This window comes from Dipteris shenzhenensis, chromosome 21 (assembly GCF_047967505.1).
Source record: "Dipteris shenzhenensis isolate YYH24624 ecotype China chromosome 21, Dip_SZ_1.0, whole genome shotgun sequence".
NCBI lineage: Eukaryota > Viridiplantae > Streptophyta > Polypodiopsida > Gleicheniales > Dipteridaceae > Dipteris > Dipteris shenzhenensis.
The window spans coordinates 792446-864534 of NC_141616.1; the positions used below are offsets into that span (position 1 = coordinate 792446).

Here is a 72089-nt window from a genome sequence, read left to right on the forward strand (position 1 = left end):
TGCGAATGGTGGTCGATTGCCTCACAACCGTCAGATAGCCAGGTCATTTGCCATGCAGCTATACGCTGAGTTTGTGCTTGGTCATCGGGTAGACTACCTTAGTACCCGTCCAGGATCAGGAGCAGGACATGGTAGGATGGGGCGTCAGGAGCGTCAGACTGCAGGTGTTCGGCGTCGACGCGAGGCACCAGAGTTGCACACCATCCCTGCACCGGCATTGCGAGCTATTGGAGGACAGATTAGGGGGGATGTTCATTCAGTGGCATCATCCTTGCAGCACATGGTCTCTGCCCTATCGAGATCACTTTCGATTCCACCTCCCCCACCTCGATCATCGATGGAGCCTCCCACATCTACACCACCTCCCACATCTACACCGCCTCAGCACGAGTTGGAGGCTCGAGACGCACGGATTGCAGAGTTGGAGGCATTGTTGGCCGAGTCTAGGGACGAGGTTAGTTATTTTGATTACGTTAGTTTATTTTTTTGTAGCGTGTTTTGAACTGAAGTTTTTTGGTTAATTCTCACCATGTACGCGACATGTTTGCATTGCAGGCACATCTATTGCGTCAGGATATGGAGTCTCGTGTATGACTGTTGCTGCAGACAGATTTGGAGGAGCAGAGGATTCGGACACGCATAGCATACCATCGTGCGGAGCACTATATTTTGCAGTTGAGGCATATTAGTCGTGATCCATCTCGCCATAGGATCGACCCCAGCGTGGCCCTATACCCCGCTCCTCCTGTAGATGTGCCGACTAGGACACCCATAGACGCAGCAGTCATAGCCAGGCTTCCTACTGCCACTTGTGTCCTTTGCCACGAGGAGTTTGACACCGTAGGGTGGTTTGGACTAGGGTGCGGCCACATCGCACATCTCCATTGCATGACCCGCCACATGGTGGCACGATCAGTGTGCCCTGTATGCTTTGTGACATTGATGTGGCCACATACAGAGGACTAGACATGGATGATCTATATCCTGGTCATCGTCAGGCCATTGATCCATTCGCCTGCGTAGTCTTGACAGAGCACTACAGGGAGGAGGCATAGAGAGCATTGCTGATGCAGGAGGGTGCTGATACATCGGTGGTTGCAGCGTGCATTCCACGACGCTTTTCATATGGTGATTTCATGCCAGGTGACGAGGCACGAGCAGAGGAGGCATGCCGTATTGAGCGAGAGGCAGAGCTGCAGACATCATTGCAGCAGTGGGTGGAGCAGCAGCTTGGGCGAGGCTGAGACCAGCGTCTTCTACATGTAGAGACGATTACTCACGCTGGATTTGAGGCATGAGTATTCGCAGATGCACGGCTATGGGAGCTGAGACGCGCATACATAGAGGAGGCGAGGGAGGCAGAGATGGCAGCGGTGGCGCGTGCAGCATGCCCTCCTCTTCATCAGGATGAGGCTGGCCCATCTCATGCAGGTGATGAGGCTGGCCCATCTGATCCAGCTTTGCCTGAGGGCACACAGCGGACGGTTGGGCAGCGGGTCATACAGGAGCCACGTCAGCATTCCACTAGAGGATCATATGTGGAGTTATCAGATTCTGATTCAGGATGATTGTTTAGGCTTCACACATTTCTTGTTTAGGGATGCACTTCTGCACGATGATGATGATGATGTACAGATTCATTTTAGTACTTTCATGATATTGTTCTTACTTTTATGATGTATGAGCATTTTCGTACTTTCATGATGTTCTTCACACTTTGTTTATCTCAGTTTATAGTTTGTTCAAATCTAACATAAACATTTAAAATTAGGAGTATGATTTTGAATTTCGAATATCTCAATTCACACATCTAATACATAAGGTATTTAAAAAAGAATGCCATGTGAAGTAATTGTAAACATTAAGCATTGAAAAAGTGTTCAAGTTCCAACTTTATCATTTTGAATATCATATTGAATTTCGTATATATCAATGCTTGCAATTATTACACTAAACCTAAGAGCCGTGCGAAGTTTCATCCCCATGTGCGTATTTAAAATTAAGAGTATGATTTTGAATTTCAAATATCTCAATTCACACATCTAATACATAATGTATTTTAAAAATAATGCCGTGTGTCGTAATTGTAAACATTAAGCATTGAAAAGGTGCTTGTAAAAATGTATGCATTATACCTTCCACGTGGCGCAACCCAAATCATTTGGAGACCAAATCTTGCGTGGATGTACGTCTAGGGTAGCCTAAGAGCCATGTGAAGTTTCATCCCCAACAGGGTTTAGTATTTAGGGTTTAGTCGTGCTAGTAGGGATTATAAAAATGTACGCATTATACCTTCCACGTGGTGCATACCAAATCAGTTGGAGACCAAATCTTGCGTGGATGTACGTCTAGGGTAGCCTAAGAGCCGTGTGAAGTTTCATCCCCAACAGGGTTTAGGATTTAGGGTTCAGGGTTTAGGGTTTAGGGTTTAGTCGTGCTAGTAGGGATTGTAAAAATGTACGCATTATACCTTCCATGTGGCGCATACCAAATCAGTTGGAGACCAAATCTTGCGTGGATGTACGTCTAGGGTAGCCTAAGAGTTATGTGAAGTTTCATCCCCAACAGGGTTTAGGATTTAGGGTTCAAGGTTTAGGGTTTAGGGTTTAGTCGTGCTAGTAGGGATTGTAAAAATGTACGCATTATACCTTCTACGTGGCACAAACCAAATCAGTTGGAGACCAAATCTTGCGTGGATGTACGTCTAGGGTAGCCTAAGAGCCATGTGAAGTTTCATCCCCAACAGGGTTTAGGATTTAGGGTTCAGGGTTTAGGGTTTAGGGTTTAGTCGTGCTAGTAGGGATTATAAAAATGTATGCATTATACCTTCCACGTGGCGCATACCAAATCAGCTGGAGACCAAATCTTGCGTGGATGTACGTCTAGGGTAGCCTAAGAGCCGTGTGAAGTTTCATCCCCAACAGGGTTTAGGATTTAGGGTTCAGGGTTTAGGGTTTAGGGTTTAGTCGTGCTAGTAGGGATTGTAAAAATGTACGCATTATACCTTCCACGTGGCACATACCAAATCAGTTGGAGACCAAATATTGTGTGGATGTACGTCTAGGGTAGCCTAAGAGCCGTGTGAAGTTTCATCCCCAACAGGGTTTAGGATTTAGGGTTCAAGGTTTAGGGTTTAGGGTTTAGTCGTGCTAGTAGGGATTGTAAAAATGTATGCATTATACCTTCTACGTGGCGCAAACCAAATCAGTTGGAGACCAAATCTTGCATGGATGTACGTCTAGGGTAGCCTAAGAGCCGTGTGAAGTTTCATCCCCAACAGGGTTTAGGATTTAGGGTTCAGGGTTTAGGGTTTAGGGTTTAGTCGTGCTAGTAGGGATTGTAAAAATGTACGCATTATACCTTCCACGTGGCACATACCAAATCAGTTGGAGACCAAATCTTGCGTGGATGTACGTCTAGGGTAGCCTAAGAGCCGTGTGAAGTTTCATCCCCAACAGATAAGTCCACGTGCGTATTTCATTAGTACGTGTGCCATTTTTCATACGTAGTCGTGCTAGTAGGGATTGTAAAAATGTATGCATTTGTCCTTCCACGTGGCGCATACCAAATCAGTTGGGCACCAAATCTTGCGTGGATGTATGTCTACGGTAGCCTAAGAGCTGTGCAAAGTTTAATCTTCAACAGATAAGTCCACATGCATATTTCGTTAGTACGTGTGCCATTTTTCACACGTAGTCGTGCTAGTAGGGATTATAAAAATGTACGCATTATACCTTTCACGTGGCGCAAACCAAATCAGTTGGAGACCAAATCTTGCGTGGATGTACGTCTAGGGTAGCCTAAGAGCCATGTGAAGTTTCATCCCCAACAAATAAGTCCACGTGCATATTTCATTAGTACGTGCGCCATTTTTCATACGTAGTCGTGCTAGTAGGGATTGTAAAAATGTACGCATTTGTCCTTCCACGTGGCGCATACCAAATCAGTTGGGCACCAAATCTTGCGTGGATGTACGTCTACGGTAGCCTAAGAGCCGTGCAAATTTTAATCTCCAACAGATAAGTCCACATGCATATTTCGTTAGTACGTGCGCCATTTTTCACACATAGTCGTGCTAGTAGGGATTGTAAAAATGTACGCATTATACCTTCCACGTGGCGCATACCAAATCAGTTGGAGACCAAATCTTGCGTGGATGTATGTCTAGGGTGGCCTAAGAGTCGTGCGAAGATTCATTCCCAATAGATAAGTCCACGTGCGTATTTCATTAGTACGTGCGCATTTTTCATACGTAGTCGTGCTAGTAGGGATTGTAAAAATGTACGCATTTGTCCTTCCACGTGGCGCATACCAAATCAGTTGGGCACCAAATCTTGCGTGGATGTACGTCTACGGTAGCCTAAGAGCCGTGCAAAGTTTAATCTCCAACAGATAAGTCCACATGCATATTTCGTTAGTACGTGCGCCATTTTTCACACGTAGTCGTGCTAGTAGGGATTGTAAAAATGTACGCATTATACCTTCCACGTGGCGCATACCAAATCAGTTGGAGACCAAATCTTGCGTGGATGTATGTCTAGGATGGCCTAAGAGTTGTGCGAAGTTTCATTCCCAACAGATAAGTCCACACACGTATTTCGTTAGTACGTGCGCCATAGCTTTGCCGCAGTCGTGCTAGTAGGGATTGTAAAAATGTACGCATTGTACCTTCCACGTGGCGCATACCAAATCAGTTCAGACCAAATCTCGCGTGGATGTATGTCTAGGGTGGCCTAAGAGTCGTGCGATGTTTCATCCCCAACAAGTAAGTCCACACGCGTATTTCGTTAGTACGTGCACGAATTTTCTTAGTCACGTTTTTAAAATGTCCTAAAGCACAAAACAAATTACAACATTACTACTAATAAACAATTTTTTGTTTTACAAACACAACAAATCCCATTGAGAAGACATCGGACATCATGTATAAAATAGAATCTAATACAATGATGTGTATGAACGTGTATACAGCCATCATAGTGAAATACAAAATATGAGTCCATGAAAATTACAATGGTACGGTCACATAGTGAGCCTATACATATCGAATACAAAAAAGTGTAATCAACTAGTAATACCCAATAAAAATCAATCTGATCAACTGATGATCCCAAAAAATATGATATGTAATGTGCTACTCCTCAGGATCAGCTCTCATGCCAATAGTTGCAAGTATGCTCTCGTGATCCGCCACTGCAAGGCACCATCGTGGAGTGGACGTCGCCTTGCGAGTGCGAACACGACTCAAAGTAATCTTGATCCCAACAACAAGATGAGAATACATGTATGCCTCCTGATCCGCCATGTACTCCTGGAACTCAATATAGCGACCACGCCTCTGTATCTGCTGAAAATAGTGGCCACCTACGATCATGCTATGAGCATTGAAGTGCATCCCATGCCCATCCACTGTATCTTCATTCAGCACACTCTTCAGCATAGAGCATCGCAACAAGTAATAATCCACACCCTCCTCATTGCCCTCCGAAGCAATAACCGCGAAGATATCACCAATACGCAAAATATCTGTAAGCTGGTCATAATCTCTAGAGGAACTGAATCCCGCATCCTGATCATCATGTACCTCCTCCCAAGGCTGGAAGGGATAAAGCACTCGCCGTACCCATGGATCGGCCCATGGTATCATGGAGCACCCTCCCCAATCATCATCAATGCATGCAGAGCAAAAACATGCAAACCATCGAGAAAAGATCGCGGGGTGAGACTCACCTATGCTCCTGATGGAATGGAAATCAAGAGTGCCAGGCACAGAATGACAATCAAAAGGCCTAGACCGATCAAGACTCCCAATGTCCACGCACCAAAAATACCGGCTCACCACCCTATCGTCACGCGACTAAAACGAGGAGATAGCACTAGTGGATAAGTGCTGGCTATCCAAGCAAAATCCATGTCCTCCTGAGCATGTAAGAGGAGGGGGCGGACAGCCACTCTCACCATGTTGCATCAGTAGAAATATCTTTATGATTAAATTGGAAGTTATTTCTAGATATCCAGATGAACCACAATGCATGGACCATGGAGGAAGGTAAGTGTTCACGACACATTGATGAGGTGGCACATGTGGCAGCACGTGTGGCAATGTAAGGTGACATGGCAAGGAGTGATGTCACATCTCCTTGATGACATGGCACCACGTGGTCTAACAACGTGGCATGGTTTTGATGACTCAGCCTTCCGCATGGGCAGCATGCACACTCCAAAGGCTTGCCACTAGGGTCGGTGATGCTCCTAGCCTACCTCACCAAGCCTAATACCAAGCCTACCTTGTCTTGATATTAGGCTTGGGTGGCCCTTTTTCCCCCACAAAAGGGAGATTTCACTGTTGGAGGCCATATCGTACGTTTCCCTTACTCAAATTTAACCAAAATTTTTTCTTCTTATTCATCATGTAGAGGACTAAAAATATTGACATTTTTGAAATGTTTGGTCATGTTTGAGAATTACTAGATTTATTTTTAATATTCTTTGTTGATCCTCTAAGGAGTAAAAGTAAAAATTAAACTTCAATCTTCCTAAATCTAACCGTTGGATTTGGGATTTGATGATTCAACCACACACCCTTATGTGCCTACTAACCTTCCACCGAATTGGATTTGCTTAATTATTCAAAATACTAAAAAAATGTGGTGTGCTACTAAAATGCATGTATTTTATGACTTTATTTATTATAAATAATTATTTATAATTAGATAAATCATTCAAAAAATTACCAATAAATCAAGTTAAGCTCTACATAATGCAAAGAGACCACTTACAAAGTTTCAATAACATTTAATCTAAAATGAGTGAGAAATTTAGAATTTAATATGACACTCTCCGTTCGTGACAAACGTGTGACCACCCTGGAACCATGCCGTGTGACACAAAGAAATTTTTTGTGTGTGCATCGAATTTTCGATCAGACTATACAATTGTGTGCACAATAGCAAGTGTGATGTTGTGTCATAAGACTTCAAAGACTAGATCCATAGGGAAGTAGGTGAGATTTGCATTTTTGTGCGCTAAAAAGCTTGTTTTTCCACCTCCTAAGGATTGGGGAGTGAAAAAACTGGACACCCTTAGCTTGCTACTTCCCAAAAATATATAATGCAACCCAAAATATAAGATTGATTGTTACCAAAAAGATGCATGCCACATGCAGTTTGATAGAGAAGAAGATGTTGAAACTTTTCCATGTTTAAGAACATGTTAACAATATTTAAACAGATTTTGAAAATCTATTCCTTTTGCATATTATAGTGCAAATAGCTAGCATCCATAGGGATGATATAGAATAATAACACACTAAACAATTTTTAAACATTTACACGGGTCTTGCATGCTGTGCGTTTCAATTGGAAAAGCTTGTTCAAATGAACTCCTAGCACTTTTTTTCCAAGAATTTCCAAGCACATGTTCAAAGGGTACTTGCTGCTATTTTGACAAAGTGTCAACACATTGCTCAAATAGCATGTACGGACATGAATTGTTTCAATGGTTCTTGTTGTTTTTGCCATTTAAGTGACATTACCTTATGTATAGTTAGTAATGTTTTATGTTGTGAGCAGTTCTTTGGAAGTGTGAGACTGTTTGCACTCCGATGGCAATTTTCCAAACAATACACCTCTCAATGTAAGTTTCCACAATTGGATTGTGAAATTTGTTTGTTGTTTTTAAAATGGCAGTCACAATAATTATTACTCCTTAGTTATTTCTTAGTGGTGCTTTAGACAATTCTGTGCTCACTTCTTTGGTCCGCTCACTTTTCTACACTCACCATATTGAGTGCCTTGCCAAGTACAACCATGCTTGGGAAGGAAGTGGTAAAGATATGAAGGAGAGAAGATTCATTGATATTTAGGTTAAGCATTCTAGGGAATTGGGATTTGTGCTCGATTTGTGCTATAAATGTGATGAGAAATCATTGGAGACATTGAAGTTTCATGCTCAAGTCTCAATGATGGTGGAAGGAGAAGATGATGGCATTGAAAGACATAAATGGGCATATGAAAAGTAAAAATTTTATTAAACATGCATTTTAATAAAGGAACATAAAGAATCTCCTCTCTTCTAGGAAATTCTGTACGTAGACTTCCAAAAAAGTACTTGCATATATAGACTTGTAGGAAGGAGGGAGGGCTTTTCAATGGGGGATGGGTGAAAGGATCTAAAAAAATAGGGAGCATGGAAGAAAAAGGACCAATTTACTTGAAAATAGGGTATGATTTTGGAGGTCTAACTACATTTACATCAAGGTATTATTTTTTTGATCTGGTGTTGGTCATGACAAAATACCTTATTATAGCTTTGATATTATACCTTCAATTGACTTTTGTTGGTACACGTCTTGTCATCACCTATAGTTTGCCTCCTCAATAATGGATTCCTCTCTACACCCAATCATTCCAGTCACATTTATTTTTCTAGTGGTGGATAAGATCCTTGATGTACATGGGCCTTACCATTTCATGCTTGTTTTAGTTAACAACACAATATATAATGTCCACTTCTTCATAGCTAGATGATCCATGCTATGAACTCCTTTCATTTGCATAGAAACTCTCTCTTGGGTATCTCACATTCAAGGTTTTCAGAGAGCCAACACATAATTTATGCTTGGATGTAGTGTAAATCTATTTTTGATGTGAGCCTTGTATTATTTCAAATTACTTCAAATGACCTACTCTTTTTTCTTAGAATTCTCCACTTTTCATCGTTGTTGCTCTTCTTGTAATCATGCATCTAATGCCAATGCCTTTAAATCTTTAGCTTTAGGGCCTACTCTTCTGAATGTAAGAGAAAAAATTCTTGGAGCTTCCCCCCTTCCATTAGAATTGAAAATTTCCCTTTCATTTCCATTTTGAAATTGTTATATCCTCTAAAAGTGTTATATATGACTTTTATGTGACCTCTTTCTAGTACCTTGACTAGGTTCCTATCCCACACCTTTTGTATGGTAAGTTGCTTAGTAACTAGCTAGCCATCTTTTCTAAGTGTTAAAGGCATAATAAAAAGGCTCAATTTTAGACATTGAAAAACTCATGAGAATAGGCAACACACTGAGAATATGTGCCAAAACAAAGGTGTAAAATATTTAGTCATGGGTCATGAAATTCAAAACTCCTCCAAGAATCATTGAGTTTTGAATATATTAATGTAAACATTGGGTCAACTAATATGGAGTACATTTTCAACATCTCAAATAGATACATTGAATAATCAATACCTTAATTTCAATCCTTCTTATTGTGAGTTTGAACATGTCACCTCTAGGTCAAAGGTTACAATTGTTAATGAATCATTCATTTTAAAGTCTTTACAACATATCTATGGCTTTATATGTGTGGTAAGAATTTAGGTTTCTTGAAAGATTGCACGTAATGTAAGTCATACTCATGCATTAACTCATATGAGCTATACAACTCTATTTCCAAGTTGCACGCATTAATTTTTATGGGCTAATAATTGTACTACTAAGTTGTTTGCATTTCAATTTAGATAATGACATTTTGGTGCCACTTGTGCTCAAGCCGTGGGCATCCTCTCTAAAAGGAAAATGGCACAAAATGAGGAGTGTGAGTGATACTCATGTTCATTTATTATTTTTCCTACTCATATGTGTGTAGTCTTTATATCTCAAAGATATAGCTTGACAATCGAAACTCATTTTAAGGGTTCACAACGCTAATTCACCCCATGAGCATGTAAACCAAAGAAATTTCATTCTATGTTTATGTTTTATAGTGAACATAGTCCTTAGTATTGGTGAAAGCAAAATATCACAAAAGTTACAATCTAGACGTCAATATTTCATGCTTCATCACAATACACATGTTCTAGTTCAATAAAAACAAAGAATTGTGTGAGGAAGGAGAAAAAATCCATTGAATTATAAAGTTGCTTACAATTGAATGCCATAAATCTATAGCTCATTTACTCCTGGCACTGGCACGCAAATTTTTCTCATTCTACCTTCCTTTCATAATGGCTTTATCACTTATAAAGTCCATTCAATTATAAGCTCATCCAATCCTTGTACATGAAATTGTCTCATTCTATCCTCCTCTCATGAAGGCTATTTCACCATGATTAGCTATGCATTGACATAAAAGCATGTCTATATGACTAGCTATGTCTTAACGTAGAGGCATGTCTATCAGTGTAATATTGTGGGTCTTCATCTCCAATTGCCTTTATTTAACATTTTGTTGAAATGGGGAGATGTGATGATAGTGTACATGCATGGTGTGCTTACTATAAAATATATTTCATGCCTATAATTAATAAGAGTTCACATCCTTATTAAAAATGATGGATTTCACATCATGACGTTTATAAAACCTTCTTTTGCATAAATGAGTCATGTCAATTAATTAGGAAGGTTCCTTCTCATGTCTTGGATACACTTTATATTTGCCGCCCCCAATCTTATATTTTTTGTCTCCATCAAACTTGGCATCATCAAGATGGATGGGTTTCAAATCCATGAGACCATGTACAAAGAACTACAATGGAAATAATATAGATAGTAGCTACACACATTGTAAAAGATTCATGTGCATGGATCACATAGGTTGATTGCAATTAAAATTTCCAATAATGAGGAAATACATTGTGCTTAAAAGTGCCACTTTTAGTGGTGAGTTGAATAGCATTTTTTTACTTCTATATAGCTTTTAGCAAAGCAATACTATATGTGGCGGTATTGAGCTTAATAAATTTATTGGTGAAAGAAATATTTTAATTTAGGTTGTGTTTACTTTACACACATAGATTTTATAGCTTTTGTCAAATTGGAAATGTTAATTTTTGACGTGTAGTTTGCTAATGGATTCCCAATAAAATTGCAAAATTATGTGTGAGGGCTTGGGAGGCTTAGATAAGTCAAGGACACAACATTAGATACAATATTAAATGGTGATAAATTCTTGATGGTATAAAATAATTTACAAAACAATTGCATCATCATCATTATATTGCCACAAAGAAAGAAAAGGCTCTCTCGATGGTGAGTTGAGAGGAATAGAATGATTATAGTAGAAGTTGATGTAACATGGAATGCTGGGATATGGGATTTCTAAAACTTTAGAAAGCATGCATCATCACTTGTACGTGAGTCAAAGGACTTATACACATTTCATATCGATGAAAAATGCACTTTGATGGAGAAGTACATGTTGTGCATATGTAGCTATGCACATGCAATGAGCAGGTCGTCTATCGGCCTTCCAGCCGCCGCAGAGCAATCATGCGAGGGGCGGGGCGGCTAATCGGGGTCAAATCTACGAAGGGATGGAGAGGCAAAAGAGAGTGAAAAAAAAAGAAGGAAAAATCTGCGAGGGATCTAATCGAAGACGATCTAATAATAATAAGAAGAAGAATAATAATAAAATAATAATAATAATAGAGTTTTGAAAGCCGGCACCTTGTTCTCTGTCCTGCGCTGCGTTCACCATCTGCGTATGCTACCACAATCGCTCGCACACGCCCTCCTCTCATCAGATGGCTCTCCTCGCTGTCCCCGGATCTCCCCTTCCCACCCATCTTCTCTGAGCTCCATCCCCCGATGACGATCCACCCCTTTGCCAACCTCGCCGCCCACTTTTTTTGCTTCATCTCCTCTCTCCTCCTCACCTTCGCTCACTCCGCATGCTTTCCTCCCTCAGGATGCAGCGTCGCTCTCGCTTACTACACTTTCAACTCCTCCATTGATACGAATTTGAGTGTTGTCGCTGCCCGCTATAATGCATCAGAAAACGACATCCTCCAGTACAGCCGTTTGCACAGTTCCGCCTTGCAATCTGGGCAACCTCTTTTCATTCCTTTCCCATGCTCTTGCGGCGGGGACCTGTTGGGTCACAATTTTACATACGTTGTACAGCCAGATGATCAAGCCAACACAATAGCGTCGCAAAAGTTCGAATTCTTGACAACAGTTGAAGCCATGACTGCTGCCAACAACGGTGCAAGCTTGGACTCTATATACCCGAATAATCTACTTATGGTCCCGGTTAATTGTTCCTGCGGCGATCCAAGCGTGAGCCTACAATACGGTTTGTTTACAACCTACGTAGCCAGGGACCGGGACAACCTTCCAGGCTTGGCCCTTAAGTTCAATATTTCTAGCGACCTACTACAAAATTACAACAAGGATCTGAATTTGAACCTTCTGCAGACAAACGTGGACATTCTTTTCGTACCTGCACAAGGTTCGTGAAGTTTTGGTGCATTCCACTTAACAAACAGCTCACGTTGTCCCCTCTCTAGGCATTCTACGTTACACTCAATCGGTGACGTGTAGATGACTTAATACTGTTTCCTTGTACTTCCGAAACGTGTTAAATGTTGCACATAGAGAACGCATTCTCAATTTCTTAGTGGTTATCCCTGTCTCTCTTTCTGTTTGTGATCAGTCAAGTAGTTTAGATTTCCATGTGTTCAGGTCCTAAAAGAACATGTAAATCTGACTAAATGGAGGTGCCCTATAACTCCGCAAGATGTGGCATGTTTCTCTCTAACAAAGTTCACTATTTGTCTCACTGAGATTATCTCTTAAACTACACTAGCATGATCTAGACAATTTGATTAGGATGTATCATCAATAGGTAGAGATTAGAATGAATTGTCCCGTGTTCAAACCTACGGCTTAGGTGAGTTCCAAGTACGGTCCCTTTGATTCCAACACGCGGTTTTTCTGTGATTTCTCTAGCTTGGTTCTCTCTCTCCTACTAAAGTTGTATCTTGAAACACAAAACTACTACCAGGACAAAAAATAATCACCTAGGATGCATAATCAACAATTATAAGCTAGAATCAATTGGCGAATTATGTGTATTAGGTGTTTCCTTCTTGATGTTAGTGTAAAATACACGGGTATTTTAAGAGTGTGCTTGTTGGCATATGCGATATGGGTTTTTAAAGAACCATGCCCCCCTCCACCCAATCTTTCTCTCTCTCCGCTTGGAGGGGCTAGTGCTTAACTGGTGGTATGTTTATTGTATCCTTCCATCCAAGTCAATGTTCTTCTTGGAATTCCATAATTGTTGGTTGATGTCATGAGTCTTCTTCTTGCCTTTCACGATTGTTACTATATTGTTGGTTTTTTTCTTCCCCATAACTTTCTTGTTGAGATCCTCCTATGAAGTTACTTCGGTCAAGCACCACCCCTTTGCGAAGCAGTTCCTCACAAAATTGTCCCCATCTGTTCAAAAAAATATTGTACATCAACGAAAGTAGCCATACATAACAATCATGCGTAAGGAAAAGGACCCAAACAACTCTCATAAGATAAGATAAACATTTTCTATGTGTTTTGTAAAGTTTAAGGGAAGCAAGGCGCTAAGAAAAGGTTTCCAAGAACAACAAGGGGAGAGACTCATTCTCGCCAAGCAGTTCCTACCACCCAATTGACAAATGGATTGAAGTGGTGGGGGGAATCACGACAATATTTCTCAGGTCCCAATTAAACCCATTCATGTAGTCCAAATTCTTGATTTATGGAAAAAATGTAGAGCCTGAAGTCTCTCAACCTGGGACAAGTCTGTCTCAGATAGATCTGTACCCCAAAAGGAACTTCTGTACATCACAGCTGCATTAATAAGAGTCGACTTGGTATTGGCGTTCTGAAGATGGTATTGAAAACACGAATGCTCGAGTCTAGCAAGTGCGACATACACTTTGTGCGAATAGGCCTGCACGGTTGGTTTCATTGTGAAAATCAGGCTTGAGAAAAGGTCCCCAAGTACGTGTAGGATGCAACAATCTCCATGGGTGCCCCGTCAAAGGTGAACTGCTCTTGATGTGGGCCTGTTCGAGATGTATTGAAGATCATGACCTTGATTTAACCAAGTTTGAACGTCAAATCATGTCTCACTAAAATCTGGAGTGCATCTCGGTGTCACTAGAGACCCTAGCTGATGAGGAGAGAAGAGCTAGGTCATTTGCATTTAGTAAAATTGGGATCAAGGACTGACTGTTGAGGGTGAGCATGCTTTGCCTAGTGTCATGATGAAAGACTCGAGTATAGGCCAAACAATGAGGCGATGAAGGACAACCTTGATTGACCCCAATCATGCTCATGGTCTTTTGTGTCCCTTAGTCAATGTCTTGACTCTGCTGATAGTCGCTCATATAGTGTTCGGACTGCCCAGATGATGTCCTGACTTTCTGAATAGCCGGTACGGTGGTACTATTTCAAAGGCTTTGCAGAAATTCACAAAGCAACAATAGACTCTTTTCTTCTGAGCTTGGGCCTCCTCAATGACAGCTCCTAGTGTGAAAATGTGGTCCAATGTAGCCTGATCCGCTTGAAAATGTGCATGCCTGGCAGCCTTAAAATCCTCACACTCCACTAACGTGTGCTGATGCATAAATCATCTTGGACATGACATGTCCGTTCATAATCGTCCTAGTTTTCCGTGCTTATGTGATCCCTTGCATTATGGACTGTAACAATTGGATCTCCCTTGTTGGACAAGTGCCACTCTCACACCCGTCGTCCGTGTCCCTGGTCTGGCGAACATGGAGGATGATCCACAAGCCTCATCTATGCGTCAACACGCTAGTGATGAGTCTGTCATGTCTCTCGCTTTGGATCTCGGCCGTGTCGTCTCCATGGGGATGCTGGCTCGTGCTATTTGACTGAAGAAAATCAGTAATCACCCTCTGATGGGAGTCTAGATGGGCGTCACGATTCATCCTTGTGTCCTCGGCAGCTGATCTCTGTGTTGTACAGCCGCGTGAATGAAGATCTCTAATTGTCTCCCATCTAGGTGAACCAAGACAGTGGAGAGGTGTCCGAAATCATATCTGAAATGGTAGTGGTAGTGGCATTAGATCTGATAGTACAAGGGGAATCTGAAAGCTAAGTGTCCCTCTCTAGGTATGTCCTCAGCCTCAATACGTAGAGAGAGAGAGAGAGAGAGAGAGAGAGAGAGAGAGAGAGAGAGAGATTATTAAAGTCTTCGGAAGACTGATGGGTCTACCTGATACAACAAGGTGAAAGGGTGGAGCTACTAAAATGAGTATCATCACCCAAGCTAGATGCTAAATGCTACATAGTCTGAGAAAGTATCAGTATGCCATAATCACAACAGCAACATCATCTACATCATCATGTCACATCAAGTCCTGTGCCAAGTCTAGCCCGATACAACATATGTTGGAGCTCTAGAAAAGAGATCATGGTGGGCCCGGAGGCTGGTGAGGCTGTAGTGGTATAAGATTAGGGATAGAGAGGTGGCAGCTCTCTATTGTTGCGGTCCATCGTGGTCTCCTGGCTGCAGCTCTACGTCTGATGAGGGCCACAGTAACTCCTATAGGTCGTGTGGGTTGTTTCCTGGGTTTGAACTTGGAAGGGATGTCTCTGAGCATGATCTTTGTGTCCTCCATCTATCAGGTATGTCGTGTCGTTGGCTCTAGATCTCAGCCTTGTCTTCTACTTGAGGAACGAGGGTCTGTGTGATCTAGCTTAAAGAACTCTATGATCATGCTATGAGATGAGTCTGCCTGTGTGCTGTGCCCCTGCCTTTGCAATATGATCAAGTGCTCTCAATGCTTAACTGCCTCATGAATGAAAGTGGCTAAGCATCTTTGATCCAAATAGGAAAGGAAGCAGGAGAGCAATCTCTGAAGAGACAACAATAGTGGCGTCGGATCTCGTAATATATAGGGCATCTGAAGATAAAATGCTCCTCCGACTCGATTTCTTGTAAATCACATAAGTAACAAATACGTCTCTCTCTGGGTACTCCCTCAGCTCGTCCATTCTCAATACAAAGTCGATGTGATGAAACCCAAAACTGCCCAATAGAGATCTTCAATGAGTGGGGGAGATGAATCCGGGTAGTTTCCCTTATTTTTTTCCAAAACCCTAACTAGAGTTTTTTCGTCTGCCTCAAGCCTAATGCCCGCGCCGTTGCCTATTTGCGCCACCTATTGCGTTTACCCTCCACTCTCTTCCTCTCCTCTACCCTCTCTACTCTCCTTCTCCTCCTACTCCCTCCTTGAGTCCTCCTCTACCTTCTCACTCTCTCTACCCTCTCACTCTCCTCACTTTGTAGCATAATTTTTCACTTTAAGCACTATATTTATAATTGTATTATGTATAAAAAATTTATTTTTACACATAAATTGTACTATATTGCCATTTCGGCTGGGGCATGGAGTCCTAGCTTGTGGTTGGGTGCGTGTGTGATAGTGCCATAGCTGTGGACCCATTGCCCACCGGTCCAGGGTGGGGTGCCCCCTCGATAGGACCTCGGGTGCATGAATGTGGGGTGTGGGTGTGTTAAAAAAATAATAATTAAAAATTATTAAAAAAAAAAAAGTGTCTCTGGAGGCCCTCCGCAGAGGACAGCAGTACCACATCATCTGCGTAACTTTATTGTGTTAGAAAGAAAGAAAGAAAGAAAGAAAGGAAGAAGGAGGGATTTTTGGAGGAGGATTTTTCATCCTCTCTATAAATGGCCCTTGAAATATTCTGCCTTGTAGGACTCTATTGTGTTAGAAGGTTTTTTTGAGGAGGATTTTCCGTTGTCTGTATGATGACCCTTGACTAAATAGCAGCTCGTAGGATGCTTGAAAGATTCCCCTGTTGTTAAGCTTTCTCGATCCAGTCCTCCTTCAAACTGTGCTGATTTCTCTTTAAGCCTTTTGGGTGGCATTCTTTACTTTAGAGTGGGTGTTCAGAAATATGTGTTTTGAAACAAATGAGATGCATTGGATGTCAGTTGCATTTGTTACTTGAAAACAGCAGGTTTTTTCTTATTAAGACTCTTTTGGCCTGGCATTGTCTCTATGTTCAGATGGGAATGGTACATATCCACCTTTCAATGACACGTAAGCTTTCTTCCCAAATTTTAGACTGGCGAGGTTAATATATAGTTAAAGCATTGCTTTTTCCAGTATACTGCTTCCTTTCATGGTTTATGGATGTTGATTGATTTCTGTCTATGTCTACATGTTTCAGGGGGCTTGGTCAGCAGTTTCCAACCCAACCTGCTTCAGTATCATCTAAATTCTACAAACTGCACTGAAGTTTTTCATGTTTATCTGCATTTTTCTCTAGTGAGTGAAATCGTGGACTTTTATACAGGAAGCAATACCAGCAATTCAAGGACTGTTGTGGGAGCATCTGTTGGTGCAGCCATCGTACTGTTGGCTCTTGCAGGGGGGGTGCTGGTTTTCTTGTACATATATCTTCCAAGAAGGCGCAGAAAAGTCATGAGCAATGAGAAATATCAGCCTCCACAGATGCCTCAAAATTTGATTGATTCATCAGGTTAGCACAACTTTCTATTATTGTTGGCCTACGTAATATTTGAGATGATTCCATGGAACAGGGTGAAGGGGATCCACTGATAGCTATTAAACTAGAATTGCAACCAGGATTCATACTAGAGGGAATCATGTATACCGTGATGATAATCAGCTACAATAGTAAAGAATTCCTTCACAGCGTGGATGCTTTCTCTGTCAAATGGACCATGTCAGGTGTTACTTTTCACAAGAGTGAACCCTCGGCTTTATACCTCTCCTTGGGCCAGAGCTTACCACTAGTCTCGGCCTGGCCTTGGTCACATTTACGGATTTTAAGGGGCATATTAAAAGTTCATATGTACAAAATATTATTCGCTAAATATAATCATTCGAGGGTTTTAACTTATATCTAGGGGACTATGAACAAAAATTTAAAAAGTATATAGCTTTGAAGGTACCATGGATACATGGCCATCAAGGACAAGGGTTTGCTACTTTGTTTAGTTTGTATGTGCATATCCCATAATCTTACCCTATGAAATTCGGTTTGCTAGCTTGTGAAGTCTAAATAATATTCAGGTGTGTAGAAATTCTGCACCATTATTTTTCAGTATATGGTGGCTCAAGTTGTGGGGCCCTGAATTGGCAGGCGCTAAGTATAGACTGTAGATTCTGGCATCTGCAGTAGTTATCCTGATTTTCATCATTTGTGTTTCATTGAAAATTTGGACTAGTGGCCTCATTATTCATGATCTATCATATGTTCTGATTTTCGTGGAGCACTCTCGAGTCTCAAGTTCAGGTTGCAAATGGTCCATACCATATACATTAAAAATATGCATGCTGTTACCTTACCTACACAGCAGAAATAGTACCAAAATCACCATCACTCAGGATCATATGAATAGAAGATGTGTGTACAGAGGTATTGCAACCATAAACACTCACAGATTCAAAGAGATGTACTTAGCTTGTAGGCAGAAAAACAATCATGTATTTAAATCTCCACAAATGTGGACAGTAGCAAGTACAAATTGTCACAAAATACCCCTCATATGGTACCTCACATCTACAGCAAAGTGTGCTGCCAGATGTGTACCTCAGGGCCCAGATGGGCGATAATAATAATTGTCACAAAATACCCCTCAGATGGTACCTCGCATCTACAGCCAAGTGTGCTGCCAGATGTGTACCTCAGGGCCCAGATGGGTGATGATCTGCTCCAACTTGTGCTGGTTCTTCTCCGTCTGCTGCGTGCTCTAAGTTGTAGTAGTATCTGAACATGTACCTCTAGCTCAAGTCCTAGATTTTGGTACCAGGTTAGAACATGCAGTGGAAAATGAATTGTCCATGAGACCACACCTGAGAACTGTAGATCTGACTCGGGATGTGTACACATACATGTTAATGTAAACCAGGCTCAGATCTGGGATAGACAGCAAAAAACGACAACTGATACTTGAATAAGAATGTCCAAGAGAGGATCCACAGCCTATTACAAAATTGTGCACTCACAAACCACACTACGTGGACAGTGGGGTGCTGCCCCTCTAGTGCTGGATCTGAGGTCACAACAGTTTTGCCCTAATTTGGTGCACACCTTTGATGAGGACTTCAGTCACCAGTGGCTATGGGAGGATCCCAACACTCTTGCCTGACATGTCCCTTTTTGCATGTTGCGCTCACCGGATGAGCCCTACATGCATGCTTAGGTCTACAGCTGCTGCTGTTGCCTCTGTGACACCCTGCTGTAATAAGGGCTGCTGCCCTCACCCCATTTTGACACTGGTAAATAGGCTGTCCGACCAGCCCATTAGTAGGGCCAGCCAGTGGCTGACCTGCCAGGCCAATGCACACCCAACCTGCTGGTCAGGTCCATTTGACCTGCAGCCAACCTGTCTTTTCCTGGCTGACTGGCCCTGCTCGGGCCGATGAGCCTGGGGCTATAAATATGCTCCCAAGCCTCCTCCATAGGCTCCTTTTGCTGAGCACTGCCAGCCCCAAAGGTGGATCCTAGCCTTGCATCATATCTGCTGTCTTCCAGGGCCAGCTCTATGCATACAGACATCGTCATCTGCTGCAGCCCTTGTGGCTTCTAATACAGGCCATATGGTTGTCTTTGCTGTTCATGTGGCAGTCCACATGGTGCTGCATGAAAGTCCCTCAAGTACCCGTGTGGGACCCTCATGATGTACCACATGGTACCACTGACCCATGAATCTACGGAGATCTCGAGCCCCAAGGTTTTCCTTTATGAAAATGCTGTGACGACTGCAAACATCTGGGATCCTACTTTTAAACTTTGGGTTGATGCCATTCGAGCCGAAGTACTATACAATTGTCTATTTATCAACACCTTGAGTTTCATTGCATTAGGGCAATATCCTGTGACAGCTCGTTCTGCTAATATATCATAGTTATTGTGCGAAGGATGCTTTGTCATATAATCTTATTTGATAAATGTGGATGAACTGGCAAGCAAGGAAAATTTTAAAGCTGGCAGAGTCTTCAAGTAGGGGGTCTTGAGATCCTCCTAGAATCTGGCCGTTGACATGTTCCCTTGTCCCCTAGTTTTTCCTATTCTGAAGCTTTGTTCCTGTGATCATGCTAAGAGGTTGTCCTTTGAAAGCATTCTACAATTAACAAAAATTTTCGGCATAGCTCTTTAAGGTTGAGGAAGAAATATCTAACTGTAATCTCAGCATTGAAAGGATGATGTAGCGTCTTGTTTCCCTATCGAGGAAGTTATGTGGGCTAAATTTGTGCTCTTTCAAAATGCAGGGCTTGGCTTGTGGTGACAATGAATCATGCTTTTGTTTATCTCCAACAATATTCAACTGCAATTCATGTTCTTTCTGTCTGTCGGCTCTTTTATCTAAAAAAGTAGCACTATAAGCATCAGTATATGTTTTTATCTCCAACAATATTCAACTGCAATTCATGTTCTTTCTGTCTGTTGGCTCTGTTTTCTAGAAAAGCAGTACTATAAGCATCAGTATATGTTTTAACATTGTGGAAGGCATGACATGCACCTTTCTTTTGATACAGGTGCAAGGCATTATTCTGAGGAGAGTGCACATTCAAATTTTACAACTGGCACCATGTCACCAGCTCTTTCAAATTTTAGTGTAGACAGGTCTGTTGAATTTTCCTATGAGGAACTTGCTGCTGCCACGGATAACTTCAGCATAGCCAAGAAAATAGGGCAAGGAGGCTATGGCTCAGTTTTTTACGGGGAACTGCGTGGGCAGGTAGGTAAGTTGTGAATGGGTTTTTTCAGTGAAATAGTTTGTTCCGAATGATTGTGGTGGAACATCCATGATAACTTCTAGTAAATAATATCTTACTTGCAAGTTCCATGACATGGAGGCGAAGTTAGTTCAGCAAGCATAATTTATAAGCAAACAGAGATTATGGAGTGGCTTCTATTGTCAAGTCTTGAGCTCTGGTGATTTTATTTCCTGTGAAAACCGCACCCTTTTAGTCTCGATAGTATTAAACTCTCTTCTATTAAATGGGAAACTTGTTGCTTGAGTTTGTCTTCTAGCTTTGCACTGAAAAAAGGAAAATTCTTTATCGAAGACTTAGATTTTATTGGCATTATAGAGTACCAGCAAGAGGAAGCCGGTCCCTAATTTGTGCCATGTGCAGATAGCTGACCCACCAGATATTGCAGCCGTCTTCTTTTTCTCCTTATAAGTGAGGATATGAGTTGATTTGCCTTGTAGAGAGGTGAGGACAACGTGACTGTGTGCTCAAAGGTAGGAAAATGTTTCTCAAGCCTATCAGTGCTTATTAAAATTTAAAAACTTCCAATATACCTTTCCATCAGTCAGGTATCCATCAAGAATATGATTGCTGCCCTCCGACCTAGAACCACATCTGTGTTTAATAGTGTATGTCGTCAAACCGTCGATTTGATCAGCTCCTCATCTGAAATCAAGCGGTCCCCTTCATCTACCCGTTCTGTCAATGCAGCTAATAGTCGAATGTGTGATGAACCTTGATTGTTTTAGGAAGCTACAACAGTAGGAAGATCGTTTATCCTCTTTAGGTTCGGTACAGACCACAATGCTTTGAAGGTAATGTTTACTGTGTCAAGATGTGTGACATATTCCTCTCCTAAACCTTAGACTTGGATGGAGGGACACCTGTCAAGGGGTATGCCCTTTTGATGGGACACTTCCATGAGGAACAACCCCTCACAAGAGCCACAATTATTCTCAAGTGTACTGTTTTTATGAAGGAACGCTTCTATTTATTTGAAGAATTGTACCCTTCACAAGTGGTACACATCGTCGGATGCTTCAAGAAAATCGAGGTGACAGTGCGTCCAGGAAGACCAATGCAATGTGATAATCTCTGCCCTGGCCCCTGATGGACTTTCAGGAGTACAATAACTTCACCCAGAGTTCTTCCAAACTCTCTTACCGAGGGTGAGTAGACTGGATTGTGACTAAAGAAATTGTCAAGATGTTACGCTCTAGCCGAGGTAGCATGACCTTGGAAGAATCAGTCGACATTTCCCTTAAAGGATCTATCTTTGTAATATATGTGTTTGAGCTTCATGTAAATGATCGGGAGGGATTTACTGTCAAGATCCTAGGTGAGGGCTGATAGCACCAGACTAGATAGATCTAAGACCAAGGGCCTAGTGCTAAGATTGTGCCTAGGGGCAAGGAATTAAATGCATCCCAAGAGAGGGGTGAAATGTTGCATTAGGAAGGCCTTATATAGATGACATGTGGCATCTAGATCTATCTAGGGAATTGGGGTTTGCTGAGGCTAGAGAGAGAAGAGAAGATAATGATTCATGTGATTTTGTAACGTAGATCTCTGTCTGGCTCATGAGCCTTAGCAAAAGATGGCTGGGAGGAAATAAATGGTGCTACTCCCGTGATCTTTGAAGTGAGAAAACAAGAGAGTGTGTGATAATTGGTATCAGAGCCTAGGTTAGAGGACGAGAAGGGATCTGTGGGTTTGGACGAGAAGTCCAACGTGAGGGTGAATTGAAAGCCACGGACGGTCGTTGAAAGACCAGAGCGCAGACACGGGGTACGTGATAGTTCGTGGGTTTGACGAAAGGGTTGATTGGCGCTTACGTGGAGATTCCAGACTGTTGGTGAGGCGACGCGTTGATCGCAGCGTGCTGACGACGAACGAGTGGCACTTGCATATGCAAGTGTGTCGTAGAGCGTTGGAGCGGAAGGGTCCCGTAAGGCCTTGACATTGACAGTCCGTGATCGATCGTAGATCAACGGAAAGTTCAAGGGGAGGTGCTGGAACGAGCAGCAGCAGCTCGTGAGCGGCGAGCAGGAGCAGCATGGGATCGTAAGGTTATGACGAAACTCAGGTGGGATGGACGATAGGCGTGGAGCGCCAATTGACGAGCAGTGGGCTCGTAGTCCAGATTTGGCGCAGCGAGCACGTAGGCGGTGATCGGGAGCGGTTGACAAGTTGGTGAGATTGGTTGGAGCACGAAGGCATAGGGCCCACAGGCTTCGGGATATCTGGCTACCTCGACCCGTGTCAATGTTCGATTGATTCCCTCAGACAGATTTCGATTAGAGTTCACAGACCAGGGGGCTCTCTGTCACTTCTGTCAATTTTGTGTTTTCTTCTTTTGATTTAGTTTGTTGATGCTCCGCTTGCATAAGAGTTTACAGTCTACGATGCTATAGGGACAGATTATGCCTGTGCAGATGCCTTTATACTTCAGTCTGAGTTAACTTGCAGAAATTTCCCTAATATAGGGAGATTGGTATTTGGTTATATGCCTGTGCCAAAGGCCCAGTTAGTGTGCATGTCAGATTGCAGGTATTCCCTAGTATAGGGAATTGTGTCAGAGGGTCAGTACCCTGAATTGTGTGTGTAAATACAGTGTTCTAGCGGTGTTTAAAAAAAACAAAACAAAACAAAACGCCCATTGAGCTGAATGGAAGCAGAAGAAGGGGCTTCCAGAAGGGACCCTGGTGAGTCAGGAGTCCGGCCGACCCAGCAGGGATCGCGCCCAGTAGCTCACACTTTATCTGGCAGGATTGCATTGCTGGAGGATGCCTTGCAACAGTTGTTAGCGCAGCAATTACAAGCCAACGCAGGGCAATCTGAACTTAGGAGAGCGTTACAGAGTATGTCTGCCAGACCTTCTCGAGAAGAGAAGGGAAAGGCTCCAATGGAACTGGAGTCTAGTGTCCATACGGTCGAGCCTAGGAAGGCTAAAGTACCAAATATTGCTAATTACAGGCCGAAAAAGTATTCTGGTCGGATGAACGACCGTAGCTCCGATGTCATTGAGACCTGGTTACACAAATGGGACGAGGCGTTCGCCATTTGTGAGATCAAAAATGACATCAAAAAGATCCGCGAGGCCACTCATATGTTTAGTGAGGCAGCGGATTGGTGGTGGATCAAACAACAAAAAGATGGCATAGCATTCACTACCTGGGAGGGGTTTAAACGAGAGTTCAGGAAACACTTCTTACCTCCTGACGAAGCATCCCGAGCTTGGGATCAATATAGGAACCTTCGTCAGAGAAATTTATCAGTGGCAGAATACACTGATAAGTTTCGAGAGAGTGTAATGAAAGTTGATGAACCCCTGCCTCAATCAATCCAAGTGAAAGATTTCATATTTGGATTGAATGATCGAATAAAAATGGAAGTTCGGCTAAGTACGCGAACACGCTGGATGATGCAATAGCTATAGCCCTGAACTACGAGGATGCCAAGGGCAGCAAGCCAAGTGGGTTTGCACAGGTCGGAACCCAGTACGGGTATCCGAAGAAATCTGGGTTTAAGAAGAAGTGGGCTAGTAGAGGGAGTGGTTCGCAGCCGAGTGGTCAAGCCAAGCAGGTGAGACCGGCTGAAACTCCTAAACCAAGTACCACCATTGGAGTGAAGAGGAAAGTAACCCCAATGGCAGCCCGGGCTTGGTCTAAGTCTCCCTTGAACCCAGAACAAAGGGAAAAAGCGAGGAGAGAAGGCTTGTGTTTTGGTTGCCTTCAACCTCATCAGTGGAGGGATTGTCCACGTAATAAAGATCGTCGGATGGCTGAGATGGTGATCTCAGAGTGCGACGTGGAGATGCAGGGAAGTCCTAGAGCGGAAGAGATGCAGATTCAGCTAGCGGGATCTTCTCAGAGGTTAGTACCTTGTTTGTTATGTGTGTCTGTTGCTAAGTTAGTGACGAGTGCACCTGATAACATCCTATCTAAGCCGCAGCCCGCAGCAACGGGGTATACGGCCTTTAATGATACGGAGTTAATTAAAATGAAAGGGCAAGTGGCCAGTCATGATGTCATTGTGTTGTTTGACTCGGCGTCAACCCACAATGTGATTAACTCCAAGCTCGTGAAGAGGCTGAAACTAAAGACAAGTCCATCTGACTATGCGTATACAATCAGGATGGCCGATGGAAGTTCAACTGAAGTATGGGACCAAAGGGTTACCCAGTTGGAGCTTCGGATTCAGGACTATGCTGAGAAGCTTGATTTTGAAATGACCAAGCTTGCTCATGCGGATATAGCCCTGGGTATGGCGTGGCATTCTAGGAAGAATCCAGCCATTGATTGGAAAAAGCACGTATACCAATTCAAGATGAATGATGTGCTTTATGTCTTGCGAGGTGAAAAAGATATACCTCAGGGACCGTTGGTTTCCGTGATGGAAATCAGAAAGGCTCAAGTAGAGTTTTTATTCCTTTGCACAGCATCGGTAGAGCCGGTGGATGAGTCTTCGGCTAGCACTGATGTTACGCAAAGTGGTGAGATGGCCAAGCTGGCTAATCTTATAACAGAGTTGTTCTCTGAATGTTTTAGGGATGAACTACCTTATGGGTTACCTCCAGAGCGGAAAGTTCAACATAAGATTGAACTAATCCCGGGAGCAGAACCTGTGAATAGACCTCCCTATAGAATGAGTTTTACTAAAGAAGCGAGGTGCGTAGGCAACTGGAAGAATACCTCAAGTTGGGGCAGATTCAACCAAGTTTCTCACCTTTTGCTTCACCTGTGATATTAAAGAGGAAAAAGGATGATACGTTTCGCCTCTGTATAGATTATAGAGCATTGAATAATATCACTGTTAAGCACAGGTATCCGATGGCTCGGATTGATGATTTGCTAGATGCATTACATGGAGCCGTGATTTTCAGCAAGATAGATCTTAAGTGCGGCTACCATCAGATCCGGATTAGAGCCGAGGATGTGCATAAAATCGCTTTCAGGAGCAAGTTTGGTCATTATGAGTTTTTGGTAATGCCCTTCGGACTTACCAATGCTCCAGCGACTTTCGTCATGCTTATGAACGATTTACTATGTCCGTATATCGGAAAGTTCGTAGTACATTTTATTGACGATATCCTGATATTCAGTAAGAGTGTTACTGAACATCGGGAACACTTAAGGATAGTGTTCCGTACTTTGAGGAAAGCCAGTCTTTATGTGAATAAAAAGAAAACTATACTGTGTATGGTTAGGCTTGAGTATTTAGGGTTCATAATTACTCCACAGAGGGTAGAAATGGATCCGAAGAAAGTGGCTGCGATACTAACTTGGCCAATCCCTCAGAGTCTGACCGCGTTGCGATCATTCTTGGGATTTGTTCAGTTTTATAGAAGGCATATCAAAGGATATTCCGGAATAGTATCGCCATTGACTGATTTGACCTCAGATAAAGTACCTTTTGTTTGGGGACAGAATCAAGAGGAAAGTTTTAACACCATAAAACAAGCTGTGGTCTCAGGACCGGTGTTAAAAATAGTTGATCCCCAGAAACCGTTGTTCCTAGAAACCGATGCAAGTGGCATTGCGGTAGGAGCAGTCCTCCTTCAAGAGGGAAGGCCAGTAGCCTTTGAAAGCAAGAAGCTTTCTCCCTCTCAAAGGAATTGGCCAACTCATGAATTGGAGTTGTATGCAGTTATCCATGCTTTGAAAACATGGAGGCATTATTTGTATGGTTCAGAGTTTTATGTGGATGTGGATCATGATCCTCTGAAACATTTTTGTAAACAGCCTGACTTGAGAGGCCGCCAAGCTAGGTGGGCAGAGCTCATGCAGGAGTTTAATCTAACGATTCGGTACCGAAGAGGAAAAGACAATAAGGTTGCTGATGCGTTATCTCGCATTATACAAAACCTGAGTTTCACGGTATTAGAGAGTGCTCTAATGACCGAGATCAGAGAAACTCAAAAGGTGGACGAGTTTGTCCAGAGCTTATGGCCTAAGGCTCATGTGTTAAAACCCGGGGAAAATGAAAAGGATGACCTGGCATCCAGAAAAGGCCAAACTTATGCAAGATATACCATAAGAGATGGTATGCTAGTTAGAAATGGCAAGGTTGTAGTACCTGGTCAGAATGATCTCCGGCAGAGAGTCATTCGACAATGCCATGATAGCCCGTGTGCGGGACATCCAGGAGTCGAGAAGACATATGATCTCGTGAAGCGAGATTTTTTTTGGCCAAGGATGAAAAAGCATATTCATGAGTATGTGACACGGTGTTTCTCGTGTCAGGTAAATAAGGCCGAGCGGGTGAAGCCACCCGGACTTTTACAGCCCTTGGAAATACCACTAAGTAAGTGGGAGAGCATTTCCATGGATTTTATTGTAGGATTACTTGCAACACAAGGAGGATATAATTCTATCCTTGTGGTGGTTGATTGTCTAACCAAGATGGCTCACTTCATTCCGACTAGAGAGTCTGTTAGTGCCCCGCAAGTGGCGGATTTGTTCATTAGACATATATTTCGTCTGCATGGATTACCTAGATCCATAGTGTCAGACCGAGATGTTAGATTTACCGGTCATTTCTGGACAGCGGTATTCGAGACACTGAGGACTGAGTTAGGAATGAGTAGTGGGGATCATCCCGAGACGGATGGTCAGACGGAGAGAGTCAACCAAACTTTAGAAGATATGCTGAGGGCATATGTGTCATTGAGGCAACATACATGGGACAAGTGGTTGCCATTGTTGGAGTTTGCCTACAATGATAGGAAACATTCATCTACTGGGTTCAGTCCGTTTGAGCTGAACTATGGTTATAGGCCAGCCAATCCAACTATAGTTGGAGTACCTCAGAAAGTGCCTAGTGCCGCGAACTTTGTAGTTCAGATGCGGGAGATGCTAGCACTTGCGCGAGCCAATATCCGCCAGGCTATGGATAGAGCCAAGGTGTATGTGGATGAAAATCGGTCTATAAGAGTATTTGAAGAAGGAGAAAAAGTTTTTCTCAGAATTCCTTCGCACTCGAAGTCGTTGACTTCAGGAGAGTGTGCTAAATTATCACCTCGATACTGTGGGCCGTGGTTAATTCTAAAGAGAATAGGCAGTGTAGCCTATAAATTAGAATTGCCACAGGGGTGTAAGGTGCACCCGGTTTTTCATGTTTCGCGCTTAAAGAAATTTTTGCATACAGGTGACTCACTAATCGAAGGTGTGGTTTTGTTTCAGGAGATAGAGGATATTGCAAGGCGCAAACCAACAAGAATCCTGGACCGAGGAACAATGCAAATACGAAATCGAAAGATACCCACGGTGTTGGTTGCATGGCATGGTCAGCCTCTATCCGAAGCTACCTGGGAATCCGTATATCAGTTGCGGAGAGTGTTTCCAGACTTTATCATCGAGGACGCTGATGTCTGAAGAGGGAAGGAATGTTACGCTCTAGCCGAGGTAGCATGACCTCGGAAGAATCAGTCGACATTTCCCTTAAAGGATCTATCTTTGTAATATATGTGTTTGAGCTTCATGTAAATGATCGGGAGGGATTTAATGTCAAGATCCTAGGTGAGGGCTGATAGCACCAGACTAGATAGATCTAAGACCAAGGGCCTAGTGCTAAGATTGTGCCTAGGGGCAAGGAATTAAATGCATCCCAAGAGAGGGGTGAAATGTTGCATTAGGAAGGCCTTATATAGATGACATGTGGCATCTAGATCTATCTAGGGAATTGGGGTTTGCTGAGGCTAGAGAGAGAAGAGAAGATAATGATTCATGTGATTTTGTAACGTAGATCTCTGTCTGGCTCATGAGCCTTAGCAAAAGATGGCTGGGAGGAAATAAATGGTGCTACTCCCGTGATCTTTGAAGTGAGAAAACAAGAGAGTGTGTGATACAAGAGATTGGACATTGGGGGGGGATGTTGGAGAATCAAATGCTGACATCCAGCTAGATGTAATAGCTTAACATTAAGGCATTAATGTAAGGAGTTGATGAACTCAGCCAGTCCTGGATGGACCCAAGACTCGCACATAGGTCTGGTGCACGTGATACATGATGAGATTAGCCACCTATCATCCATACAGGTCAGCTAATGATATGGCAGCAAGATGTGCTGTTCAGGGCCAGCTCTTTTGATGTGGCATACATACAAGCTGCCATGGCATCCAGTAGGACACATGGCAGCCATGTAGACTGATGTGGCAGTTAGGACTCGGCAAAACATGTGCCAACCGTACAGAGTTTTTCAATTGGCGGATGACCTGACAGCAGTCTGGTGTTCAAATTTCTAGTTCCATCCAAGAATCTATAGATTTCATGACCTGCAACGGCATCCAGCATTATATCACAAAATTCTCACCTCATCTATTGGATAGATAAATCCTACCTTGAGAAGGTTATCCCGCTCCTCCTTGGCATGCTTAACATAATTGGGATTCATTCTATACCTTTGTTTTACTATTAGTACTACAATCTTTTTCCGATTGGTTGTATGTTGGCAAAACTTAGGATCTACCCCTTTCATATCTGTGTAATGCCATGCAAAGTTGTCTTTAGACTCCAATATCAATGTGTTTCGAATTCTCCTTACCTTGGCCTCAAAGATGTCTTTAGACTAATATGTTCCAAATTCTCCTTACATTGGCCTCAATATGTACACTAATTTTTACGATCTGAGGTGATCCCAAGTTCAGACCTTGAAGATCATCCTTCTTTACTCTGGAACTCTTGCTCATGTGTTCTTCAAAGGCCTTTTTTTGGCATTAAGTTCAGAATCTGATAGAAAGTGATGTGCAATTGAGCCTTGAGCAGTGCCTGTACTAGCTTATTGGAGAGACCTGCATATGATTCCTCCTTGTTCTTTGTTTCATATGAATCCTTCTGATTTTTGGGAATGGTTTGAAGTTCATGGATTGGCCATACTGCTCAGAGGAATATTTTGAACTTCCTTCTCCTTACTCTCTTGGATTTCCTCTACACCTGATTCTGTTCCACCCAATGAAATGGGTGTCTCCTTTATTCAGAGTTTTAGCTTTACCTTAGATCTGGTAATTACCATAAATCCTCCATAGTTGTCATATCTTTTATTTGGATGCATGCACAACAATCATATTCCATGGGTTGATAGATGGAGAACTTTGTAGAGTATCATTGATATTGAAAGTATTCATTGACTGTTGTAGCGTTGGATCATTACCTGGTGCTTGACTCAGAGTTGTTAGTTTTGTTCTTCTTTTTTGATTTTCGAAGAATAACTGCATTAACGGCAGAGGGAGTTACTGTTGTTACTGATTTGGAGGTGCCCTATTGTGATATTTGATAATGGGTATTCCTCTTTCTCCTCTATGCTTGCACCCTAACTCATAGTCCAATCCTGGCCTGTGTCCTACATGACCACGATAATCACAATTCTTTTTTCCCAAAAAATGATGTCCATTAAGTATGAACAAAACCCGCTCAAATCTAAAAAGCATAGCCCTCCTAGTAGAAGTTGTTCGAGAGGACTATGCATGCTCGCCCAGATGGCCATCAGTGCGTATATAGTGTCTGTTCATATACTGGCCAAAGAGTGAACCTGGGATCCATCCAAAGCCTCTATGCATCTGGCTCTCCAAATATGCCACGCTACAATACTCGCCAGTATCTCTCAAGATGAGTCCACAAAGGCATGCACAGCTCCAAAGGGTGAAGCAAGAACATCATCCAGAGAGCATGGCTCAACTAAGTGGCATCCAATCGATAAGGCCCAAAAGGAGTCATGTCTCTCTAGAAGACCCGAGGCCTAGAAAGAGAAAGCCAAGCAATTGAACCCCAAGTCATGAAAAAGGGGCGACGAATAAAATTACTGAAAATCCTGGCGATCCCCTTCCAAATAATCCTAGCCTCTCTGCAATCCCATAAGCAATGCTGAGTTGCATTCATATGCCATCTCTCTCCCACCTTGCATGTAGGTTAGGAACAGGAAACAAGTACTCTCAGGAGGGCGCTTTTCCCCCATTGGAGGACCAATCGGCATTCAAATTCTGCGTGCATTGCACATATTTGCATTCTTGAAAGGTTTGGAACTTCACACTTTGTATCAGAGCACCAAGATCCAGTGCAGGGACGATAAGAAGAGAAAGAGAAAGGAAGGTTGAGAGAGGGAAAAAGACGGCAGCGACCATGGCTGATTGGCAGGGCACCGGTTGGACAGCATACAGCCAATCAATCAGCATACAGACAGCCACGAAGATAGACCATGGCACTAGGGAAAGGACCTATGAGCAAGGCAGAGGCGGAACAGCAGCCACCGTATGGACGAGTTGACAGCAGGACACCCTAAAGTAGTCTGCGAACACGTAGTTGAAACCAGGGGAGTTTTGCATGCAATCATCATGTTTTGCAAGTTTTCCATGCAATCGTCATTCTTGTAACCGAATCTCCGAATCACAGAGAAGAAATCGAAACCTCTGGCCACAAACCTTGAGGTAAAGGGGTTAGTGAAATTTTTGGCTCTTTGGATGGAGAACAGGATGTCCTAACGGGGTGAACCCCATCCCGCCTCCCTTCCGCCCCCCCCACCCTGAATGCACTCTTAAACCCCTTAAACTGTGAAGAAAAGGGACCCCCATATTCTCCCTAACAGAAAGTTGGATTGGAAAGAGGTTTTAAGGGGACCCACAAAGTACCCCCAGCATCCACATGTCTAGGTCCTAGGGGCAATAGGAAAGAAAGGGTGCATTAGAGTGCATTGAATGGTAGATGCATGGGTGATAGGCTAGGGGTAGGTCTAAATGGGAAGATGGGACTTGAGTGATCTCATGGGACATTGACATTCATTGTGAATCTCAGGTAGCATTCTCTACCACCTTGCATTCATCTGCTATCTCTCTCCCACCTTGCATTTAGGTTAAAAACAAGAAACAAGTACACTCACGAGGAGCGCTCTTCCTTTATTGGAGGGTCAATCGGCATTCAAGTTCTGCATGCATTGCACACTTCTGCATTTTTTGAAAGGCTGATTCTTCACAACATGTGCTCCTAAAGCATGAGAATATCCCAGGGTTCTATTTACCTCCTGCTGTAAAGTTGGGTGTTGTGATTGGTGACATGTTTGACCATGAAAACCGTGCACAATCCAACTTACTAGTGTCCAACTCAAATAAGTTTTTTTTTCCCCCGTGCGGGGGGGGGGGACACACAAGGCCTTCTGATGATTGGAAGCCTACAAGCGAGTGGACTTTATCAGCTTCTTAGAGGGGGAGTAGCTAGCTCCGCTTGGTGTGGCACTAGAGGCATTACTGGCCTTGAGGCTGTTTTATCCTGTGCCAAAGGAATGTGACCTGTCCTGTGCACCATCTTTGGTGGCAGATCGAATAACTCCTCCCTCTCAGGAGAAGCTGGGCGCTAGCTTGAAGAAGAGAGGGAGGACAAAAGGGAGGGGATGAAAGAGGGTTGGAGGGTGGGGGGGTGCAGCCTATGGGCACCCCAAGAAAACCTCCCTGGCTGTCAAAAGGCAGCGTGAAGGGGCTGGATAGGCTGGGGCCTTGAGGAAAAGCCACAAGGGGTAAAGGAGCGGCAGGAAAGCCCTTGCAGGCTACAGAGGGGGTCACGGGAGGGTGAAAGGCCTGGAAGAGCCTATAGGGGTGGAAAATCCCTTGGACCTTGGAGTGGCGAAACAGGCTGGAAGATCCTGTGGGCGGGGTGAATAGGGCCTGGGTGGAGCTGCATAGTTGCAAGGCCTTGGCACTGGTCTGCTTACCAGCCTGGCCCAAAACGGCCTGCAGCCACAGACCCATGACGGGCTGGGGAAGGAGAGGACAGTGGCAGAAAGGGGAGCAGGCAAGAAGGGGCACGGGAAGGAAGGGAGGCATGAAGGAGGAGGGGAGAGCAGGCTAGGTAGATGTGAAGCAGGATCCAGTAAAATGCTTCATGCGTGTGCACAAATGCTAGAAATGATGTACACTATTTGTAGATCTACATGCGTTTTTAAATTTGTAACAATGTTAGTATTTGCTATAGATGATCATGCCTGTCTCTTTCTTGTTGCATGCAGAAGTTAGCAATCAAGATGATGAACATGCAGGCAACAAGAGAATTTTTAGCTGAACTGAAGGTTCTCACACGTGTTCACCATACAAATCTGGTAACATTATAACAATATGCTCTTTAAGTCCCTTTTTGTTTTCGCTACTTCTGGTTACCTCAGCATGGGAGCATCAGGGAGTGTAGAAAACTTAAACAGACAAGTGCAGGTTCGTCTTGTTGGTTACTGTACGGTCGAATCACTTTTCTTGGTTTATGAGTATGTGGATAATGGGACGCTCAGTCAACACTTGAAACTTTCTGGAAAAGAAGGTATGTGTTGCTATTTATTTTCGTAACAGGAGCTATACACAAATAGTGTCTCTGATAGGAGCTCTGTTTTTTAAAATATAGGGAGTGCACCTTTGCCGTGGTCTGTTAGAGTCCAGATAGCACTTGATGCTGCAAGGGGTCTGGAATATATCCATGAGCATACCACACCAACCTACATCCATCGTGACATCAAAACAAGCAACATTCTCCTTGACAACAATTTTCGTGCAAAGGTAATCAACATTTCTTGATCTGTTGGAATTTTTGCTTCACTAGCTGAATCTTTCCAACATGTGACATACAGGTAGCTGACTTTGGACTAACGAAGCTCACTGAGTCAGGGGGCATATCAAGTACAGTTCCATCAAGATTGGTTGGTACATTTGGATACATGGCTCCTGAGTAAGTCCATAGGTTCTGTGTGGCCACTACATTTTCCAAATGATTGTGTGTTTTTTGTAATGGTAGGCAAGCTTGCATTCTAATTGATATGACCTGTAATTTGTGCCATTTTAACAATCTTGTATGAACTGAAATTATGACAGAAGAAATGATGTGATCTTTAAATGTACTAATTACAAAACTGACATTTTTTTTGGTGTTAGGTATGCACGATATGGGGATGTGTCTCCTAGAGCTGATGTCTATTCTTTTGGCGTTGTTCTGTTTGAAATTATTTCTGCTAAAGACGCAATTGTGCATAGCATGGATGAAACATCTGCAACACAATCGCCAAGAGGAAACTCTCAGGGACTTGTTACACTGGTAAATGTCTGCTTTTATTCCCCAAAAATTGTGTATCGTGTCTGAGAGTTACAATGAACTGCACAGAAATGGATTTCAATTCATTTGTTATGGTAACTAGAATAATACTTACTGGAAGAGCTCCAGTTTTGATTTAGTTGGAAAGGTTCACCTCTGTTGTCCTTTTGTGGGTTGGCAAAGTCTGATAACTCTTGCATGTTTGTCTGAGCTGCAGTTTGAAAACGTTTTGAGTGACCCTGGCGGAAAAGATAAGTTGCAGACCCTAGTAGATTCAGCCCTTGGTACTGATTTCCCCTTGGATTCAGTATGGAAGGTCAGCACACACAGTACCTAGTTCAGTGTAACAAATCCTTTCTAAGGGATGATTGTAACTTGGAGTGGATTCCAAGGACTGTACTCCCCTTTTTAAAAAAGGGAAATGCTTTTTATGAGAATTAGATATTCCATAAGACTAATATCCTCAATTGTATTGTTGACTTGCTCCCTGTTATTTAAAGTGGAATATTCTCAATAGTATTGTTGACTTTGCAGATGGCGAATCTTGCCAGAGCCTGCACTAGAGAAGAGCAGCTTTTGAGACCACCCATGAGGGTGGTAGTGGTGGCTCTTATGACATTATCTTCTTCTACTCAGGACTGGGAGGCAGATCAGGGTATGGAAGCACTCGTATCCAGGCACTGAAATATGGTGTATTATGTAAACTGTATTGGATCCCCCCCCTCTCCTGCTGAGCTATTTTATGAATGAGGCACTAAGTACACTGTATAGGTGTTGTATGGATCCTCTTTTTTTCCTGGGGACGAGATCCATTGGAGGTGGGGGCGGAGCCTACATCATTGTATTTCGAAGGCTGCATGCCTCAAACCTACACTTTTGTTCGCTTGTTGGAGTCATACAGTTGTTGTGCAGTTTCTCCTTTTCTCACTTTCTCGGCTGCGTCATTATTTTATTCTTTTCACAGTTTTCCACACAGCAAATCTGTATGAAGAAATACCGTGCTGTGGCAGCCTTTGAAATGTAGATTCTTTAGTAAGAACATTGCAACTGTGTGTGAGGAAATTGTACCTGAAGTGCAAATCAGTCAAACATTGGTAAGAGTTAACATTTGATAGGACTCTAGAACCATGTTTGCCAACTATGGAATAGGATTTTGAGGTGAACGTGATATTTTCTCTCCTGCTAATTATATTCAAGATTCACACATAAATTGGCAGACCTCAACAAAGGCCTTTTTTATTGTTTTTTCAAAGTACAGGCTTGGCACACAAGCTGTCATGGGAAATTGACAAATATCTCCTCACGGGAGTTTGTGCATGGGTGCTCGGAGGCATTTACTTGTGCATGTGCATGGAGTTGTGTGCTTTGACAGCAGGCATGTGCGCATGGGTGCCTATTTGTGCGTGCATACACACTTACAGGTTTGCATGTGTATTTTTGTCTATCTGCATGCTTCTTTTGTTTGAGATTTACACATTAGTGTGGTTGGAGTAGTTTGAATATATTGGATAGGATTTGGATTAGGTGATGAGGACTTGGTTGCCTACTTATTGGGTGGTCACCACCTTTGTATGTGGATCATTCTAGCCTTCCATGTTGATATGGTAGCTAATCTTGTCTTTTTGATTGGCTCCTATTTTGGTTCTTCTCCATTGTTATCTCTCCCTTGTGATTATCTCCCTCTTGTTGAGCCCTCTCCTTTGGTTTGTAACATGGTATCAAAGCTACGGCTCTTCTCCCATTTCTTGAGCCTTGCATTTGTAGCTCCTTTCCTTCTCTGTTCTAAGCGATGTCTGGTTGTTGCTGTTGCTCCCTCTTGCACTTGTACAAGAAGCATATTGATAATAAGGTGGTCGTCACCAAGTTGGTTTCTCCCTAATTTTTCCAATGATTACCTGAAGGCCATTAGCTGTTTAAAGAGAAGGTGACGTTCGTAAACTGTTTAGTGGTTTCAACCTTATCCTTCCTTCGGCAACCTCAAAGAGAGTTGTTCTATGCCTTGAATTTTCTACACATTGGTATAATTTTTCTCTTTGGGCATCTATGGCTCAATATTTTTTAATGGTCAATCGGAGAAAGATGAACGAGCTCCCATTCAGGTTTTGCAACATCTTGATAAACAGACTCATTCCGTCATGTGGTGCTGTCTCAATAGCAAAATCTTTATGGGAATCCTTGGAGAGGTCACTTTCATAGTGAAGTATCTTTTCAACTCTATTTTGCGCTTATACGCTCTTTTTGTATTAGCATTTTGATGTGACATGCATATGCATTATTTCTCTTCATTTTGTACAGTAGATAGTACCATTGGTTCTACTTCCCTTACTACTTGCACAAAGAAACCATTTTTGCATGCGCGTGGAAGCTACTCTACTTATGTACTCTATTGTCAATCAATACCATGTCTTCGATTATATCCAACCTTGTAATAAGTCTCTAGTTGATAAAGGATTTTTTCTTAGTTATTATCACCTGATGTTAGTGTGATAATTCATATGTTTTGTATTGAGGGAGAGCGTTGGGATTTATATATCAGTATGATTAGAGTGGTTAAATCTAGATCCACGTGGTTGGTGGATGAGGATATTGGATAGGATTTGGATTAGGTAATGAGGACTTGATTGCCTACTTATTGGGTGGTCACCACTAAAATATTTTAAATTCTAAAGTTATACTAAACTAGTTAATTATATTTTAATATATTTAAATTATTAAATTATATTTAAAACATTCAACCTAATATTTTCATTTATATCAAAATAAATACATACATATATAAATACATTCATACTCCCGTTACACGGCCTGCCATTCATGCTTTCCCTCATACCACCTGCTCCACCCGTCCACCACCCCTTGGGATTGTACCTTGTAATAGTTGGTATGATAATGAGTGTAAGGCTTTACACCATCAGCTCACATTCAAAACCAAAAAAAGTCTTTCGAGCGTACTAGATACGCTACGCAAGTACCGTAGACTGGTACGGAGGAAGAAACTAGACTTCGCTCGTCGGAACGAGGAGCTACTAAACATTTTGTTTAGTAACAACTCTAAGGACTTCTAGCAGAGATTTCTAGAACGGTCTCTTCCACCACTCACTAACACTCAGATCTAGTTTGATTATTCACGCACACTTTATGACATCCTAAATCAGTTAGTTCTTAATCTCTCACACATGCCTCGTCCCACATCCTGCACTCTCTTCATCAGAGGAGGGGTAAAGGATGTCGTAATGAAACTTCATAATGGCTAAGCGAAGGATCATGAGGAGCTATGCATTGAGTTCATTGCATATGGGATTAACCTCCTAGCCCCGATCTTAGCAAAGATTTTTAATGAAGCTGTTTGTCTGGGGTTTCCATGAACCTAGACCATTAATACTATCTCACCCATTCAAAAGGCAAGGGATCCCATGAAGCCTAGAGAACTACAAGACCATTATGAGTGGATATGTCATGTCCAAGGTTTATGCATGAGTACTTGACTCCGAGGTTAGTAGATTTGCAAAGTGTTGAGGACTTAGAGCAGGAAGATAGGCCAAATTTCGGCGTGATCATGGAAACATAGACCACATTCTCATGCTCATATGTATCATCGAGGAGACGAGGGCACGGAAGCAGAGGGTTTATTGTTGATTGTGGATTTTCGCAAGGCATTTGACATGGTTTCAAGAGCTTGCCTCATACGACGCCTACAAGACTTGGGTTACGACCAGTAGATCATTTAGGCTATCATAGCACTTTACGAGAGAGTTTGAGGCAGAGTTCAGACAAGATCCGAGTGAACATACGAGATCATGAGCACTATCGGGGTCAAACAAGGGTGTCCTTTATCACCTACCTTGTTTGGCCTTTACATTGATGAGCTTGAGACAGTGATGCAGACACATGGGGTGTAGGTTGCTCTCTTATGGGCACATTGATACAGATACTGCTCTACGCAAATAACGTGGCTCTCTTGTCTTCCTCGACAGAGGGGCTCCAGAGACACCTAGACGCACTACAGTCCTTTTGTGAGTCTCATGATTTGAAGGTTAACCTGGCTAAAACCAAGGTCATGATCTTCAATACATCTCGAGCCATCATGCGTCGGGAGTAGTTCACATTTGAGGGGTCACTTGTTGAGATAGTTTCATCATACACTTATCTTGGGGTTATCTTTTTCGGACCCAACTTCACTATGAGACCTATGATGCAGGTACGCTGATGCAGGTACGCTTGAGCAAAGGGTATGCTTCATTGGCCAGACTAGAGAGGCAGTGCTCATGTTATCACAGATGATTGGTGGTAAGCCATCCGTTCCTCACCAGATCATTCAGGCTAAGTTTGGGTCACCTCCTTTACAGCTAGATGCTGCATTTCAAGTTATCACGTATCTATACCGAGTCAGGGAATATGGGGATTACATCTCGGGGCATAGCAGGCTACCATGGTAATCTCTATCCTCTTCTATGGCACTTGCAGCAGGAGGGGACCAGAGGTGCTAGTATGCACGTATAGAGAGATGGTTTTAGCAACTGGGGCTCCACATGGATAGACTACTTCCTTCTAGTACAGCATGGATGCTCCGTTTTCTCCCCTCCTATCACATGAGGTCAATCAGGTTATCGGTGAGGATCTACCACAACTACACACATTTCGAACCTGGTTGGGACCGAGTGAACTCCCAGTGAAGCTTAGCTTCTACAGAGATCACTTCTTACACATCACAGCGAGGGGTTTCATTGACCCACCAGGATACACGCAGGTTCACCTACCCCACTCGCTGAGGATCTCTCTTGGGCAGTTTCGGGTCTCTTCACACAAACTTTGCATCAGGAGCAGCAAAGTAGAGTGACGACCCAGGGAGAGGCGCCTATGCACACTGTGTGACATGCAGGAAGTTGAGACAGAGGAGCATTTCATCTTCAAGTGTCTTGTTTACTATGAGATCCGAGGGCGTTTTTAATGCCTCTTCAGAGATAGCTATGGGATTTTGTCCGTTTCCTCTCCTACCTAGACCAATGGTGTTTGGCACGTTTCATTCATCAGGTACTTAGACACCGCGAGAGGATACTCCGAGCATAGAGACAGGAGCAGAATTCTTCCTCGGTTGATCCCTCTCAGAGCTCTATCACAGGCCGACTTCATGCCTCCAGTGCCTCATCCATCCTGATATCCTACTGCTGATGATGATGATGATGTTGATAATGATGCTGGGATTGATATATAGTTGACCATCGACATGACTATGCTGTACTTAGGACTTAGTACTACCATTCTGCATTTTTGCATTTTGCATTGGCATGGATGCTCGTTTAGTAGCTCCACTACCACAACTCATTGTATCAGGATTTTCATAGTCTCATAGACCCATAAGTCTTTCAAAGACTTTAATAAACTCTCTCTCTCTCTCTCTCTCTCTCTCTCTCTCTTTGTCTCTCTCTCTCTCTACATGTGTGTGTGTGTGTGTATATCTAGATAAATATATTTATTTATATTTAAATAACTAAAATATCTAAAATACTAAACTGAATTTAATTATATTTTAGTATATTTAAATTATTAAATTATATTTTAAAAAATTAAACCTAATATATACATGTGTGTGTGTGGCCCACCCCCAATTGAGAGGTTAAGACCACATGGTGGGGAGTAAGCCCATCATGTGGAACTTACTCCCCACCTACTGGTGATAATAAGTGAATAGAAGTGGATCTGTATGATAAGTGTCAAAATGAAAAAATGATGCCAATAGTAAATGCGTAAACCACTTCTGCAAAATAGATATAAAAGTTAGTAAAAAATAAGGTGGACCACAAAATGACTAGGGATTATCCATGCTAAAGAATTATCCAATGGATGTGAATTAACTGTATGGCACTAGCTTGACCAAAGGCTAGTTGGGAAATCAAAGTGTGCATTTAGATTAAAAAGTCCCATCAATAACTGAGCCATATAATTAATTCCATCAATTGGATAAGTAAAAAAAGAGAACATATAAGGAAAATATGTTTGAGATATCTAAGTTGAAAAATGCAACAACTAGAGTTTGTAAATAATTCCACGAAAGAACTTTTAATAATATTGAGTTTGATAAATAGGATATTAAAAAAAGATGTTAAATTCTCAGGCAGTCCAAGTTTCGAGGTTAGGGCCCACTCTACCATCATCCAAACAAACTAGGTGTTTGAACATCATAGTTATGTTTGGGTAGATGGGTAATGCTTTTTTTCCCAGGCTTGTTATCGCTTTATCTAGAAATATAGACAACCATATGGATTCTTAGATAATTTAAAAAGTTGAAGTCACACGTGAAGTTTAAGTCACAAGTGGAGTAAGGAGCAAATGAGTGCATGGGTTGAAAAGGGAGTAGAGGAGGTATGGGGGGATTAATATGCTTGGTGTGTGGGGTGGTTAAAAAGAGAGTGTAAAGGGAAGATTTCACGGGGGACACATAAAATAATAATTCATAGTTGGGAAAGTATACATGTGTGTGTGTGTGTGTGTGTGTGTGTGTGTGTGTAAAGAAATAAGTGTCTGTGTGTGTGATACACACATAGACACAACACACAAAACATGAGAGGCTAGATCAATCTAAGTCTCACATCCTCCACAGAGCATGAGGTGCTAACATCAATTTTGAAATCGGGCTTAGGTGGTCGTCCTCCATGAAGAATGAGAGGGTAAGATCAATTTTAAAACCAATCTTATCCTTCGTCTTTCATGCTTTTCATGCTTGGTAGAGCATGAAAGATGAAGTTTGATTTTAAAACCGATATGCTTGGTAGAGATGGAAAGGCTAAAATGGTTTTAAAACTAATCTTAGCCTCTCGTCCTCACTAAGCATGAAATGCTAAGATTGGTTTTACAACACTAATATTAACCTTTCATCCTCCATGGAGTATGAAAGGCTAAGAGGGTAATATTGGTTTTAAAACTAATCTTAACATTTCGTACTCCATTGAGCATTAGAGGCTAAGATCGGTCTTCAAACCAATCTAAGCTTTTCATGCTCGATGCAGCATGAGAGGCTAAGATCAGTTTTAAATTTGTTCTTAGCCTTTCATGCTCCACCAAGCATGAGGAGCTGACATCGGTTTTTAAAATTGATCTTTGTCGCTCATGCTCCACTATGCATGAAAGTAAGGATAAGATTGACTTAAAATCGATCTTAGCCTCTCATCCTTTAGTGAGCTTAAAAGGCTAAGATCTATTTTACAAGTGATTCTACCCTCATCCCCAGTTGACGATGACAATCTAAGATTGGTTTTAAATTGATCTTAGCCTTCATCCTCCTTGACTGAGCATGAGAGGCTAGGATTGGTTTTTAAACTGATCTTAGTTTTTTATGCTTGGTGGAGACTTAAAGGCTGAGAACGTTTTTAAAACTGATCTTAGCCTCTCATCCTCCATCAAGCATGAAAGCTAAGGTTTTGAAACTAATCTTAGCCTCTCATGCTCCACAAAGCATGAAGGGCTAAGAGAGAAATTAATTTTAAAACTAATCTTAACATTTCGTACTCCATCAAGCATTAGAGGGTAAGATCGATTTTTAAATCATTCTTAGCCTTTCATGCTAGGTTTTAAAGCATTCTCTAGAGGCTAATATTGGTTTTAAAATCGTTCTCAGCCTTTCATTCTCCACTGATAATATCAATTTTAAAACTGATCATATCCTGTCATCCTTTAGCGATCTTTAAAGGCTAATATTGGTTTTGAAACCGATCTTACCCTCCCATCCCTGGTGGAGGATGATAGACTAAGATCGCTTTTAAATCGATCTTAGCCTTTCAACCTCCTCCATCGAGCATGAGAGGCTAAGATTGGTTTTAAAACTGATCTTATTCTGTTATGTTTGGTGGAGAATGAAAGGATAAGAATGGTTTTAAAACCAATCCTAGCCTCTTATCCTCTACTGAGCATGAACTTCTAAGATCAATTTCAAGATCAATATTAGCCTCTCATTCTCCATAGTGTGTGAAAGGCTAAGAGGTTAAGATTGGATGTAAAACCCTTTCACACTGCACTGAGCATGAGATGCTCAAATTGGTTTTTAAATTGATCTTAGCCTTTCATGCTCCTCAATCGACCACGAGAGCATAGATTGAACCACTCGTATCTTAGCCTAGATCAAAACCAATGGACCAGTCTAAATGCAATTCAAATGAGAGAGAGAGAGAGAGAGAGAGAGAGAGAGAGAGTATACCTATGTTGATGACATAAGAGGATGATTATTTTGTAGGCGATATGTTGAATAATGGTGATATGGTGAAACATGATTTTTTAAAGGTAATATGTTGAACAATGGTGATATGGTGGAGCTTAGTATTACTCGCATTATTGTTGCACGTGGTATAGTATTCAACAATGATGTAGATGGTTTATGTCAGCGTGTGTAAATTGCATCTTTACGTGTATCCATGTCAATTGATGCATGTTTTAATGCTGACGCTGAACTTCTATTTTCAACAATGGATACGTACAAACTTGGTGATGCAGTGGTAAGCATTATAAGTGAAAAGTAAATGACTTGAAGCTTTATGATATAGGTAGCAGTACAGAGGAGGACAAAGTTGATGTAGAAAACATCAGCACACAACTTAGTAGATCGGATTGATATGATGTAGGAGATAGATGGAGAGAGAGGAAAGTTCTACTATAGACAAAGGATAAGGAACAAGCACCTAAAATAGGAGTGGTGTTTCTAGTACAATCTTATGAGGTCGTAAAATTTAAGATTTGGGTGAAAATGATATTGGAGTGATAGTCGAAGATATTATATCTCAATTAGATCATTTGAGCAATGATATGCTGAATTTTTTGTTTCAACTCTAGAGGCATGGCTTGTAAATGAGGTCATGTTTGAGGATGGATCAGTGCTAGATCCTTTGGTCTATGAAGCGTGCATGGATGAATTTTTAAAAAATTCCAAAGCACAAGATGGGAGTACAAGTACTTGCCTGAGTGTCAAACCACTTTGCACAAAAAGAAAATATCATATGGTCAAATCTCAAGCATAGGGAGGATATCAAACGCATGGTATGAATTGCATGGAATTTCTAAAACTGAAACAACATGATGTTGGATGCACAAAATCCATGCATGGAAACAAAGGAATCACCAAAAAAAGATGAGAACATGTGGAGATGGAAACCATGAAAACTTTGGGGTACAAAGAGAACCTTGGCTCACATCAAGATGAATGTATGACTCTTCAATGCCCTCTGATTCTTTTTTTGTTTCATCCAGCGTCTTAAGAATGCTTCGCTCTGCTTTATCACTACCAACTTGGCATGCTTTCTCATCCACACACTCAGATCCTAACATGCCCTCATCTTTGCTGAATGAACTTGCATCACATATCACCGATGATGATAAAAAGTCGTCACCCTTAGCTTTTGGGAATAAAATATTAACAAAAGAACCACTACAACTCAGTCCACCAAAACTGGTATCCTTTTTAGTCATTTCATACAAGGGTTTTGCAACCTTGGCAAAGTCCTTCCCAAATCTTTCACAGAAGCTAATAAATCTAACAAAGGACCTCAGCTGCATTAGATTCTCTAGCTCACACATCTTCTCAATTACTCAGATTTTTTCTCAACTCAGTCTGAATACCTTATTTGGAAACCACATGGCCAAGTAATACACTAACTTGTACATAGAAATACACTTGACCATATTTAAAGGGATACCTACCTATCTACACCTGGCAAATAACTTCTCCGAATAGGTCAAAAGCAAGGATATTGTAGAGTACACACAAAAATCATCCAAGTAGATAGCAATGAAATCGATTAGATAATCCTAGAATGTTTCAACCTTGGATCTCTAAAAAGCAGATGGTGCATTATGCATACCAAATGGTATAACTTTAGTGGCATAACCACCCCATTCTATAATGTAGTCTTTGACTAATCCTCATGTGTAATAAAGATATGCTCATGAAGGTAGTCTTTGACTAATCCTCCTGTGTAATAAAGATATGCTTATACCTTCTTTACATAGTTGAAGCCTACTTGGATGAGCTAGTCAAGCTCGTCTTTTACATATTTGGCATAATTTGGATTCTTTCTATACCTTTTTCAAACTGGCTTGGCATTTAGTACCAATGGAATCCAATGTTAGCATATTTTTGGGGGAACTCCTTGCAAATTGGTGTAACTCTAGGAAAACACATCTTCATTTTGCAAAAACAAAATTTTGATATCTTGGAGTTGGTCCTCCAATAAATGAGCACTTACCACAACTATGTGGATCTCTTAATCATGCCTAAGTTGACTTCCAGAGTCAAATTGAGAACCAAGCCAAGTGATGGTAACCTTGGGCTTGGCTATCTCACGGTCTCTAGTCACATCTTTGATGAAGTGATTCCAATTTAAGTTCTATCGTTTTGCCAGATATTTTTTGCTTGAGATCAGCTACCACCTTGTAGATCTCGCCCATAAGCAAAATTTGCATTTCCATGAGTTGGGATTCTCAACATCCTGTGGGAATTGATCTTTGACTTCTAGGTGTTTAGTTTGGAAACTTCTCGGTACCTTGCTAAGATTGGTGGGTATTTTTACCTCAGTACCCCGAGTCTTGACTTTCATGGTCTCCAATCCCCAATCATGTAACACCTTGGCACTTTTCAACCAAGGTCTACCAAGTAAAATGGGATAGGCATTGATATCTAAAGAAATAATAATCAAACTTGCTGTATAAAGAATTCCTCCAATGGTGATGATGACATTTGGAAGCATGCTTTTGGCTCTCAGCTGGTCATTGATTAGCCATACATTTTTGGAAAGGCAATGGCTTCATTTTTTTAAGCTGAACAACCGCTTTTGGGATGATATTAACTCCTGAACCACTATCCACAATCACTCCAGGCACACTCCTACTCTTGATTTTAATAGTGATAACCAATACTTCCTCATCCATTGATAGTGTATCAATGATCATAATGGTAAATAAGGAATTCATTAACTCCTAAACCACCATCCACAATCACTCCAGGCACATTCTTACTCTTAATTTTAATGGTGATGATCAGTACTTCCTCATCCACCATTGATGGTGTGTCAGTGATAAGAATGGTAAATAAGGAATTCATGACCATAGGTTATACCTCCTCAGCTCAAAGCTACTATAGAAATAACTCTTGGCGGTACAGGGCAAGATTTACTAAGTCATCCATTGTGAGACTAGCCGTCATATTGTGGAAGGTCTCCCATGCTTGGATCATTTTTGGACTTGGGTGATTGGTGGCACCTAGGTAGCTTGGGACTTGCTTGTTGAAGCTTCACCTACCTCGCTTGACTCTAGAACCAAAGGTGAATCGGGTGGCAACTCCACTATGGGTGCCTTCCCTTTTAGTTCCCTAGCTAGGTTGGCAAACATTTGTTTCTACTCCTTCTAGTTAACATCCTTAGTTTGATGTGGGCCCTTTTTAGGATTTCTCTATTAGTCCTTGGGACCTCGTGTGATGTTGGTCATTATTGATTCTATCATCTCTGCCAGGATAGCTCGGAACTCGGATCAGGTTCTCTAAAATTTGCATTGCTTTTGAGCAACTTGAGATGCTCCTGGCACAACTTACACTCAATTTGGTGTGATTCTCTCCACCTAAATAGCATCAAAATCTAAGATGATCTTGGCTTTGTCATCCTTGCCCTTTCCTTTGCCTTGCTTGGGCCTCGATGGGGATATCCATCCATACGCTTAGTTTCCTATGTCACTTGGTGCACATCCACAGCAGTGAGGTTTCTATTATTCTAGACCTCAAATAATTATGTCCAAACTTGGCACAGATGTTGCCAAGCTTGCTTTGGAATGCTAGATCTTTCAAGGACTTCTTGATCTTGGACTTCATCTTATCATTCTTGGATGAGGCATTTTACTCAGCACTCCCTTTGGGCTTCTTGTATGTTTTCTTATTGGCATGTCCACTTTTCTACAGGGCTACTTCTTGGTTCAGCAACTCTTCAAATGTCTTGATTGGATTGAAAATCTCTAGAGACCGTAGTTTTAATTGAGTACAACCCATGATCTACCAAGCATGGAGTGACATATCGTCTGGTGGTGTGCTGAGTTGATTGATGAGAACCTACATTCTTAACACAAATTCTTGAATAGATTCATTCTCTTTCTTTCACAAATCCTACCCAGAATCTTCTGCAACCATTGGCACATTTAAATCTCCTAAGTCTTGCCCTGGCCATTTGGGTACTCCCCGCTTGGACACCTGGAGGCATAATTTGGGTGTTTGTTCATCAAGGACTTGGGTTGAGTATAAGTTGCAACACACTTTGTTGAAATATTTGATGATATCGTTTGTAATCTTCCCTTTTTCATGCCATACATTGAACTATAGTATTGCTAAGCAGTGTTTTGTTTGCTATTCTAAGTTGCTCTCACTTCATAGCTATGTTGTCTTTATCGTGCATGAGTGCACATTTTGTGGAATTTCATAGATAGTATTCTGATTTGCAAGATGGAAGTGCCACTGCAGAACCTTCCATACACATGACTACTATAGATATTCATTATTTCATTGAAGGTTTTCCTTATTAATAGTCCTAAAAGAATGTGTCACTTTTTTCCCAAGAAATTTTCATTTCATAAAGGTAACAAGAATAAAAAACTATCAGAAAAAGAAATTTTTACAAAACGTTTTCAATTGAAAAAGACCAACTATTCAAGATGTCACTTTTCATATTCAAGTATATCACATCATGCTTTTGCAAAACATTTGATATTCATTTTTGCTCCTGTTTGGATGCAAATTTTTACATATACTTCTCAGCATTGCTATCACTAGAGCTAGATTTTGACTCCTCAAGAATAAGAGTATCATGTAAAGGGTTTGGGAAGATAGGTTGATACCCTCTCAAGCAAGCTACATAAATGGGCTCTCCATTTACATCATACAAGACCCTTCCATTTCCATAGAAATACATCAACTTTTTGGCCCTATTTGATTGCAAGTGATGCCTTATTGGCCAACTGCACAAACTTGTAGCTTCTTCAATTATGCTTACTTAGGGAATCACTCACACTCCAAAGTCTTCTTGCCATCTTCAAGTGGACATGTTTTTGCCAATTCTTGAATTCTGACTTTTGCAAACAAACTCCCCTTTATTATCTAGAGCTGATAGCTCTTGAAGGGCCAAGACATATTCCAAGTAATATTCAAAGACTATTCTCATGAGCTAATGCCATAGTTACATGAATTTCTTATATGTTTCAAATGGTATCCACAGTAGGAAGAATCAACAAGTGACTAATGTAGGGAAGTGCCTTGTGAGCTTGACACCATGCCCTTTTTCTTTAGCAATGCATACCTATTCAGTGCATCAAGACCATCATTTGAATAGTCTTCCTTCCAAACATCTTATCTACCATCTAAACATCTCATCTACTATCTAGCATGCCATGTAGGCACTACCCATGGTTGATCCTTTCATGTTGAGCTTTGAATGTCTTAAAAAATGGGTACGTACTATTGCATGCTAGCTATCTTCCAAAATCCAATGTTGGTGTAAAGATTCTTTAGGTCATTCAGTGCAGCTCGGGCAGACCCATGATAGCATCCGGGGTCAGTTCGCAGACCCCTAGACCCAGCCCTAAGAGCCAATACTTTTCCCGAAGTTACGGATCCGTTTTGCCGACTTCCTTTACCTACATTGTTCTATCGACCAGAGGCTGTTCACCTTGGAGACCTGATGTGGTTATGAGTACGATCGGGCATGATCGGCAATCGCTCCTCCAGATTTTCACGGGCCGCCGGGGGTGCACTAGACACCGTGAGATGTGCGGTGCTGCTTTACCAGCCGCTGGACCCTATCTTCGGGTGATCTGATTTCAGGGTGGGCAGGCTCTTAAAAAGAAAAGAGAACTCTTCCCGAGGCCTCCATTCGGTCATGTTACCATCCACCGCCACGTCCCGGTTCGGGAATATTGACCCGATTCCCTTTCGATGCGTGGCGCGCAGTGCGCCCTTGACACAGGACTACCCCATCTCTTAGGATCGACTAACCCATGTCCAATTGCTATTCACATGGAACCTTTCTCCACTTCGGTCTTCAAAGTTCTCATTTGAATATTTGCTACTACCACCAAGATCTGCACTGGGGGCCGTTTCACTCGAGCTCGCGCCTGGAGTTGCGCCATGACCCCCATGCCCTCCTACTCATCGGGGCCCCGCACTCGCCTCGATGGCCGGGTATAGGTCGCGCGCTTCAGCGCCATCCAATTTTCGGGGCTAGTTGATTCGGCAGGTGAGTTGTTACACACTCCTTAGCGGATTTTGACTTCCATGACCACCGTCGTGCTGTCTTAATCAATCAACACCCTTTGTGGGATCTAGGTTAGTGCACAGTTTGGCACCGTAACCCCGCTTTCGGTTCATCTCGCATCGCCAGTTCTGCTTACCAAAAATGGCCCACTTGGAGCTCACATTCTGCACTGGGGTTCAACGGAGCAACCCCGGCCGCTTACCTATTTAAAGTTTGAGAATAGGTCGAGGGTGTTACACCCCCGATGCCTCTAATCATTCGCTTTACCCGATAAAACTGCGCAACGAGCTCCAGCTATCCTGAGGGAAACTTCGGAGGGAACTAGCTACTAGATGGTTCGATTAGTCTTTCGCCACTATACCCAAGTCTGACAAACAATTTGCACGTCAGTATCGCTACGAGCCTCCACCAGAGTTTCCTCTGGCTTCGCCCTACTCAGGCATAGTTCACCATCTTTCGGGTCCCAGCAGGTACGCTCCCACTCAAACCTTTCACAGAAGATCACGGTCGATCGATGGTGCACCCCGCGGGGGGGATCCCACCTCTCAGGTTCCTGCCGATTCTTCCAGTACAGAGATTGTGCTCGCCCAAATTGCATGGAGGGTTGAATATTCTTAACATACATGTGCACATTTGCAAGCACTTAGTTGCCTTTGTGTTGTAAAGTGTCTCTATGATAACTCGCTACATTTTTTGTAAGCACTCTAGCATGAAAATTGTTGCTTCAATACGAGTGTGCCTCACCAAGCTTGAACAAATCCAACACTTGTTAGTGATGGATAAAAAAACATGTATAGGAGATCGTATTAAAAGTCACTTTACACTCAAACTTGTAAATGATGTTTTTTTATCCAAGACTAATACGAGTGCGCCCTTGAAAGTCATGACCATTACGTATACATGTTCACTTATACAAGTTTTTCCATCCCTCATGAACAATAGTGTAGGCTATCCTATCTAAGCCATTGCATCCCTATTGAGAGGAGGGTAGGATATGCATGTAGGATCAAACACATTCTATTTGTCCTTCTCATGGTAAGAACTTTTGCAGGTTTTTTGCAAGGCTAGTACACGTAAATAGGGTGTTATACATGATTCAACAAGTGTGACAGTGGCCAAACCAATTATATCCTCCTCGTGTGTAAGTTGCATAATATTGGCCAAACACACTTCTACATCTCCTTGATATCCATGAAGTGATATCATTAATGAAACTCTTGAAGGAATGACTCGTGTCCAATAGGGCTTCTATAACTACTCCTTAGCACTTTCAAATTCGATGGGTTGGGTCATGCAAGAAATGTTTATATATGCTCATGCCAAATCTTGTGAATGGCTTATGGCATTAGCTACATGCCCAATTGTCTCACCTAGACATAGTCACATACAAGCAACACAGATTTGGTTTGCATCCACCTCTCTTAGAATAATCAAGTATGTATATAGCACATGGTGTTTCATGGTAGTGCCGAAATGTGAATATATTAAGGAATCTATAATACAAACAATTTGTGACACTTCTTGCAAGCAAGACGACGAACCTTGAGATTAAAAAGCCATCTAATCATATATCCTTTTCTCAACATAATTAGATGATTGTAGACATGGTAGTCTACGGATGAAATAGGCATGGGATGGCATCTCCCCATTTTTGCTTGTCCTACTTTATGTCAAGTAAGCTCCAATTTGCATCATGATCATTGTGACATTATACTTTGCCAATGAATGTCAATTCTTCACGCATACTACTGTAGTAGCCGTTAATGCTTAGATGAAAGACTGCATGTATGAAGCTACATCTCCTAGATCTGTGATTATAAAGTTTTGCCAACTATTTGACAACAAAGTATGAGACATTCCCTATTGACTTTTGTGCAAGGCCAACTAGACCTCAAGAAAGAGAAACCATGCAGTCTTCTTACCCCCTCCCAATAATTGGTTGGTCAAATATGTGGTAATCTGCTGTCAACTGAAATAAGATGTTGATACATCTATATGGGATGAAGACTATACGTGATGTTAAGATCACTTAGCGATTTGTCTCCATTCTATTGACAATGTTTTCCAAATAGTGTAACTTTAAAAAGGGAGGTCTTACTTTGGACAACTTTCATGTGTGTGCCATATATCATCCCACGCTCACCAAAGTGCCCATGGGTGTTGCAAAACTTTTGGCGACAAAGGGATTGTACTTCCTCAAGGTGTGGTGAGGAATCAACTTGGCAAAATGCACATAGTTGTCTCGAGGATCATGTCTCAATGCCTATCTATTAAAACTTGCCTTAGACATTGGCTGGGAACGACGGATCGAGCCTATGGAGTCTTCAAAATTCATGTTGAATCAATTCTACATCTCTTTTAAGCATGTAGATTGGCCCCAGGGAAGGGATTGAGACATAAGCAAGAATCTTACATGGAACATGAGCCTTTTGGGGATGGATGCATAGTTTCCTCCTACATGATAATTGTATGGCCTTATATGGCCATGTTATTAAAAGGGTCGACTTTTTATTTCATTTTTTAAAACTTAATGGCCCACCGTGAGAGTATGGCAATAATCAATGAGACGATATGCTCGTTTTTACCAGATATCAATTCGTTGTTGGAAAACTTATTTTTCAAAGCTCCGTTTCTGATATGACTGCAATAGAACAGGATGATTTAAACTGGACAGTCAAGCTAGATGTATTTTATTCTGAAGTAAAGCAAGCCGTTACCAAGTAGAGCGAAGTGTTCCCATCACAACAGAAATCATTTAGACGATATCTTTACTCGACGCACACGCAGAGCAGAATAGGATCGCAAGCTTGTTTGTTAGGGACGGGCAACAATAAACCAGAAAGAACCAGCGCAGGACCGTCGCGATGCCAGGGATGCAATAGGAGCGTTTGGAAGACCCCCGAGTTCGGCAACAAGAGAGGCTACAGGTTTAACATGATTCTTATTTTATTGGACAGTGGATATGTGCACCAATCCGTTGTAGTCTAGTTGGTTAGGATACTCGGCTCTCACCCGAGCGACCCGGGTTCAAGTCCCGGCAACGGAAATATTCCAGCTACAAGCTGGCTACTCTCATGGTTTTTAGAGTTCTTTTGAATCTCTCCTCAATACATTGAGCCCTTTGTTCTTCGGAATTTCGACTCCTTTCAAATCAAGTTGTTTGTCATTGCGTCCTCCATGGCAATCTACGTTCTTTGCATAGTTATGCTTTCTTGTTTGACTTTGCGGGGTGGATGAAGTTCATGGTCATCTTTGTTTTCTAATGAAGTTTATGATCATCTTTGTAGACTCTATAGAACACTAATGAGGCTCTATTGCAAACCAAGCTCTTTCTCATTGTGTCCTCCATGGCAGTCTACGTTCCTCACCTGCAGTCTTTGCATTGTCTTGCGTTGTGTATAGTTGACTTTTCGGCATAGATGAAGTTTATGGTTATCTTTGTTTGACTTTTCGGCACATGAAGTTTATAATCATTCCAGGCAGCAACGCTACACTTGTGTAAACAAGGTGGCGATACCACTCTGGCCCTGCTTGGAACCTTCGCCTTCATCACTCACCATCTACTATTGTTGCTCTTGCTGCTCTTCTACTGCTTGTTGTGCAAGGCTAAGGGGGTAGGTACTAAGTACTTCCAATAAAGGAAGTTGCTAAAACAAATTTAGTAAGATCTGGGTTAGTTCTTATTTGGGTCAAACATTCCTATTTGGGTCTAACAAATTTAGAAAGTTGCTAAAACAAATTTAGTAAGATCTCGGTTAGTTCCTATTTGGGTCAAACATTCCTATTTGGGTCTAACAAATTTAGGAAGTTACTAAAACAAATTTAGTAAGATCTGCGTTAGTTCCTATTTGGGTCAAACAAATTTAGTAAGATTTGGGTTAGTTTCTATTTGGGTCAAACATTCCTAACTACATCATTAACCTAAGACCTAACCCTAGTCCCCACTAACCCAGTCAACTTGACCGACTACTCACAAACCCCCACTTTTACTAACCCAACCCAAAAACCAACACTACCCTAAGACCCTTTGCAGGGCCAAAAACCAACACTACCCTATGACCCTTTGCAGGCCAAAAAGTGTCCCACATACTTTCTTGCCAAGTGTCTCCCTTCCATTTTGGTTTAATCTCTCTCTCTCTCTCTCTCTCTCTCTCTCTCTCTCTCTCTCTCTCTCTCTCTCTGTCACACACACACACAGAGTTTGCAAATCATTCGGACTTTCCTATGCACATGCTTCCATCACAGGTGCTTCAAACTTATAATCCAATCATCTTGACAATTGTTTTCCTTTAGCAGAACCAGTTTGAAGGTAGTGCTCACAAGAACTTGTATTCACTTGTTTCATAACAGACGCTCTTCAGAGATGTTATGTCAGAATTTTTGTGGGTCATCTCGGCTTTACTCTCGTTGAGTCATTTTAGGTTTTGCTCTTATATGATCCTCTGACAGTACATTCTCACTAGGTACTAAGGTTTAATAATCACTCCATCAATTGATACTTTGAAGAAGTGGGCATGATAGGACTAGATCTTGGTGGGGAACACTAAGTCCATGATGTATAGAGCTAGAGTAGATCCAGCCATATGATACGGTTGATCTCATCACATAGGAGCAGGGCGGATGGACCATCCAAAGTATCCTAGAAGGAAGGGAGTCAGTCAAGCTCAATACCCTATCTAGAAAACCATATGTATTTATGTGTATACCAAGTTGTGCTAACCCTTGATAGTCTCCAGCTAGGCAAACACCAAAACCTATGGAGGTATGTCGCCCTCTAAAAGATGGCATCAATCTAGGGTGGTGTCATGGTGAACTCTATCTTTACTATTTGATGATGGACGAAGGTCTTACTCCGAATCATCCTAGATCCCATAGTCACTTGTAACCTCTCAAATCTCATCCATTCAATCACTGCGAGATGACTCCCTTGGAAGGGTTCATGCATGGCTATTGGCCTCATGAATGTATCAAATAGCCATCCCCGAGTCCTTGAAGCATGCATGCAAGCACTACCACTCTAGCTAGGCCAAACCTTTGTGACCTCATGTAAGCCATACCCTAGTTGCATGACTCATCATGAAATTGGCCCTATGAAAACTGGCCTTGATAAGTGTAGGATTGCATGATCTTCACCAACTCCCCCATTAATGGGTGAAGGACTTTATGATCTCCACCAGCTCCCCTTGGTGAAATTTTGCTGATGAAATAATGCCGATGAGGTGCTGAAAATCATAATGTTGTTCTTGTCTAGATTATCAAACCTCCCTCCTTGCAAAGCATCCCTAGGGCCTCTCGGTGTCTCTATAGGGCTAAAGAGAATATAAGAACTATATCATATGCATACAACAACATCTGTATCATCAAATTAGCAAGTAGTGATCCCTTGCCTCCTAGACAATTAATGAAAGTCATGATATCATCAATGTTGAGCCTAAAGATTTCCAATCAAAGGGGGAATCCTTGCTCACTCCTATAGTTCTCTCAATCCAGTATGGCATACCTTCTAGGGCACGTGCTCTCCCTTTGGCTGGCTCATATATGCGTATCGCCCCCAAAATCATGACAATTGGGATGCACATAGCTTGAAGTCTCCTAATCATACAAGACTATGGGATTGTGTCAAAGGCCTTTCAAAAGTCTACAAAACAAGCAAAGACTTTCCAGGATCTTGATCTTGCTCCTCAATGACCACCCATAGAGTGAAGATGTTGTGAAGAGTAGAGTGCTATCTTTGGAACTAAGCCTGTCCCAAAGCCCTTTGTCATATGCTCTGTATAGGATCTAATCTCTCTCTTTGGTACTGTTGCATAAACCTTGCCAGTGTGTGACCAACCATCTGGTCCCTTTCTTTGTGTATCAATACTATGCTATTAGTACTCTAAGAAAGGGGAAGCTAATCCATATTCGTCATTTTCTGTATAACAATTCAAGGTTGATTCTCATTTTGAGATCTATATGTTTTGTTATAATGACCTCTATGCATCCATGGTGCTCTTAGTAGCTTCCTCTTCTCACTTGTTGATTATGCAAGTATAATCTTAGAGTTTATTTGGTGTTGTCTTATGCTAAAGCAGATATTTAATCTAACAACTATTCACCTAAGGATTGTATTTTCATTATAGAATTCATTTCCTATCATTCTTGTGATCTATTATACTACTGAATGAAGTTTTACTAGTGCACTTATTGTGTCTATATGTAGAAACCTTGTATGTGCTTGTACAACTAACCTATGTATCTAATTTTGCAAACTGACTAAGTTAGATGATTTGAAATATCCCTATCCTTATTTTAATTGTTCCATAACTCCATGTCTATGGAACTCCATATTTAGGATTCAATGTCCAATCAATTTTTACCAAAAAAGTCACTATTGAATTATTTTCTTTCTTTCTTTCCTTATGCCACCATTTACCTCTTCATTTCTTTCTTTCAAAAAATAGAAAAATCATTCATGAGTCTCCAATGAAACTACCTTTTTGTTGGTTTGTTTTGATTTTTCCAAAGCTCTTCCAGCCTTGTGCTTGAGTAGATAGTTCTTGATGCTTGAGCTCATATGTGAATATGTATTTTTCAAAATTATGATTCCCATCATTGTTGATGGTGTCAGGTTGGATATGGAGTACAGTTGTCCTATGGTAGAATAGTTCCTCCATTTGTTGCATCTTCCTTTGATTATCCATGTCGTCTTTGTTGATGCATATGTCTCTTTGTCAATTGTACTTTTCGTCTCCTATGCCTAATTATTGTACTTTGTTGGAAATATTATATTAGTCATCAGAATTTTTCTATTGAGGAAAATTTTCAATTGATGACTTCATGCTTGGTGCTTGTCCCATCTTCCTGTATGTAGGGCTAACCTTTCTGTGCTCTCTATTTTGTCATTCAGATGCCCATATTTTATCATTGAGATACCCATATTTTATTTTGTTTGTCAATAGTTGTAGCCTTTGTTGGGGCTAGGGGGATAATGGCTTCATTAATGCATCCTTTTGGGATCCATGCCCAATGTTATTTTCTATTCAAGTGTTGATGCCAATTGGGTATGAAGTTGATACACAATTCTATCTCTCCCTCTCTCTCACTCTCTTCTGTTCCACTTCTGTTGAGAGCACTCTCAACAGGAATCACAGCTAAAAGGTAAGGCCATCGCCAATTCACAAGAGGAAGCTGCAAAAGATAGTTTATTTTAGACCTGAGAGTCTTGTGATGAAGATATCCTTCTCTAGAACCTGAATCTTGACCTAAGATCAAAAGCAAAGTTGTAGAAGACTTTGAGTACTTCAATTTTTGCTTTGACATCTCTATCATCCGAGTTTTCAGTGAAAAGTTCCATCTCTTGCAAAAAGTGACAAAATTTGTTTCTATGCGGATTTCGTGTGTTGGATCTCCATATCCAGGCTACCATTTGTAGTTTCGACACTCCCAATGGATCCAGAGCGGTCCAATCATTTCGTCATTTCCTGTGTGAGTGGGATCTCAATATCCGGGTCTCCATCTACAGAGCTGCCTGTCTCGTTGGATTTGGGACTACTGCCTAAAACATCTGTCCACAAAGCTGCTTGCCTTTCCATGAAGAATCGAGGAAATTGTGATTCTCTGTGTTTTTCTATCGTCTCTTTGCAAGAAATTTCTCAAAATTTCCAAGAGCTTCTCATTGATTGCCATGTGGCAGATAAGGGTACCCCTTATGTTTTAAATTGCCTAAGGTTCATTTTTTGCAAGTAAATGCAAGCTTGATTGGCTCCTACTCCATCCTCGGCGGATGAGATTTCAGAGCTACGGCAAAAGAGAGATATTTGCAAATTGTCTTGCTAAGTCCGCATATGCAGTGACATCTGTATTCTGAGGCATCTCAAATTTTCTTTCTAGTATTGGCCATTATCTTGAGGTCATGATTTTTTGGGCATACTCTTTGCATATTACTCTTGTTGCAGTTTGAGCCGTGTACACTCATTCGTGGTTTGCATTGGAGTGTAGTGGATGCTTTATCAGCCATTTGGATGCATTTTGGTTCTTGTTGGATGCGTTGATAAGCCCAGATTGCCTTTGTGGGATGCTATATTGATGGAAGTTTAGCACACGGATGCTATTTTATGCTGACGGACAATTGTGATATATTACAATGGACGCACGGGTTATGCTATGATCTCTTGGATGAGATTTTGTTGATGCATATGCTCATGGATAACATTTATGCTTGAGAAATTTTGGCACTTATTGGCATTGGGTTTGCCATTGTTTTATCATTGCAGGTTGACATTTTCTTTTGGGCCAGATTTGCTCATATGGATGCATAGTATATGCACATGAGTCAAATGCATTTTGATGCCTTGAGCTTTGAGTTTTTGGTGATATTACCCTCCATTGTGGCAAACATATTTGGGTGCACGGTATTTGGTGTGATTCTTTCTTGTAGGCACTAGCATTTGGGATTTTGCTTTATTTGCATCATGGCATCCTCTTCCATGTCTGAAAAGGAGTTTTTCAGCATTAAAAAGTTTCATGGGACAAACTTTTCTCTTTTGAAAGAATAGATAAGGGATGTGCTTATTCAAAAGAAGCAAATTAAACCCTTGGAAGGGATTGTAGCTAAGCCTACAGCTATGTCTGAGGATGATTGGATTGAGTTGGATGCATTAGCAAAGTCTACTATTAGACTTCATCTTGCAGAGTCACTTTATTTCACAATAGTAAATGAGCAATCTGTAGAAGATTTGTGGAAGAAATTATGTGCCACTTGTGAGAAGGAAATTGCCTCTAATAAAGTCTACCTCATAAAGAGGTTGTTTGAGCTATAGATGAAGGAAGGGGTCTCCAGTTTTCTCACTTGAATGAATTCAATATTATTTTCAGCCAATTTTAGGCTCAGAAGCTGAATTTTGATGCAGAGACTAAGGTAATATTCCTCTTGTGTTCATTTCCATCCTCATGGGATACCTTCCGTACATCTGTCACTAACTCTACACCTAGTGGAGTCCTAAATTTAGATGATGTTGTGGGTAGCTTGTTGGCCGAGGAGATTAGACGGAAGTCTATGGATGGCAACAAGCAGGATGCAGCCTCAAATGTGAAAAGGGGCAGATCACAGCTCAGGGGGAAGTCCCAAGAAAGAGTAAGTCTCATAGCAAATCTAGGGCACACGGAACATGGAGTGTTACTATTGTGGCAAGAAGGGCCACATGAAAAAGGATTGCTACTAAGAGAGCTAGGAAACTATGTCAAATCATTAAGGATAAGGCTGCTAAACAGTATGATCTACCCTCTCTTGAGAAACCTTTTACAATTGAGGAATTAAAGGAGGCAATTATAGTTATGGTAGATGGTAAGACACCAGGGGAAGATGGGATGCCTATTGAGTTTTATAAGACTTTTTGGGATCTGGTTGGCCCTTACCTTTTGTTATTGTGGCAAGAAAGCATGAGGGAGGGTACTCTCCCCTATCATATCAATGGGGGGATAATGAAACTTATTCCAAAAGACGGACCCAAAGATGAGCTAAAAAATTAGAGGCCCTTAACAATGTTAAATTGCAGTTACAAGATCTTTGCAAAGGCTCTAGCCCTTAGAATACGAAGTAAGATGAAAGAGTGGATTCTTTTTTAACAAAATGGTTTCATAAAAGGGTGCCATCTTCTTGAAGCCATTATAAATATCTAGGAAGCGTGTGAGTATACCAAAGAAACTAGACAAGATATATGTTACCTGAAAGTTGACTTTGATAAGGCATATGATAGGTTGGAATCGGATTTTCTAATACAATCATTGCAAGACATGGGACTTGGTCCTTCCTTTGTTTCTAGTGTCAAGATCTTACTCACCAATGCTTCAGCTAAATTGAATGTTAATGGGATGATGAGTGAACCTTTCTTCTTGAAAAGATCAATCAGGCAAGGATGTCCCTTAGCCCCTCTTCTTTTTTCCATAGCAGCAGATGCTCTTGGTTGGCTTCTTAGAAGTCAGATTCAAGAAGGTAGCCTCCAAGGAATTGAGCTGTTGAATGGTAAACAGTTAGTCTATCGGCAATTTGTAGATGACACCACACTTACCCCAAGGAATAATGAGTAGGATGTCACATGTGTTATGGATTGTCTTGATGTCTTTGGCAAAGCCTCACGTTCCCTGGTTAATCATTCCAAAATAGGCTATGACACCTTAAGTGGCAGAGATCAATTGGTGCTACAGGATCTAGGATATCTCAAAATTAAAAAGGGCACAGTTTTCAGACTATTGGGGATCCCTGTGGGCTTTGAGATAACAATGAAATAGAGGTGGGAGTGGTTCCTTGACAGGTTTTAAAAAAATTTAGATAAGTGGAGAAGCTTCTAGGAAAATATGGCAGGGAGGATCAATGCTAAACCATTGGCTTTATCTCTAAAACTAGTTTAAATAGATTTACCAGGATGTGTAGATCCTTTTTGTGGGGTGGTAGCAACGAAATCTCCAAGGTAAGATGGAGCTACTACATTAAACCCAAGGAAGAAGGGGGATTAGGTGTTATAGATATCTCAATTTTTGCTGCTAAAAAGCTCCCTTCTGCATGGGTAATTAAAGCTCTTTTAAACCCAAATTGTGACTAGGCTCAGCTATTGCTGAGAAACATGAAACATGTCAGACCTTGCAAGGCTCCTAAGTGGAGGAACTTCGCTCTGGTGACTTCAGCTATTTTCAATCCTGAACCTTGCAAAACAAAAGCAAACTCACTATGGAAATCCATTTGGGGTGCTTTTGAGGAGATGAAATCCTTTCTGCGATTCTCTTGCAAAGGTGCTTTCATGACCATTGATTCAATTTGGGCTTCAACAATTTTTAGAAACTTTATGCAATTTAGTATGGCATCTTATTTTGTTTAAGAAAGGACTACAATCTTGGGGTTAGCTTTGGAACTGAGACCTTTTCAGATGGAAGACACATGGCAAGAAGTCAGAAGGGAACTTTCTCTCACAAGTCAAAACCAGGGACTTATCATGAGTAGATTAGAATTATGGAAGGGAGATATTAGCTAGAAGGGTGGCTCTGTCTTAATTATACATAAAGAGTTCAACTAGTTAGGGTGCTCTTCTATCCTTCCTATACCAACTCCAACTGCTGATATGGATGACCTTTTCAGAACTCTTACTGTTAGATGGAAGTTGAAGGATGGTAGAGATGCATGGTATGCCAAGTTTGACAAATTCTGGGTCAAACAAGTTCCAGAGAAGATGTCTTGTCTTGCATGGCTTATACTTCACAAAGAAGTTTGGACTAATGCTAGAGGACTCAAAATAGGGAAAGGACATGAAAGTGTAACAGATTCTTTGACACTATGGAGGATATTTTTCATCTTTTTGTTGCTTGTCCTCATGCCATAAGATTTTGGAAATTGATACACATAGAGTGTGGAGAACCCATTAATTGGAAAGATATTTTGCTAGGAGATGCTTGCAAAATAAGACATAAGCCTTGGTTCCAAATAAGGGCACATGCTCTATGGTTCATATGGATCTTTAGAAATAATTTTCAGTTCAACCATAAAGATATATGTACCGATGCCTTGTTTACTTCATGGTGGGATAGGAAAAAAGGAGACTTGATTTTCATACAAGTGCTTACAACCTGGAACACTCAAGATTAAATGCTAACATTGCAAAGCACAAGCATTCCTACTTTATTTCTGATGAACACACCAAGCTTCCTCACTTGCTGCAAAGAAGAACTACTTCAGCTTTGATACCTACCTTGCTGCTGCTGCTGCTAGACCCTCCACCCTTTTCCCATATGCTCAAAGATTTAATGGTGCTACTCTCTTTTCTCAAATACATGCTACTGAAGAGATGTCTTTAGATTTTGCCCATGGTGTTCCTCATGCTGTTCCTATTGTTTCTGCTCCTACTGCTGACCTTGTTGATCTCAGAGTAGGCCTCAATGAAGAGTCTACTAACTCCTTCCATGTTCCTGATGCATCTCTCAACAATTATTGAGGACTTTACTATTTTTTGCTGCTACGTCTCTTTTTGTAAGAGGTTAATTCTATCTTAGGACAGCTCTCTACTTTTGGATGAAATTTGATGATGTACTAAAATTACTCATGATAATATACTATATATTTTTTTGCAACAAATAAAAAAAGAAAAAGAAAAAGGATTACTCTACAAGCTGAAAAGAGAGCAAAAGGATAAGAAAAAGAATGCAAATTGGGGTGCAAATAAGAAGGAAGAGAGTCCAAGGGAGGACAAAGGAAAAGTCAAGATCAAGGAGATCAATGCAGTCATCACACTGATGATAGTGACAATGATATTCTCTTCATGTCTAGTCTACCTGCAGAGTTTCTTACCACTTCAAATGATGCATATTCCCGGGATTGGATTTTGGATTCTGGTGCTTCATTCTATGTTACTCCCCATACGGAATGGTTCTCCACTTATGATAGTGGAAAGACAGGTTGTGTGCATCTTTGAAGTAACTATGCATTTGACATAATGGGAGCACGTGACATAAAATTTTCTTTTGCAAATGGGTCTGCTTTTGTTTTGAAAAATGTAAGACATGTGCCTAAGCTGATCAAGAGTCTCCTTTCGGTGGGTCAGCTAGATGGTTTTCAAACCACCTTTGTCTTTCAAAGTTGGAAAATTCAGAAGGGCTCTATGGTTTTGGCAAGAAGCACCAAGTGTGGGAACATTGTATCCCTTACATGTATCAAGGGTATCTAATCATGTTGTTGCATTAACCAAGCAGCCAAGTACTTCTTTGTGGCATTGTTGGTTAGGGCACATGAGCCAAAATGGAATGAAACTCTTTTGCCATTTGGCTTATCTTATGCGTTTGAGTTTTTCTGATTTGAATTTTATGAGAACTATATCTATGGGAAGCAGACTAAATCATCCCATAAGAGAATGAGAAACAAAGATCTTGAAAGGCTTGATTTGGTGCATTCAGACGTATGTGGTCCCATGCCTACACAGTCATTATTAAGCGGGGCTAAATACTATGTGACATTCATTGATGATGCAACTAGGAAAGTGTGGGCTTATGCTATGGCTCGAAAGAGCGATGTGTTCCATGTTTTTCAAAAATGGCTGGCTTTGGTTGAAAATCAATTAGGTAGAACGCTTAAATGCCTACGAGCTGACAATGGTGGAGAGTATCTCTCTCATGACTTTCAGCATTTCTATGATACACATGGTATCAAGAAAGAGCTCACATCCCCATGTACTTCAGAGAAAAATCTAGTTGCAAAACAGATGAACCACACCATTCAGAAAAGGTTGCAATGTATGCTTTCCAATGCAAGTCTTTCTGATGGTTTTGGGTTGAGCCAATGAAGACTGCAGTGCATGTGATTAATAGATCACCTAGTAAGAGTTTCGATGGTGGTATTCCTGAGAGGCATGGAGTGGCAAGAATCCGTCTTACTCTCATTTGCGTATATTTGGGCGTGAGGAATATGCACATGTGCCAAAAGAGCTTTGGAAGAAGTTAGATCCTAAGTCTAGGAAATGCATCTTTTGAAAGTGGAGAAATGGGCTATTGTCTCTGGGATCTAGAAGTAAAGAAGATCATACGAAGCCATGATGTGGTCTTCAATGAAAAGAAGATGCATAAGACACCCATGAGGGATGTGAAAATGAGGAGAATCACTTTCTAGGATGTGTGTGTGTGTGTTGTCACTATTTCTCCCAAGTGTAGGTTCTGAGGGTGTTGGTCACCTACAATCATAATATTGCTCATTGTGCATACACACACACACATGCATGCATGCATGTGTGTGTGTGTTGTCATTGTTTCTCCCAAGTGCAGGTTCCGAGGATGTTGGTCACCTACAGTTGTATCATTGCTCATTGTAGCATAGGTGTTCACAAGTGTAGCATAGATCCTCGGGTCGTATTCTGGTGAGAGGTGTAGGCTAAAGCAAAATGCCCATTTTTGCTTTTGAAGAGCTTTTGGATCCAGAGTTTGAAGTTGATATGGCAGTGTATTTGGATGGAGGGGTAGACAAATTCAGGCATGGAGGTGTTTTACCACACTTTGGGAACTCTTATCAACTAGCACAATTCCTATAGGATTTTGGTCAGTGATACACCACACTCAGATTGGAGACCACATGGAGATATTACTTGGTTGCCTAGAGGTGATATCTGAAATGTTATGTAGGGCTAGAAATCACGTCAGATAGTAGCAATTGGCACCATTACTTCTAAGCATTTGGTGGAATTTCTTTCATTTGATCTCGTCCAAAATTTATTTGGCAAGTAGAGTAGCAGTTGGCAACCGGTTTTTGCTTGCTACTATGTGGTACATAGCCTCTTGCTGGACCTTTTCTAGATCTTACATTGGCTAGGTGAAGCAACTCATCCATAACACCATCTAGTCAAGGAGGATGGCCACTCAAAAAGGGAGAAGGTCTCTTGGGACATCATTATTTATTGTTAAAGGCATGAGCCTATTAACAGGTGGAATTTTCCTAGAATGAGGGCTACTCACTTGGGTAGGAGCTCAGAATGAGATTTGCAAAGCTATTCACAGGGCTTGGATGTAGTGATAGAGACATTTTTAAGAGGAATCCCATGTTGTTTGAAGAGAGGAGGTGACAACACCTCCTTTTCAATGGCCTTATTAGATTGGGGGAGGTTTTGCTCAAACCATGGCCATCACATTGGGAGAGTGGTCTTCTTTCATAGAGTTGCCCCCACTTGCTCAAAGATAGAGAGTTCAGGGACTTAGAGGAGCCTAGATCATGAAAGAGGAGATCAAGAGTGTAATCTCTGAGGACTAGAAAGTAATGCAGGAGCCCCATATTAAAAAGGATCATTCATAGCTCATTCCAAGTGTAATATCTGAGGACGAGAAAGAAGTTTAGGAGCCACATGTTACATACTAGGCTCACATTCATAGCTTCATGAGATATTTCTTTTGGTGGTGGGAACCTTAGATCAGCCCTCATTCACATTTACAATGTGGGATGATGATAGGATGCAAAAGTAGGAGGCCAACATGGAGGCCAACATGGAGGCCAACATGGAGGATGCAAAAGTAGGAGGCCAACATGGAGGAATTTGAAGGTGTATGCTTCAAAGAGTCAAGATAGTATCTTAATATTAAAGAAGGTGGCATATTGATCCAAATACACACATAGCAAAGGAGGAGGCTTGCAAGTTTGGGTTGGGGAGAGGAGATCCTTGGAGAGGCTTTAGCGGGACCCAATACTATGGTTTAGGAGAGCTCGTTTCATTTAATATGCCCCTGAATTTTGTCTTCAGAAGATCTAAGAGTTTATGAAATTGAAGGATACCATATAAAATTAAAAACTAAAGGGTGAAGGCAATAAAGTGGGCATCCACATCCAAGATGGATAGCAATAGATTGCAATGTTTTCATGGAAGTGCATACATAGCATATCATATTAGTCTCCAAGAGAGCCATGGAAGATCACCACTAGGAAAGGAGTCAGTCATCTAACCTCCTAGGTGTCATATCCTATGTATTTTGGGGGACCAGGTCCATTGGTTGGTAGAGGATAAATGAAATAATCTATGTAGACAATGGCTTTGGTGATAGGATGCTATAGCTGATAATCTAGTTATCTTGCCTATGTCCCCCTCTCCTCCTCTTTGGTCACACACAGAGAGAGAGAGAGAGAGAGAGAGAGAGAGAGAGAGAGAGATGCCTGGAATGTGCCACTATCACTCCTATCATCTCTTCCCCAAGTCAAAGAGTAAGACGGGGATATTTGCAATCCTTATGGGTGAATCATTGTGTTGATGGGTCTCTTGTGTCATGCTCTTTGAGCCTTGAATGGATCGTCTCTCCAGCTGGTCAATGTCTCCTAAGTGGAAGAAGTCTCTGATATTGTCCTCTATTGTAGGCTTTATCAAGATCTCTTGATCTTGCCTCTTTACTCTAAGAAATTGATCTCTATGTCACTGGCCCTGTATAAAACGTTTCCACACATCTCTAATTGAGGTTGACCAATAAATCTAAGAATGGTCCAAATTGCCTCTGAATAGACAATTGTGTATTCAAGGAATGGGGAGGATCAAAGACACACTAGCCTACACAGTAGAGTTTTATCATAGGAATCTCTCATAGGTTTCTTGAGTAATTTTGGCATAGGCTTTGGGATAGCTATGGGCCAAGGAATATCTCTCACTTTCGTTGGTTATTTGCACATAGAGCGCTTACAATCGGCACCTGGCTTGGTTTGGGTCATTTTCTAGTTACATGCCCATGATGTGGTTTTGTAGAGGAGTCTCATAGGCACTAAATTTGGGATTGCCCAATGACATAGAAGGCTTGGAGGTGAGCTTTGAGCTAGAATTCAATATGAGACGGTGGTGACTTGAGGGGTGATCTCGAAGTGGTAGACTGGGTGTATAGGGACATTCAAGGAATTTCATCCTTCAAATTAGTAGGAAAAATTTTCATCCATACTCTAGACTTCACAAAGATGGTGTGTACACCTAAACACTATCATAGATGGGAGCTTATATACCATGCATCATTGCCTAGTGCATCTAGACAATTAGGTGCAAGCAATCCATAAAGCAATAGACAACATCAACCTCAAAGACATGGCCAACATTTGGCTAGATATCATTTATACTCTCACAGGTAGCTAGGATATACTCCAAGGAGATTTGGATTGTGCTAGGAACAAGACAGAGGCTTCTATCACTATATGGGAGCCAAGCCCTTTCCTTCATGTCATAAATGGCAGTGTAATATGACACCTGAGTGGATATTTTTTCAAACCTTTGTACAAAATAATCCCTTATAAAGAAGTCATCCAAGGGGATATCCTTGTGCTTTTTATTTTGTACCCTTCATTGGGACTTGTGTTTTCCTTGGTGTCTGTGTTACTAAGAAATTTGTTAACAGAATATTCTTTTTCATAAAGAAAAATAAGTAAGTTTGTTATTTTGACAACCCACCTGTCACCATGAGAGGTGAAGGCCACCAATTCCTCCCCGACATTGAACTTGAACCTAGAACACTTGACCTAAATACTTGCACTTTTTAGCTCTAATAGACAAGCTTCACCTACTTTTAATGTGACTTTCTTCAAAGTTCTATTGGGTTGAGATAAGAGGAGATCCGTAACTAGGAACTGAGAAATGTTTAGTACCCAATAAGAGAAAACTTGGGAAGAGAGTGCTATGATGGGAAGAGAAGGCTAATTGAGTAACAGTGGTGACATCCCAAGAAAGCAACCCATAGAGACATCCACCTCCATAGGAGAGTGCAGTGGCATAGCTAAACACCCACATATACACATCAAGTTAGACCTTTGTGGGGAGTGGAAGGGCTGGTAGTGAGAGGGAGAAGACGGGCCGAATGGGTGAATAGGGTGGCAATGAGGAGAAGAAGTTCTAGGAAGGTGGGGGATATTTGGTATTCTATCAAAGCCAAGTGACAACGTTCATATTCAGCCCTCCCCTACGTCTAATTAAGAATATAGCTACACTGGTCATGTCTATTGTTACTTCCATAATTAGTAAATATATTGGATACTTAACGTCTTTGGCATGGATGCAGCAGGTGGAGGGAGAGGTCTGTGACCCAAATGTAGAGGAGCAACACCAGCAAGATTCTCACTAGGACTCCAATAGAAATATTAATAATAGTAAATTAAGTGGTCATTATTTGGAGTAGCATTTATGAGAGACAATGATTCGAGGATTGGAGGAAGGCTCATCAATCTCAAAGATGGGTGCATAGGTGGATTGGTAAATCCAAAATATTGTATAGAGAGGTGATACAAGCAATTAGGATAGCATAGGTAGCATTGAATTCATGAGCGATTAGGACAGCATAGATAGCATTGGTCATGCTATGTATCGCAACACACAGACGTGCTGCAAAGGTAATGGATAAACATGTTACATAGACATGTCTTGAAGGAACAACCCTCGGACCTAGCATAGACAAAGGATGGCATTTGGGGAGTAATGTCTCTAGCTAACATTGTAATTTATTAAAGTGCTTGTAAGTCTTTCCCTCTTTTCTATCATAAAGGTTTTTTTATTTTAAAAACAATTCTTGTGGGTTTTTGAAAAGTAAATTTTTATACTCTTTAGGCCCCCATTACCTCCTAAATATCCTTATTTATTTTGTAGAAGGGAATGCCATCTTTTAAACTTTTTCTAGAATAGAAAGTTTCTTTTAATATCTCATAGCTAGTCCACATTATAAATATTCTAGAACTTTTTTATACATCAACATGCCAATAACCAAGAACCTTTTCGCAACAAACTATATGGAGGAAGAAGATGATGAAGATACTAGTGTAAGTGACTTGAAGGTGACGTGGGACATGGTCAATCTTGTAGACGAAAATCGAAACCAAGGTGTTCTTGGAAAATTCCTATTTTATCCTTGAGATGTTTGGTTCCAAAAAGAAAGAAAAGCATGTAGATAATGTTGAGACAATTGAATCATTTGTGGGGACTTCATTTTGGATTGCATATTTTCAATGACCAAAGGCAGGCTATGGTTCTAATGCGCCGTTTCCAACAGCTAACTCAATTACATGAATAATGGCTACGAGCTATGTGGACACAGCAAGTAAATCAAAGGAGGAGGAAGGCTCGGCATGACAGGCACATTGTGCAAAAATATTCAAAAAATTTGTAGAATACGAAGGAAGGCAAGATGAAGATCGATTTTAAATTTGGTTGGAATGGTCCATACAGGCTGATTGAGGTGCATGATAATTGTACGATTGAGTTGGCTAACTTGGAAGGACATGAAAATTTTTAATTGATTAATGGAAGCCATGTTAAGGCATATATAAGCGCAACAGTGAGTTTGATCACAGTGAGTTTGGTGGGATGCCATGTAGCACCAAGTGTCTCATGGGACACTGAATTTGATCGCGTCTCTTTCTCGACCAGTCGTTGCTCCATGCAATGACTCAAACTGGTTACACTCTCTATTGTTTATCACTTGCCCTCACCTTTGCATCCCTCGCTATCCCTGCATTCTTACTGTCACCGTTATCCCGATCTGAGCTGTAGCCATGGCTTTTAACACCTCTAGAAGGGAACAAAGACCATAAAAATGATAGAAGCTATCATTTAAGCTTCAAGGACCTTACCCCATTGACTTACCAGCAAAATTTCAAGAGAAACAAGCTGCTAGACATGGCAAATCTCCCATGATTTGATATGTGGAGCCCTAAAGGAGTTGAGGAGCTGCTCAACTCATACGAAGATGCCACACATAGTATCAACATACAAGGAAGGCGTATTCATCTTGATAAGGGGCTCTATGATGAAGTTTTCGAGCTGGCACCAATGCCATTGGGATCTTCGAAACAAGTGGAGTAGGTGACCATGGCTGATTGCAATCAACAATTTGAAGCCAAATCTTTTCATTGTCGTTGGGCTACCTAATTAGTAAGGCATGTGACGAGGAGAAGACACCCTTCGTATTATTCCTCACTGAATATATCAAACTAAAGAAAAAGTCCAGAATGCATTCCATGCACATTCGTGGCCAAGCCTCTGTCATCCTATAAAGATAAGGTGCAGATCAACGAGTTAGAAATCTTAACAAAACCTTTGACTACCAACGAGAGAGAGAGAGAGAGAGAGAGAGAGAGAGAGAGAGAGTAAAGCACCAAGCTCAATGCGAGTTTGGACCACACCTGTATGATTTGGCATTGATTGGAATTAAGTGTTGTGGGTTTGGCCAGAAGTACCTCATCTCGAAGGACCAATTCGAATGTTGTTGTTGATCAATACCCTGAGTGGGTCAGGAGAGCCGTCAATAGGACTAGTGGCTCAGGGCTGATCTCAACTATAGGAGAATCAGAGGTAACTATCTTAAAGTCCCGTTCTAGACCTCCACATTCTTCTCTGCCCAATTTTCTACAAAAGGCTCGATCCACCAAGATCTCCTCACTCTTTTCATGAAGTAGCCTCTTCTCCCCAGTCTCATCCCCTCCCACCACTCCACTAGTCTTAGGATACTACTGCTATCATGTATGAGCCCCCACACACTCAACCCTTGCCAACCTACTAGGAGGAAACTCAAACTCGAGAAGTAAGTGCCACATCTGGAGCCAGCAAGTCGAATGCGATGTCACCAACATTATTCATGTCAAGAAGTAGAGCTCAGAGTTAAAAGACAAAGAGCAAGATGAATCTACCAAGGGGGATGCAAAAGGATAGGTCACCCCTGAACCAAGCACAACAAGAACAGAGGGTCAAGACAAGGAGAACACTCGAGACAAGGGAACACTCAAGACAAAGAAGAGACCACATACATGACCTAGAGCTCAATCCAGACAGTTGGAAGTATAGGACAAGAGAGAACCATTGCAGATCCAGAAATAGGGAAGGAAGTCCCTAAGGATCCCACACGTCCAACAAAATTGGAGGAGGCTACATTAGCGATTAGAAGGATTACAGAAGTGGGTAAAAAAGAGGCTCAAACCACAATTTCATTTGTTGAAGCGCTAAGCCCAAGCACTGATATGTGCCCTTACGAGGGATAGAAACCATTGTAGTGCGTCTAGACTACACAGGGGACGAACATATAGGAGCAACCACCAATCTTACCGACCTTAGAGCCAAGAGCCAAGACTATACACGACAAAATGGAGTTGCTTCAGCCATATCAGGAACCTCTTCCATGCCAGATGGAAGGAGGAAGTATAGGTAAAGCTACAGTAGCAGGAAGTCCCACAAGGAAGATGATGATCAATAATGGCCCCCAAGGAAATTTCATTGTTCATCCCCCGAAGGTGCTAGACAGGTCCCCCGCTTTCCCCGCCCATGATATGTAGTGTTGTGAGAGGGTATCAATTCTCTCTTTTGCTCTAAAGATTTAGCAAACTCGAAGGTTATTGCTGCAACTTGGCAGCAACTCAGGGTCAGCCCCGGAAGCATCTTGTACTACCCAATACATTGCCAATACGTGGATCCTTCCAAAAGCATTAATTTACGAGCGCTAGGAGCATGCTAGATACACAAGCAAGCTAAGAGACTTGTACAATGAGGTACTCAAGCTCCTCGAAGACAGAGAGAAGGAAGTTGATGGGAGTATGACCAGCTCCATCTCGACCATAACCTCTTGCTACATCAGTACAACCAGGGCATGGATTCCGTCAAGATGGCCCCAGATATCATAGCTTCCCAATGGAAGTTGATGGTGTATCAAGGTGAACAACTGAAGACACTCAATGGAGTACACGATGAGCTATAGTAGAGCAGATCTGAGAATGAGGTACTGAGTCAGAGGGTGGCCAAGCTCAAGCAAGAACCTTGGTGGGCCCCCAAGGTGGAAAGACCCTGATGATGAAGGAAATACTGCAGAGCAAGGAGTCCAATCTCGGTTCTGGGAATAGGGTAGGTCAACTCAAGTAGCAGATGCAGCAGGCAGCTCTAAGTGTTGTCACCATTGTTTCGGTCACCGCGCAACCAGCTCAACCAAGAGAGTCATGTACTCGAGCAAGGTAGATGAAGGAATCGATGATCGATCCATTGCCCAAACGCTTATTTTATTGGATCCCAAGTCTCAAGTACATACAAGAGTTAGTCATTTTGATGTAAGTTTACAAATGTCTCCCCTCAAACTCCTGGAAAAGGAAACACAAACTTCTCCCTCTTAACCAATTTGAGAATGGAAGGCAATCACATTTTGGGAATAGGGTAGCTTATGCTCAGGATGCATCAAACACAAATGAGCACATAGCTTTCGAGTATCTTGGAGGAACGGATTCGAGCCCTGGTGGGAGTGACTCCCCCTCAACCTTTATACACTCCAAAAGAAGGATGGTTTGATAGATAGGCTCATTCAACCTGGTTCTTAAGAATGTACATGGACGACAATTTGACCAAAACGTGTTTGCCTATGAATGGGCAACTCAAGCCTTTGATTTTGAAGTCTTGAAGGTGGCAAAGAGACAACAGGAGGCTTTGCTACACAAAGAGCTACAATTACCCACTACTCATTCAACAACCAACCTCCAACAATGTCTCAACCAACCAACCTCCAACAATGTCTCAACTACCATCCTATTTTTCCCAGCTTCTACAGGTGGTAGAGCAGTTGCTCGGTAATGTCCTAACTAAGGCCAAAACATTATTTTGTCATATAGAGACCCTGTGTCGACCCTCATATGCGAAATGGATAATGCTATTGTGTCATGCCCTCTGCCAGTATAATACTATGTTTGAAACCAAGAACTGGATACATCTAGAACTCTGACAATTGGCGAGTGATTGGATAAATGCTTGGGAAAGATCCCCAGGAGGTGGTCCAGTTGATATCAGAGGCATTCACCCTTGGCCCCTCAAGTCTCTGACTTGGTAGTGTGAGGCTGAATGGCAGGTCCCAGGAGTGCCCCATGGGGCACAGAGGACTCACCTACTGATGGCATCGCTTGGCCGAGGACTACCCCACCACAAGAGCTTGAGGTCCATGGATAGGAAGTCTGAGCAAGCACTGAAGAACTCCTACGATGCAGAAGACATCTGGCACCCATTATGAAACAAAAGGTTCCACCAACAAAGCAGCAGCAATAGTACCGAGCCCACCACAAAAGCAACGCAAATGTGCATTTGAGCAAAGATGCACAATTAGTGGCATCTTTTCTTTTGAACAATGGTTGGATTGAGTTGAGAGAGGCGAGCTGTCAAGCCACAACTCCCGGTTAAGTCAAGGCAAGTGTTAACTCCTGGTTAATAAGCAACCCAAGCTAAGGTTCAAGCTCAAGTTGCGACTCAGGACCGAGAAGATCGAGTGAAGAGCATCCAAGGAATTAGCATATCAATTTCGCCGACACCAATAGTCAAGGTGGTGTAGCTCCAAAAATCACGGAGGAGCGCAAGGCAAGAAGTAATGGCAGTCGAATCCAGAGACACATTCTAGCCAATCAAGAAGAGCTGATATAGAAGGCAGCAAGCTCAACCATCCTAGCTCAAGCAGCAAGCTCACATAGATAGGAGATAGAGAGTGTGTGGTAGAGTGACTACCAACCAGTTGGAAGATTAATTATGAGTTGAGAATTGAGTCCTAGCAAGTCATAGAGTCTAGAGTGAGCTGCTAGCTCATAGAGTTCCAAGTTTAAGGCAAGTGGAAATGAGCACAGAGAGGGTCTGTTGTAGGTGTGCAACCATAGGCTATTGTAATCACATGGGATCTCTAGTTAATACAATTACTTGTTGCTTCAAAAGATTGTATTCTGTTTCTCCTTCTGCTTAGGTGTTTAACACCTATCTTCACTTGTACGTTGGTGTTTATTTTCAATCACCTCGTTCAGCATAGCAACCCGAGGATTGCAAGAGAGGGCATCTCCAATGAATTATGCACATACCTACTTTGACCTCAAGCACAGTATTAGTTAGGCAACTCGAGTGACTAAAAAATACTGTCAACTGGGTGTAGGGGAGAATGGTAAAGAAATGGAGGGAAGGGGGAGAAGAGAGAAGGGGGAAGGGGAGGACCGTGTGTTGACAGCACGAGAGAGGGCGGGGGGAGAGGAGGGCTAGGCAAGGGAGTAGAGATCGTAGGGGAGGGGATGGAGAGGAGAGGCAAAAGAGGGAGAGGTGGCGAGTGGGGGAGGTAGGGGGAGGGTGAGGGTGAGGGGGCATGGAGAGACAGAAAGGAGGTGAGACAGGGGAGAGGTGGCAAGGGAAAGCGGAAGATGGAGAAAGAAAGAAAGGTCTATTAATGTCTGCAGAAGACCGCACGGGTCTATGAGACAAAGTACCAGTACCAAAAAGTCACTTACTACATCCTCTCTAGGGCATAGCTACATTCTAACACTATCATAAAGTGGCCTTTATTACATCAGTTTAAGACTGAGAGTCCTTGGGTTTGGATTGAAGTCCCTCATCAATGCTTGCCCATCTCGATAAACCACCCATTTGCATGCCTTGCGTGCTTCCTTTACCTTGGTGAGTTTACTATTTCTTTGTTTGAGTTGGATCGGAGTGAGCTCCTCAGATATCCAAATCTTTGTACCCTTCAATGTATGTGTTTGTCTGAGAATCACGACTCTTGTTAGCTTCCCTCTACAACAAGATTGCAAAAATGTTGACCTTGGGGAATTCCATGGTAACCTACACTTGTTTGTATACCCCCTAGGGCTCAACCCAACTCGGAGTGGCGACACGAAAGGTGCAAAGACCTAAATAGACTCGAACTTAAGTAAAGAGAACCGACTGACAAAAAACCTGGTGGGTCGACAAACTGAAACCCGCTGAACAGAGACCGTTGAATTGAAGTTTTAAGATTTTGAACCTTGGAACTGTGGCAA

The 72089-nt window shown here is 41.8% G+C and overlaps 1 protein-coding gene, 1 non-coding gene and 1 pseudogene across 3 annotated transcripts; 2 read left to right on the forward strand and 1 right to left on the reverse strand.

The window, feature by feature from the left end:
* Positions 1 to 11476: 11476 nt before the first annotated feature.
* On the forward strand, positions 11477 to 34571 carry CERK1 (chitin elicitor receptor kinase 1). 2 transcript variants are annotated; one of them, XM_087392426.1, is made up of 12 exons: positions 11477 to 12212; positions 16809 to 16842; positions 16973 to 16980; positions 17099 to 17284; positions 20311 to 20513; positions 32518 to 32607; positions 32717 to 32819; positions 32901 to 33052; positions 33124 to 33221; positions 33425 to 33584; positions 33799 to 33897; positions 34116 to 34571. In XM_087392426.1, exons 1-12 carry the CDS (start codon positions 11570 to 11572, stop codon positions 34263 to 34265), a joined length of 1926 nt encoding a protein of 641 aa, XP_087248552.1. In that variant the 5' UTR covers positions 11477 to 11569; the 3' UTR covers positions 34266 to 34571. The 2 variants fall into 2 exon arrangements, with proteins under 2 accessions (XP_087248552.1, XP_087248551.1); XM_087392425.1 differs by lacking the exons at positions 16809 to 16842; positions 16973 to 16980.
* Positions 34572 to 47243: 12672 nt separating this feature from the next.
* On the reverse strand, positions 47244 to 48493 carry LOC147888329 (25S ribosomal RNA; annotated as a pseudogene).
* Positions 48494 to 50818: 2325 nt separating this feature from the next.
* TRNAE-CUC (transfer RNA glutamic acid (anticodon CUC)) lies at positions 50819 to 50891 on the forward strand. The gene has a single exon. It is a non-coding gene; the product is annotated as a tRNA-Glu (tRNA).
* Positions 50892 to 72089: the final 21198 nt, after the last annotated feature.

Coding starts and splice junctions, on each gene's coding strand:
- CERK1 (XM_087392426.1), top strand. CDS start 11,570: ATGACGATCCACCCCTTTGCCAACCTCGCCGCCCACTTTTTTTGCTTC. Junction 32,608..32,716: donor GTGTTCACCATACAAATCTG/GTAACATTATAA, acceptor AGACAAGTGCAG/GTTCGTCTTGTTGGTTACTG. Junction 33,585..33,798: donor CTCAGGGACTTGTTACACTG/GTAAATGTCTGC, acceptor TCTGAGCTGCAG/TTTGAAAACGTTTTGAGTGA.